The 72,089-nt window shown below is 39.5% G+C and overlaps 1 protein-coding gene across 1 annotated transcript; it reads right to left on the bottom strand.

Moving 5' to 3' along the window:
- Positions 1-59,825: 59,825 nt before the first annotated feature.
- NPY (neuropeptide Y) lies at positions 59,826-67,152 on the bottom strand. Its single transcript, XM_037509267.2, has 4 exons — positions 66,982-67,152; positions 65,863-66,050; positions 61,903-61,983; positions 59,826-60,015 (listed from the first exon to the last, which is right to left on the bottom strand). The coding sequence occupies exons 2-4, from the start codon at positions 66,048-66,050 to the stop codon at positions 59,991-59,993; spliced, it is 294 nt and encodes a 97-aa protein (XP_037365164.1). The 5' UTR covers positions 66,982-67,152; the 3' UTR covers positions 59,826-59,990.
- Positions 67,153-72,089: the final 4,937 nt, after the last annotated feature.

Here is a 72,089-nt window from a genome sequence, read left to right as displayed (position 1 = left end):
ATGACCTTTAATCAGAAGCCTGAAGCTGGAAAGGAGAAACTGGGTGTGAAGATGGATAGAGATCATTTCAGCAGAGAAAATATAAGGGCAGGGTATATGTAGGGCTGCAAATGAGCAGGGGAGGATGCAGGGAGGAGGGAGAGAGTGAAGGGAGAGAGGAAAGGGAGGTTAAAAAGCAGATATAGGACTTTGTAGGAGTCAGGGATTTTATTTCCTGTGAGCAGCAGAACAGTAGGAATCCAACATAAAGCTTTGAACTTTAATATAGTGTATTAATGCACTTTATTAACATACTATATTTAATAAAAACAGTGAGAAGTAAAGTCTCAAAGAATGATTTCTGGGAGTTTAATCTACTGCTTCAGTCAACGTTTGAAATTCACTCATCCTGGGCTTTAAGATTCACAGTGAATGGGAGAATGGCCTCCAAGTACCAAGGTTCTGGGTTGACCCTAGCCAAGGCAGAAGGCTAGGCTTAGGCTGCATATGAAGCTTAAGCTAGGAGCGGTTTGGGGGAGACTTGGATCCCCTATTGCAGGCGTACCTGGAAAACACAGTATCCTCTACCTTTGATCCAATTACTGAATTAGAAAGGAGAGTGTTTAAGGCTAATGGAAGATTTTAACATTAATCACCATCTAATGATGGCAAAAGCCTGGGAGACATCAGGTTTTATTTGATAGATTTATCCTGAAAGTGATAGGTACACTGACAGTTGAGGAAATTAATGGTTTGACTTTATGGAAGACTGTCAGGATAAACTGACTTTGACAGGCTAAATTAAAAAGAGGCTACTACAGAATGTAAAATGCTAACTTTGTATTTGGAGTGCAATGCTTTAGAGGTTTTTGATACTGATTTCTGAGGCTTGCATGCACACGCACACACACACACACACATACACACACACACTAAAATTCAGGAGAGAACACTGCCTTAAAGAGATGCTATTGTAGCTATGAATAAATAATTTAAAAGCGGCACCTTGAACCAGGTGCATTTTTTAAGAATGCAGAGATTGGTAAATAGAATCATAGAAGGTAAACCAAAATGAACCAATTTTAGATTCATTTTCAGTTTTAGTGGGTATGTAAATATCTTGAGGCCGAAATCTGCCTTATGTATCATATTCTTAGTGCCTAGGAATACATTGAAAGGCATACAGCTAGCACTCAATAAATGTTAGACATAAAAATGTGTGGTATTAGCAACTAATATCAGATAATTAGCAAACATTTTCCATTTTAATTTATATAATACTGTGTAATAAATCATATTTTTATGTACACACAGGACAGGATTCCATGAAAATACACTTCTTTAACTGCTAGGATGTGGATAAAATGTTTAATCAGAATGATACAGCATTTTTCAGTCAATAACACTGAATTAATTTATCAGTTTTTCTAATAAAAGCTGCACTGTTTCCATTTCCTGTTTAATATGTTCCCAATATCACTTTCAAAGTGACAAATTCCTTCCTAAAGACAAAGTTTTGTAGTAACAAGGTGATTCATTGAGTTTGTATTCCTTTCAAAATTTACTCTTAGTTTTTGCTATGTGTTTCTCTTTGGTTGGGTTTTTTTTTTTTTTTTTTTGAGTCCACTATTTGTACAAAATTCAATTAACTCAGGTTAAATTTCACAGATCTGAATTTTGACAAAAATGGGAGAGAAGGAAGGAGTGGGGGAGAGAGAGAACTGAAATAATGCTTCACCTCAGACTGTTACAGCAAATGTCTACCTGCATTAATGGAAATGTTTATAATTTGAACTCCTATGCTTGTTTGAAATTTCATTGAGGATAAAGTTAACTTCGCATTTTCACTTACCAACGTTCATGTTCATCTGCTAAAAAATTTCATAAATGCTGAATTACAATTTTGCTAAGTTTTATAATAGCTCCTTATTTTGAATGAGGCCCCTCCTCTGAAGCTCCTCTTCTAAATATAATACTCCAGGCACATTTCAGAGGTTAGGAGGTTAGGACTTGAAATGCAGGTGTCACTTGAAATACAGGGGTTGGAGAGAGAGCCTTTACCATTATTCTTATCCATTAAAATTCTGGGAGATTGCTATGAGGCAGAACCTTTCCCATCTATTTTTAATCACAGACTATCTCTGTGTGAAATGTCTATTTAAATCACTTGCCCATTTTTACAATGGGTTATGTGGCATTTTTTATTAATTTATGTGCGTTCTTTGTAATTTGGGGTATTGGTCCTTTGTTTATTACATATGTTGCAAACACGTCCCATTCTGTGGTTCCTTTTTTCACTATCTACAGTATCTGTTGATGAAGAGAACATCTTAATGTTCTCAAATTTAGTTATTCTCTTTTTGTCTTTTATAAATTCTTTTTTAAAAATACATTCCTTCTCTGAAGTGATACAACATAGATGGAAACATGTCTTGCCTTTCACATTTAAGATTTTTAATCTACGTAGAATTAATTATGCATGTATGTTGTTGGGGAGAGATCCAGTTTCATGTTTTTCCACAATTCAATTTTCCTAGATCTGTTTGTTGAAAAGATCCCCTTTTCTTCGCTGATCTCTGACTTGCAATGCCGCCTCCATCAAACATCATGTCATCTGCATTCTTCATTCCTCTTGTGTCTCAGCCCTCCCTCTGCCTTCATCTTTCTAAGTGAAGTAAGTTTCTTAGAATTTCTGCTGATGGCAAACAATATCATTTTTTGTTTATCTAAAATTATCTTTATTTTACCTTCATTCTTGGTAGACATTTTTCCTGATTATGGAGTCTGAAGTTGGTGTGGCATCAGGTAGGCTTTTCTCAACATGTCCAATATTATCAGCTTGGTATGGAAACAAGGTCAGTCAAGCCCCTATGACCCTTGCAAGGTCCATTACATTACTTAAAGAATACAAATTGTGTTGGGTTAAGAGGAGTGAGGATCCCAAATGCTAGGAGCAGCTTCTGTCCTTGGCCTGAGTTCTTTGCCCCACCCTAATCAAAGAAGAAATACCTAGGAGAATGTAGTTTTGAAGATCAATACAGATTTATTTTTTTAAAGATTTATTTATTTCTGCATACAAGAGCTGGAGTACAGCCCAGAGATGTGGGGGGTGAGAGGACCCACCAGATACAGAGTGGGGAACAGAACAGGAAGACTGACTGAAATACACTGCTGAGGGGAGCAGCGGGTGAGACAGGAGAGGTCTGCTGCGCCATGTGGGTTTCTCCCTGGCCGGCCGGGGATCGAACTCATGCTGCAGAGGCTTTGGATTGCTTCATAGTGCTGTGCTTAACCCCTTGCGCCACCAGGGAGGCCCCAGTACAGATTTAGTTACAAGTGAGTATGTTCTTTCTATCTAAGAATCTTTACTCTCTGAGTAACGATTCCCCTTGTCTGTCATGGGAAGTCTCCTCCTCTTTCTCCTTGTTGAACCAGGTCCTAAATGCAGGTTAAATATCCCTGGTCCACTCCATTATTCTTTAGAACTTAAAACCATGTAAATTCTCCATACATATGTTATTAAATTATTGCTTTTCCTTTGCTAACCTGTCTGATGCTGTTGTTGATTACTCACCTAGCCCAGAAGAACCCAGAGGGGTAAGGGATGATTTCTGTCATGCCTGCACATCCCTCCAATGTGTTTTGGCTTCTATCATTGCTATTGAGAAGGAAACTATCAATCTAATCATTGCTCTTTAGGAAGCAACTATTTTTCCCTTGTCTAGCTACTTTAAAGATCCTATCTTTGTCTCTGATTTTCTAATGTTTCACTATATATCTATGTGTTTTTTTATTGTTGTTATTGAGCTTGCTTGAGAGTCATAGAAAATCTTCAACCCAAAGATTATTTCATCAGAAAGATAAACATCTCTTCCCCCTCTTCTTTTTAGAATGAGAAGAAATTGACCTCATATGCATATTGGAGAAAGAATCTGAGAAAGTGAAGCTGAAGATACAGAAAAGGGGTTAAAAACTGATGAATTGAGGTCTCAAAAGAAGAGGCGAGGCATGGACACATAGCACAGGTAGGCAATGGTGCCTCAATGCCTCAGTTGGAGAAGGATGGGTGTGGCTGTTGCTGAGGAAGGAACTAAAAGTTAATTTTTTAATTTGTATTTTTAATTGAAGTAATATTTACATACCTTAGGGATTTGTCCCCAACGGCAAGGAAAACAAAAGAGAACATAAACGCATGGGACCACATAAAACTAAAAAGCTTTATGAAAGAAACCGTAACTAAAACAAAAAGACACCCTGCTTAATGGGAGAAAATATTCACACACATACATCTGACAAGGGAGTGATTGAAGATCTACAAGGAATTCCTAAGACTACAAATACAAAACAGATGACCCAATCAAAAAATGGGCAAATGAACTAAATAGACACTTCTCCAAAGAAGACATTCAGACTGAAAACAGACCCATGTAAAAATGCTCGCCACCACTCATTATTAGAGAAATGCAAATCAACACCAAAATGAGATACCATCTCACCCCCATAAGAACGGCCCATATAGAAAAGACAACAAGCCTGACAATGATGAGGAATAAAGGGAACCCTTTTGCACTGCAAATTCTTCCCAATGCTCTTGTTACCATACTTTTCAGAACTCACTCTTAAGCACTCTATCCTTCCTTTCAATGCTCAGATATTTTCCTCAATTCCTAGTCTACCTCCCTCCAAAGACTCCTGGTATTCTAATTGGAACGTTACATTTACAAATTAATTTTAATGACATATTTTAAACATTTTTTTCATTTGTTAAGTTTTCCGCTTTACTCATCTTATTTTGTACTCTTCAATAAGATTTTATAGTCATAAGCATTTAATCCCTGGATCTATTTTACTGAACTAATATGTAATAGTTTTGTTACCTTTGTGAAATTATCCCTCATTTCCGTTTCTAGGTGCTTTCTCTTAGAATCAGGACAATAACAGAATATTATCTTATTTCCAGCACCATAAAAATGATATTAACTCCACTAAACTGTCCTTAAAATTGCTTAGGAATATGTTTAAACAAGCTGTAGCCTGGGAAAGCAAGCAAAAGATGGTAAGAAGTTTGGTCATCCTGTTTATACTATTCTGTGCTCTAGCAATTATTTTGGAAGTATAAAACCCGAGATGAATGAAGTATCCTGGGCAAGATCTGTGATTTCCATGATACATGCAGGTCTAGCCACAGACTGGTGGCTCCAGGCTTGTGTGTAAAAGGCTGGCCTGGCAGAGACAGTTAATAGTTCCCAGAAGTCTTGAGTGTCCCACCACTGGGATGCAATCCTTTACAGCTGCATTCCACAGGCAAGGGCTTGAGGGTTAGCAATCTCACTGCAGAGTGAAAGGCAATAGCTGCTTGTCCCTGTCCTGCTGGGCTGACTTTCTTCTCTTTGCTTCAGAAAACTTGATTGAATTACCCGAGTGTTGCTGGTCCCTGTTAATGCCAGCCAGCTTTGAAATCATTTGTCAGCTGATAGTTGTATAGGATCACATAATGCTATCTTGAATTCCGACTTTTTTCACTACCTACACCCTTCTTATCTCTCTGACCATAAATTCCTCATGGTCAGATTTTAATATTGCCACTCCTGCTTCATTTTCTCTGTGGTGGCATCTCTCTACATATTTTACTTTTAACCATTCCTTATAAATGTACTGAGTATTGGTTGCATATGATTTTATTTAATTCAAAAATCTGGTTATTTTTCTCCCAAATTGATTTGAAGGCATTCACATCTCTTGACCTCTCCTTTTCTACCACGGCCCAAGCTATTATTATCACCTGGATTCCTCCAGTGCCTCTTAACTGGTCCTCTTACCCTTTCTCCCAGCATCTCCATGAAAGGTCTTTTCCATTTTTTAAATTTTTTATATTAATTTCTTTATTTTTATATTAATTTTTAATTTTTTTACATCATTGTTCATTTTTAAACAATATTTTCTTCCCCCCACCCCCTCAGATGTAGTCCCCAGAGTCTTCTTCACCAAGGCACCCGTGTACCATCACCTCAGTCCCCTGTGCTCCTCCTCCCCTGCAGGATGTCTCTGATTTATAATTGTCTGTTTTTGCTTTGTTGTATTTTGTACTGTTATTTTTTTTACACTGATGTCTTATTTGGTTGCCCTATATTCCTGCCATAAGTGAAACCATCCAATATTTTTCTTTTTCCTTCTGGCTTGTTTCACTGAGCATAATTCCTCCTAGTTTTATCCACATTGCTGCAAATGGCATGGGTTTATCCTTTTTGATTGCTGAATAATATTCCATTGTGTATATATGCCACATCTTCTTGATCTAGTCGTCTATTTTTGGGCATTTGGGTTGTTTCCAGGTTTTACCTATTATAAATAGTGCTGCAATAAACATAGGTGTACAGGTGTTCTTTTGAATCAATGTTTTTGTGTCCTTTGGGTAGATCCCTAGGAGTGGAATTGCCAGATTGTATGGTAGCTCTATTTTTAGTAGACTGAGGAACCTCCACACAGCTTTCCATAGTGGTCAGACCATTTTGCACTCCCACCAATAGTGCAGGAGAGTTCCTTTTTCACCACATCCTTGCCAACATTTGTTGTTGCTTGTTTTTTCATGTGCCATTCTCACTGGTGTAAGGTGGTATCTCAATGTGGTTTTAAGATTATCTCCCTGATTATCAGGGATGTTGAACATTTTTTCATATGCCTGTTGGCCATTTGCATTTCCTCCTTGGAGAAATGTCTTTTAAGTTCTTCTGCCCAGGAAGAATGACTCCTTCAAAATGCAAATCTGACCATGTCTCACCTCCCAACTCCTTCTTCCCCACTTTCCTTAACAAGGACCTGATGTTTCAGCCTTTAGGCTCTTGTCTGCTCATGCTCATTCCTACCCAGGGTGTTTGCATGGGTCATTCATTCTGCCTCGGAAGCCCTTTTCTCTCTGCTAACCAAGGCTCTTACTATCCTGCAAACCTTTGCTCCAGAACTGTGGCTTCAGGTAAGTCTATTCTGACAACTCAGCTCCAGTAGGCTCCAGGGAAGATCTTCATTGCCCTGGGGACTCTCCCTGTAACAGACACCTTGTGTGATTATTAAATAAGGAACACCCCCCAATCCCCCATTCCAACTCTTAGTTCCATGAGGACAGGAAATATTTATGCTTTGAACACATACGCACTCAACTGAGGATCCAGGAACAGTGGCCTCCTGTATACAGGTAGTCAGTGTCTTCTTCCCAGCCCACAATCCTGCCTCCTTCCCTACGTCAGGCAGGTGGGGGATTTCCTGAAATCTGGGTGTGTTTTTAGTCTGCAGGTATGGAGATCCTGAGATAGAGAATACTTCTGCATTAGTCCAGGCCTGGAGATTAGCACTGGAGATCTCAAAGTGTTGAGGGGAAATGATTTCTGGAGAGTCTGATGCACAGAAATCCATAGTCCATGGCATATGCATTTCATATATTCTGTGGAATATGTATTTGCTACCCCATGTGAGTGTGCCTGTACTCCCTGGTCACCAAAATGTAAAGGAGAAGCTGAAAAGGTGGCAGAATCCTTTCCAGGAGGGAGACCAGGAGTGAGAAGAGTCTTCAGTGAGCTTGGTTTCCACTCGATGCTTTGTCAGGGTGAGCAGCCTATCGCTAGCTGCACCATCCACCCACACTGGAAAGAACACTTTCTTCTACCACTGCAGAACTGCCACAGCCTGGAGAATTTGAACAATTATTTATGAACACCAGTGAGCTGACAAAGAAAAAGAATCTACCTGGGGACCAAGAAGCCTGAAAGGGGTTATTGATCAGAGCAAACAGAACTCTGCTCAGCAAATAGAGCTGAAGAAGGACGAGAACAATGTGAAGAAAAGGACCCATAAGCATACCAAAGCTAATTAATGTGCAGGACATAACAATTCCTGGAGCTAAAAGATAATGATTTCCCAAACAAACATTTGACTAAATTAATTAAGAGAAAGAGGAATCAGTCTTGGGATGGAAATTAATGTCTAAGGAGTAATATTTCAAAGCATGGAGCAAAAACTACAGATAGGAACTCAAGGTAAAGGTAAGAAAATTAAAAATTGGCCCAGAAAATCTAATGTGTATAACAAAAGGATAGAAAAAAATAAATATAAGTGGAGTCCAAAAGGTCAGTGGTACAAAATGGCAAATGAGAATTCTCATGAGGTCAAGCAATGACCAGGGATACCTGTGTGGACTGCCATTCCAGATTCCCCTGGTAGTCCAGCTGTGTGGTCCGAAGTCATCCAGGACCTAGCTTGTGGTTTGCACTACTTGCTCCAGCTTAAATATCAGTGGGGACAATTCTGGATGCTGTAGGTAACGGGGACCTCTAGATCCATAACAGCAATTCCAGGAATCATCTACTTAGTTGGTGCCCATTTAATCAATATGACTGGGGAGACTAAACTATGAAAAACTGGTCCTGTTTACTGCAGTGAGGTTGCCAGCAGTTTCTCTCCCTGACTGTACTGCTAGACCCGTTACAGCTCTTCTCCTCCTCCAAACAGGGCATATCACTTTCAGCCTCTCCAGTTGGACATGGGGACTGTCCTCTAAAACAGCGATATCGATTTCCATTATCATGGATTTGTACTTATAATAAAAGAAGTTTCCTTTAGCTAAAAAAACAAATCCACTACCAAGTATCACACCACAGAGAAATGTCATTGATGTAGGTATAGATTAGTAAGATTCCTGTGCTACAAGAGGGGATAAAAATCTATAAGCTTCTAGGCAAAAATAAGTAAATAACAAAAGAGTAATGATTGTACTGGTATTTGTAACATAGAAAGTTAGATATTGCTGAAATAATATCAACATTTTATAGCAGAAAGGACTACAATATGGGAATCATATTCCTACCAAAGAAAGCTTTCTTTTGTCTTTAAAGGAGATACTATTTAAAAATGGATAAAATTTGGAAGATAGATCACCTATATACCCACCTAAAAAATACTTAAAAAGGGTCTTTAGCTCAAAACAAATGAACAAGAAGAGACCTTGAGAGAAAGGATGATGAAAAAGGAGGGAAACAGTGGCAACCACAGATCCTTTCAATTGGATTAAATGTGGAACAAGAGTCTGATTTCTGTTTCACACAATAATGTGGACTAGATATTATGAAACTGTCTCATTTATAAAATACTTAAAAATATTGCATAAAATACTGAAAAACACTCTGAAAATATGGTCTAAGCTGAAACAAAGGAATCCCTTCAATGGCTGAAATGAATGAACCTCATAGAGTTAAGTGGACTCCACAGCCATTGGATACTCTTGGGGTGTGGGGAATGGTGGGGTGAGGGGGCTCTGCCAAACCCTGAGGGCCCAGAGTTTTGCAAGTGTCCACAGGTAGGAGACAGGAGATCAAGCCCAAGCCTGGCAGGGCAAGGAATTTGAGCAGAGACTCACTCATGAAGCTCTGATACAAAGGTATGCAACCCCAGTGAAAGAATGAACTGGAAAAATTCCCCTTCACAAAAGTGGAGAGAAGTTTCTGTCTCAGTCTTGCCTCTGGGTGAAGGAAGAATAGAAAGCTCCTATAAGATTGTGACTTTAGTCCTGTCATGATGCTGTTTCCAGGTTTAAATGTATGCGAGTAGCATAGTTGAAAAAACTGCAAAGTAAGAACTTCAAATGGATTTGTATCCCTATGTGTCTGACAAGAACAAATAGAAATACTTTTAGGAGATGTGTATACTCCACTCCTCAGAATTCCCTGAAATTAAGTTCTAGTGAAGAGAAAGTCTCAGTAAAAATTCAAGGAAACACAGATTTCTAGATGCCAAGTCAGCAGAAGCGATAGTGGAATCAGACCTCAAAGAACTGAAAACATTGAAATTGCTGAAAATTAACATGGATGACTGTCACAGACAACTTAAGATGAAAAGAGAAAGTTACATATTTAATTTGAAGTGCTATACTGAGTTTTTTAAAAAGGAAAAGTAAACTACACAAAAACATGTTTGATATGCTTAAAGACACAAGGAATGTTGAAAGAAATAAAATCAAAAATAACCACACAAAGAGAAGCTATCCAACAACTAAGAAAACTGATCTAAGTTGTTTTATAGAATAGTTTCACCAAAATTTATAGAACAGCTAATTTCCAATCTTATACAAAGCACTTCCCAATAAAAGAAAGAGAGGAAGCCTCCCCTACCAGACTCATTTCTAAGAAGCTACTACAACCTTGATATTGAAAACTAGACAAGGACAAAGTGAGAAAGGGAAGTTCCAGACCAGTCTCTCTCCTGAACAGTGATGCAATAATCCTTAGTAAAATATTAGCAAACTAAATCCAGTGGTGTGTGAAGAACAATCCATCACAACCAGGTAGTTTATTCTAGAAGTGCAGAGGTAATTTCACACTATAAACACATTAATGCTCTTCCCCTTATTAATCGAATAAAAAACGCCCAACAAAACTTGTCAATAGATGAATCAGTAACTGTTAAGCGTTTTACTCATAGCATCTACTATGTGTTTGTTAAAAGGCACAGAAAAAACATTTTTTTTAATTTATGATAAAAACCAACAACTTGAAGTAAATTCTATAACATTACATAGGGCATTAGAAATTTGGCATTTTTAGTGGAACTCATATGCGCACACTCTAACATCCAGAATTTATATTTAATTATATACGTGTGCCCGATGTATAAGAATGGTCAAAGCAGCAAAACCTTAAAAAAAAAAAGCTGGAAAACAACTCAAATGTCCAGCCAGGGAAGAAATGAATTTTGCTGCAATACTATAACAAAACATTACGCAGCAGTGAAAAATAAATATGCTACATGCATTAATATGGACAGCAATCATAGACATAACACAAAATGAAGAGAGGAAGTATTATGGACTGATTTCAATTGTGTTCTCCCAAATTCTTATAAAATTCTAACCCCAAGTATCTCAGAGTGTGCCTACAATTGCAGACAGGGATTTTAAAGAAAGAATTAAGGTGAGGTGGGGTCATATGGATGGGCTCTAATCCAATAGGCCTGGCGTCTTTGTGAGAAGAGATTAGGACATGGCCACCACACACATATGTGACCCTGTGAGAAAATGTGGGGGAGGCAACCACATGCAAGCCAAGGAGAGTGACTTCAGAAGAAAACTACTGGCAAGCTCCTGGACTTCGGCTCTCCAGAACAGTGAGAAAATTAATTTCTGTCTTTTAAGCCACTTATCTGTTGTATTTGTTATTGGAAGCCTGAGCAAAGTGATACAGAAAGTTATAGACTATTGAGTCTGAAACTCTATATGTAAAGTTTACCCAAAAAAAAGGAAAATTAACCTCATATGGTTTAAGAAGCCATACATACATGTTACAACCCTAAAGAAGTGTAAGAGAATGTCCTGCCGTCAGTACCTCTGTGACATGTCGGTGACCAGGATATGCAGGCACACTCACGTGGAGAACTAACTCATAGTCCACAGGATATGGACTGCATGTCAGGTTCTTTCCAGAAGTCAGTCTCTCCAGCCCTTCTCTGGGAGCTGACCAATGCCAGTCTCCAGGCCTGGACCAACACAGGAAGGACTAAGCCCTGTCCTGATTCTGCTCAGGATCCCTACACCTGCAGGCTCAAACACACCCAGCTCTCAGCAACTCCCCCAGCTGCCTGACTTAGGGAAGGAGGCAGGTACTCCATGCTGAGGGGGAGACATCAGCTAGCTGAGTTTAGGTAGCCACTATCCCAGGATCCTCAGCTTGGGGGTGGGGTGTGTGTGTGTGTATGTGTGTGTGTTTTTTATAAAGCAGGGATGTTTCAAAATCTAAACTCAGCTACATTTCAAGCAATCTTTTCACTGATCTCTTTTCTGTGCTTCCTTGCTGCAGCTAAAAGGAGGGCTTTTTCATATAGTTTATTTTATTGAATTGAAAAATTAATATGATCTGGGATCAGATAGATATAGGTTGAAATATTTTCTTTTATCATGTCACCATGTGACCCTGGAAATGTCACTTAATCTCTCTAATCCTCAATTTTCTGTTCTGTGAAATGTAGTGATAGTGCTCTTTCCTAGACTGTTTAAAGAGCTAATTTAGACACTGTAAATGAAGTGTTTAATATATGTCCACCTTGTAGTATACAGTAAATTACTGCTATAAGAATCATGAAAAATATTATGTTCATTAATCTGAATTAAATCCACATGTATCAATAAAATAAAAAGCAACCTTAACTTTGTGCAATAGTAAATTCCAGTGAAAGAATGCCTTAGATTTTAATTAAAAGCTGTGCTATGTCATTATGTTATCTAGTTGATTAAAATTATTTTTCATGGCAAGTAACACTGAAAACATTGACTAACATAATGAGGCTAAAGAACAACCTTCAAAGGATCTGTTCTTAATAACTTTATGCACTTATTCATTTCATGTCCTTCACCTAAACTCCCATCCCCAAAAGTCCAAATCCTACCCATCTTTTAAGGATCAAATGGTCCCTCCCTTCTCCATGAACTGTTCCTGTATTTCCTATGAGATGCTATCATCTCTCTCTCTCTTTTGGATTCTGAGAGAATTTTATCTAGCTCACTCTTAAATACTCATGGCATTTAACTCATTCTACCTTATGTTGGTATTTCTATGTAACATGTGTGAATGCATTTCTCCAACTTGAGGAACCAAGAGAATCACATTGCCTTCAACAACAAATGTTTGTTAACCACCTATTATGGGATAAACAATTCTAGATCTAGTAAAACAGCAGGAACCAAGCAATTTTTGTAGAATTTTTATTCCAATGGGAATAAGAGCATTGGTGGTAGAGCAGTGAGCCTTCCAATGGGAATAAGAGGTAACAAACTGGTGAATGTGTAATGTCAGATAGCGATCATTTTATGGATAAACACAAAGAAGGCTGGGAAGAGAGAATACTGGGAAAGGTGGAATGCTATGTGGTCCTGAGGAAGACCTCTCAGGGAAGTGTTTCAGGCATAGGGATCAGCAAGTACAAAGACCCTGAGGTCAGAGTATGTCTGAGGAACAGCAAAGAGGCCAGCTTGCTTATTGTTAAGGAGGTAGGGTTGAGCTGATGAAACCAGGTCAGAGAAAAGAAGGGATGAGAGAGATCCTGCAGACCAGGAGAAGGCTTTTGGTTCTACTCTTTCATTTAACCAATTAATTGTTTAATCACCCACATGTTTATATTAGCAGAAAGTCTATCCTCTTACCTTTGAGGCATCTCTACCACTGCAAATTATTAAACAACTGAAGGTCACTTGGATTAGTCCATTACCATGTTTGTTTTTGTTGGTCCCACATGGGATCCTCAGGAGATATTTGTCTCCACAGACCACTGCCTTCCTCCATTGTGGCCATGCCCAAACTGATCCAAATCCTGCCCAGATCACAGCCTTATGCTTGATCTAAAAGATAATGTCTATGTCACAAACCACTATTGGAAAGCTTGGCCAGATATCTCCCCAAGGGGCTGGACTAGGAGTGACCTCCTGCCCCAACTGCACACTAAACAGACCCCTGCTCCACCTCACTGTTAACCCCTTTAATCCTGGCACAGATCCAGAGAACTCTCACTCAGTAGAGTGGTGCCCTGCACCTTTATAGGTCAAATTTGACTAAACGTGTTCAACACAAATACACAGTTATGGAAGCCGAGCTCCATATCAGGGTCACTCAACACAGAAGAGGAGTCTGTGTACTGGTTAGAGTCTACTTACTAGACATCACAAGCTTACTTCTTTCATGTCAAGGAGGCTAATTGGCAGGAGAAATCTGTTTTATTTATTTGCATTACCTCCACAGCACCTAGTTCAGTAAATGGCACTCAGAAAGCATGAGTGGAATGCAATCTGATACATTTTAAATGACCAAATCAATCTTTCATTTGTTTTGCAGTGTTTTAAAATGGGCTACCAGTGAGAAAATGATTTTCTATTCCCCTCCAACCAGATGGTTATTTGTGAACTGACTGGCATACAATGGTGTTTTCACATTTTATTCAAACTGTCTCTGATGACACCCTACTGAATGGGAGAAAATATTTGCACACCATACATCTAATAAGGGATTGATATTGAAGATCTACAAAGAGCTTATACAACTCAACAAAAATAAAACAAACAGCTCAATCAAAAAATGGGCAGAAGATTGAAATAGGCACTTCTCCAAAGAAGGCATGCAGATGGCCAACACACATATGAAAAAAAGCTCATCATCACTGCAAATCAAAATCACAATGAGATACCACCTCACACCTGTGAGAATGGCACATATTAAAAAAACTAGAGGGCCTCCCTGGTGGTGCAGCGGTTGAGCGCTGGGCTGCGAAGCTGCCTGCAGCCTCTGCAGTGCCGGTTCGATCCCCAGCCACTGGCAAAGGTCCCACATGGCGCGCAGACCTCTCCTGCTGCGCCCGCTGCTCCCCTCAGCAGTGTATTTCGTCAGTCTGCCTGCTCTGCTCTCCCCTCTGGCTCTGGTGAATTCTCTCACCCTCCTGCGCTTCTGACCGTACCCAGTGCTTGTATAAATAAATCTTAAAAAAAAAACAACAAAAACTAGAAACAAGTGCTGGCGAGAGTGTGGAGAAAAAGGAACCCTATTACACTTTTGGTGGAAACATAGACTGATTCAGGCCTTATGGAAAGTGTGGAGATTCCTCAAAAGACTGAAAATGGATAAACCATATGACCCAGCAATTCCATTCCTAGATATCTATCCAAAGAACACAAAAACACTAATTTGAAAGGAAACCTGCTCTCCTAGCAATTCTCTTATTTAAAACCACTACCTTGTCCTCCTGCTTGTGATCCTGCAGTGAAGTCGTAATTCTGAATTGGGTGCCTCCTCATAGTTTCCATATGAGGAGCGTTATTTATTTAGTTTTCATAGTTTGCAGCACTATTTATAACAGCTAAGATATGGAAACAACCTAAATGCCCCAGAAAAGATGAGTGGATTAAGAAGATGTGGTACAAACACAAAATGGACTATTAATTGGTGATCAAAAAAAGATAAAGTCATGCTATTTATTTGTGGCAATATGGATGCCAGTGAAAGGGATTATTCTAAACTAACTGAGTCAGAATATAAACTGGATGGTTTCACTTGCATGTGGAATCTAGAGAAACACAGGATCAGACAAAGTCAAATTGTAAGACTGACCCTTGAAATCAGAGCCTAGATCTGAGACATTTGGGAGGGGAGGGAAGAGTAGAGAAAAGGAAGGCAGACAGGGAGGGGAGTGGAGTGTGTGGAAGACTGTGGGCACTTTGGTGGTGGGAAAACTACGGTGGGAGGAAAACTGAGGGGAGAAATCCTATATTGTGAAAAAATAAACAAGGATGTTTAAATTTTTTTTTAAAAAGTGAATGGTCTTTGCTATACCAGATGCTTTTAAGAGAAACTTGAAAGGGCCGTGGGAGGTAAAGAAGCAAAGAAGGAGACCACCTAGGGAAGTAGTAACCTCATATTTGTGTTTTGTGAGAGGGAAGAGAGGAAGACCCGCCTGCAGGACAGTGAATCTGCACTGAAAATGGCTTCTTCCAGGAACTTGAACACAGCCACAGACATGGGGCCATATGAGGTGAAGGATGGGAAAGCCAACAACATCTTTTGTACTCTTGTTTGTGCCATTTCATATCTTGAATTCAATTGGCTGGGATGATCAGTCAGCTGCTCCTTTTCCCCCTTGTTCCAGAGTCAAGGAAAACTGACCTCCTTAGACCCAAAATGGAACAGAGGACAGAGGATTAAAACATTTACTTCCAGTGGGCCTCCTTAGTGGCGCAGCAGGTTGAGTGCAGCAGGCTGAGCACAGCACTGTGAAGCTGTCTGCAGCCTCTGCAGCATAGGTTTGATTCCCGGCCATCCAGGGAGATTCCCACATGGCGGGGCAGACCTCTCCTGTCGTGCCTGCTGCTCCCCTCAGCAGTGTATTTCTGTCGTCTGCCTGCTCTGCTCCTCACTCTGCCTCTGGTGAGTCCTCTCACCCTCCCGTGCCTCTGGCCTATACCCCAGCTCTTGTATAAAAATAAATAAATATTTAAAAAAAAACCATTTACTTCCAGAGCCCTCTTGGGATTGCCATCATTCCTTTTGAGAGCCCTGAAAACTTGGATTCATCCACCGTGAGATTTGCTCTTTAAAGTGTCCCCTGGTGCTCCATTAATTAGTAAGTCTCTTATTTAAACCCACTAGCTCTTCCTCCTGCTTGTGATCCTGCAGTGAAGTCATAATTCTGAATTGGGTGCCTCCTTACAGTTTCCATGACAACCTTCTGTAATCACCCAGGTGAAAGTTTGTGCCTTCACTACAGGCTCCCTGGAGACTGAAGTAGGATGATGAGAGAGACAAGCTCTTATTGAAATACAAATGCTCTCAACAATAGCTCCACAAATTACTCTGTGAAGTACATTGATTTGCACAACTGCTTCTTTAGTTAGCTCTGACACAGTTGCTCCTCAATCTCCTCCCTGCTCATGTTTCCATAAATCATTTAAAGGAACATTTTCTATTTATCTCTTTAACTTTCCTTTAGTATGTCAGCTCCTAGTACAGAAATCAGCTATGATACACTAATCTTCTTGACATTCTACTTAATTTAAAATCAAAATTAATCTTTCTTCTAACTTGTGATATCTTTTCTTTTATTACTATAAGAAAGTGAAAATCAAAATCAACAAAAAACTATGAACCAGAGACAGTTTTGGGGGAGTGGGGGGTGGGAGGGGAGGGATTGGGGTCAGAATGGGGGGGTTGCAAATGTATGGGGAATATAAAAATAAAATTTATTATTTAAAAAAATAAATAAATAAAATCCCTGAAGGATAAAAAAAAAAGATTTATTTTTTATTTATACAAGAGCTGGGGTACAGGCCAGATGTGCGGGAGGGTGAGAGGACTCACCAGAGACAGAGAGGGAAGCAGAACAGGCAGACTGACGAAATACACTGCTGAGGGGAGCAGCAGGTGAGACAGGAGAGGTCTGCTCACCATGTGGGTGGCTCCAAGTCTGGCTGGGATAGAACCGGCACTGCAGAGGCCTCGGACAGCCTCACAGTGCTGTGCTCAACTGCCTGCACCACCAGGGAGGCCTAACTTGTGATATCTTTTCACTAGAAGTTCCATACTTCTTCCAAAACATATGCCCCCGGCAAACACAAACACACACATACACAGGCCTCACAGACTAGCCCAGAGAGGCTATAGTGAAACCCCTGGTCCTCCCTTTGACCACATCAAATATTTGCTTCCTAGGATAGTAGTCAAGCAGAGCCTCATACCAAGGCCCACGTTCTACTCTAATTCTCCTTTTGACTTCCGAGACTAGGGTTGGCCTGGAAGCTGAGGGTGATTTTGTTATCATGGACTACTGGAAGGAAGGTTTTCTTTTCTTTTTTCCCTCATTTTCTGTAGTGATGTTATTGTAGCCCAAGGACCCAGGATACTCTTACTGGTCTTTGTGACAGGGACAAGTGCCTCTGTGTGCACTACACCACTGAACTCCTTCCTTCTCATCTGCAGTCACATTTGTGACTTGGGCAATAAAGCCTTCAGGGATTTCTGGGAAGTGGATACCTGCTAGAAAAAACAAGCCAATACTATTCAGTGAGTGTCTCCATCATGTTCAGATTGCTGCTGCCCTTGGCCAAGTCATAGTGCAAAATGAAATTCTTTGGGTTAGTACTTAGGGTATAGTTTCAAACTTATATTTCTCAGTCAGTACATCCACTCTGTCCATGGAGCATGGAAAGCCTAGGGGGTAGTGTAGACATCCCATGCTCTGTACCTCCTTAATTACCCTCATCTCCAATCTACTTTCTCTACCCTACCCCTCACTATTTCTGGCTACACATGAAAGACAAGGAGATGGTTTTAAGGATACCGTGATTACTGTGTCAAAGTGATAAGTGTAACATTCATTCAGGTAAGAAGACATCATATGTGGTTAATGTCAGCTTTGACCATTACCGAAACATTGGGACTCATTATCAGACTATAAGATTAGCATTTCAGAATACAGCTAAGTGGCTTCTAATTATCCCTGTTAGATGTGCTTGCTGATTTCTAACGTGAGGTGATGTGTGGCCTTTGCATTGTGTATGGAGGGTGGACTTCTCCAAGGCACAGTAACAATGCCCAGGGCCCACAATACTTTCAGAAGCTCACAAAAATATTTTAATTTCTCTTAAGGCTGAAGAAAAAATATATATAATCCAGCCTGAATTTTATTCATCAGTAAACCAGTGTAATAACAAGTATATTTTATGAATGAAAGACATGCTATCATAAAATACATAGAAGGAAACTTAGGTGATATGCTCAACATCGTTCTTAGAGATGTCTTTGGGGACTCCAACAGCAAGGGAAACAAAAACAAAAGTTAAAAAATGAGACTATATAAAACTAAAAGGCTTCTGCATAGTAAAAGAAACTTGCATCACAGTTATAAGACTTCCTACTGAATGGGAGAAGATATTTGCAAATCATGTCTAACAAGAGTTAATATCCAAAATTTATATTAGAACTTATGGAAGTCAACAACAACCCTATTAAAATAATGGGCAAAGATCTGAATAGACACTTCAAAGAAGACTTAAAGACAATTAATAGGCTCATGAAAAGATATTCATCATCTCTTATTATTAGGGAAATGCAAATCAAAACAGTGGCACAGTACATCACATCTGTGAGAATGGTCATTATCCAAAAGACAAATAACTATAAATTTGGAAAGGAGGTGGAGAGAAGGAAGCCCCGTACACTGTTGGCTTGGGAATGTAAGTTGGTGCAGCCAGAGTGGAAATCAGCATGGAGATTCCTCCAAAAATTCAAAGTAGAATTCCATACTATCTAGTTATCCCACTTTTGAGTATTTACTCAGAAGAATACAAAAACACTAATTCAAAGAGACAGATGCATTATTTGCAATAGCCAAGGGTTCATATAACCTAGGTGTCGGTTGACAGATGATTGGATAAAGATGTGGTATATATACACGATAAAATACTACTCTGCTGTATAGGAAAGATTAACAACTGCCATTTGCAACAATATGGATGGGTTTAAAGGGTGTTGTTAGTGAAACAAGTCAGATGGCAGAAGACAAACACTGGATGATTTCATTCACATGTGGTACATAAGAGAAACAGAATGAATGAAATAAATAAAACAAAAAATACACTTTTAGACTATAATACCAAAATAATGGCTAAAAGGAAGGAATGGGAAAGAAGGGTAGGTAAGCATGAGAAAATGAATCAATTTTATGTGAAAGGATAGAACTGGACTTTTAACAGTGAACTCAATGTGGTATATACAGATGTTGATTGATAATGATTCATACCTGAAGTGAACTCAATGTGGTATATACAGATTTTGATTGATAATGATTCATACCTGAAGCTTACATGTTACAATGCAAAATTACTTCATAAAAGCTATTTTTAACAACATCATTCTTAATATTTTCTTTAATGGAAGAAGGATCTCACAAAGGCAAAAGTAGCCAAGGCTCACATAAGTCATAATGCAGCCTGAGTCTATCACTTCTAGTCATAACCTCTTTAGAACAACAAAACACAACATGGAGATGATGCTCTAAGATGTTAATGACACAGCACAGCACGCAACAGCAGTTTATAGGCCAGAGAGCACACTGTGCATAAGGCTAGTTGTCTTTCTTAACAGTACACAGTGTTTATATGTGTGTTGGTGCACACACATACATGCATGGTTTGCTTAAGGTCTGCAAATCTGCATTCCTGTGTCCCCACCGGTGGTCAAGTACCTTTATTCTGACATTTTTCTGAAAATTAAAGAATTGTCTTTTATTTCTCAAGACATTCAAGAAACTAAGTTGGTCATTTCTCATTATGAAACAGTTCATGTTCTCAGCTCCTTGGAAAGGCTGGAAGGCTGCTTTTGAAAGCTGGCTATTTTAGCTACAAACGTTAATCATGCTGATTCTGCTGTCAACTGAGGTTATACCATCTGATCTTCCATTTCCCTTGTCATAATCATTTATGTTCTACTCCTTGACATGACACATAAGTCCTTTTTATTATATTACATATTAAATATACCAGAATCACTAAAAATTCTTCATTATCCATAAAACATACAATGTAAAGTGGGCCCATCCTATTCTCTTATAAGCATTGAGTTACTGACGTGCCAAAAGGCCTTGCTTAAGATATTTATAAATGTAAGGAAATGAGGCAGCATGAAGTCCACAAAAGCTATAAGGTGGCTGCAAGAAAAGAATTCTTTTCTTTTTTTCCCCCAGAGGGAAGGTTCTGGGGGAACCTTCTGAGAGAAGTTTCTTCCCTTCAGTACATGGAAGAAAGGAAAACAATTTCACTGAAGATTTCTACAAACCAGGTCCTATGCTGGGTTGTTTATAAGATTATCTTCTTTGAGCCTCATAATCTACTTGTCATCTTTATTTTGCAGGTGAAAAAACCATCTCTCAGAAAGTTAAGTGACTTGCCCCAAGCACACAGTTATTAATAGGTAGAAATGTCACTTAGATCCAATGGCCCACATTTTGGTCCCTACACCACAGGTCAGCTAATTTTTTCTGGACTATTTGACAACTACTCAACATCGCTATTATAGCATGAAAACAACCACAGACAATATGCAAACAAAGGGACATAGCTGTGTTCTTGCAGTAGCTGGATACGGCCCATGGGCTGTAGTTTGCCAGCCTCTCCTTTACAATATTGGTTCTCAGATTGGTAGCTGGGAACACTGCGTGGCTGCAAAGCTCCATATCGAGTACATGAGAATCATTTGTAGTTATTTTACATATTACATGTAATTTATTTCAGAAATAAAAAGAAATAGATCAGGGATCTGCCCATTTATTCTTCCCTCTGTGCTGATATGTTAGCAGATATTTTAAATATAGTCACAATTTATTAATCCTATTTCCTGTAGAAGAAACACAATTCCTTAGCTGGGACCCAATCTGGAAATTTTCTTGAGCCTCCTTTCTTACAACCATTGATGAGTATTTTATGGTGAGGATGGAAATTTCAGATGCTCTTCATATACTATACATTTTTCTCTCTAATATAAAGTGGTTTAGGGAATTTTTTAGCTACAGGAGGGAGTGGCTGGGATTATATAATTCTTTGTGTCGAAGACAGCTTACAGTTTCCCCTGCTATTCAAAAGCAGAAAATTTTGAGCATTCCCATGACCCCCCCCCCCAAAAAAAAATAGCCTTTCAAATTATACCAAATAGGAGTGTTCTACTTTTGGGTAATGAGGGAAACCTGTACTTCCTAATTCCTTCCATACAGTTGCTGTTAATTACATCACACAGATAAAGGACAAATATGTTTGTGAAAACCACCACTGAAAATGTTATAGGACAGGGAGAGGGGCAGCCCAAACCCCACAAACCTGCCTATTCTATGTAGGGTTCTGCCATCCGCCGCATCAACACAAAACATATGAGACTTTAATGGAAAGGAACTTTAATACAATTAGGAAACAATACAGGAAAGGCAAATAATCTAGTTTCTAAATGAAGCACCCAAAGTTACCCGTCCCCTCGTGGGTAAAACTCCATCCATATGGGATCGGCCCAGAACAAGGCCCCAAAGCCTGCCAAAAGTCTAAAGCATCCTCCAGTGGGGACACACAGAAAAGGGTCAGAAACTACCAGACAAGCCAGGAAGGAAAAAAGCAAAATCAACATCAAGATAAAAGCTGCCATTGTCACCTCCGCATGGGTCTCACCCACCTCTGTGTCACCCAGTCCACGACCAAAAGATAAGCGCAGTTTCTTCACGTGTCTCTAGGCTCCACACACCTCCTCCAGGTCTCCTGGCTCCATCCTGCTTCCTTCCTCAGTCTCTTCTGCAGCTTCTTCTCTCCCTGCTCAGCTCCACCCTCCCTTGGGTGGGGCAGGGAACCTGGAACTTCCCCCTTTCCTGGGGACCACCCTGTTACAAAAATACTCAGAAGTTTTCACTTCTGAGTTTTCACATCTATTCCCTCAGTCTTAGAATGAAATAGCACACATTTGTTTACTTTTCATCCAATAGCAAAGGCTTTCCTTATCTTTTAAGTATTTAGTGATGTTTCTATATATCTTTGTTTGTTCTAAAATACAATGTTTTTATATGCCTATCTCAGCTGAGAAGTTAAAGATAACAGTTATTCAGAACCCTGACACACTGTGAATTGATGGAATCCGAGATCTAATTATAACAAATTCAATCAAATTTTTATGTGTACCAGCTGCTACCAGATTTTATCAAAGTATTTTCAGTGTGAAAAAATCCTTAAGTAAAAAGTACCTAGACAAAACCCAAGTACAAAAAAAGTGGCTTACTTTATCATGAAATTTAAGCAAATTACCTTCCTCTTAGTTACTATACCTTAAAAAAAGAAATGGACATTTCCATTAAACCAAAAACTTTAGTGAAGTTATCCTTTGGAACATTTGATGTTGAGTATATGAAGTAAAAAACTGGATAAACAATATGTCTACCCAAAGATAAATAGTAGTAAGGGATGACCATTACAGGCTTTCTGGCCCTTCAAAAGAATAAGAAAGTTCTACAAAATATATCGTCAAATTTTTAAATGCTATAGTTTTTCTATAGTATAACCCCATTTTGCAAATGAGCAATGTGTGTGTACATGTATGTATTTATGAATAAGCATAAAATTAGTCTGGAAGGATGAACACTAAGCTGTTTACAGCAGTTTTCTCTGGATGAAAAGGGAATGGTGTTTCACTTTTTACTGAGGATATAAAAATTTTTTTAACAGGAGAGTATTGTTAAAAGTCCTCCATTTACTTTGCATTTTTCAGTAACTGTAAGATATGTATTTTAAAATATTAAGCTTCCTTCTTAATATTTAAATTTCTAAATTACAAATAAAGTACATCACACTGCAGAGGAAGGTCCTGAGAGCAGTACGTGCCTTGCTTGCTGCCATTTGACAAAGATTCTCTCCTGAACCAAACTCTAGCCAGGCCCCCTGGGATCTGCTCCCTACTAGGCCTCCACTTGGGCCCATAAACGCTTGAACAAAACACAATTTCTAACAGTTCAAAATCATATCCCTAGAATAACCCTAGTCTGTTTAAAGTGCCTGCTGCCAAAATCATTTATTGTTCCAGTCAACACCTAAAAATAGGGGCTCTTCTCCCAGCCCAGCGGAGGCAGTGGAAGGTGGGAGCCTAGCTTCTGCAAGGGCCAGTTAGCATGGTTCGGCATGGACCAACTCTCCCTTCCCAATTTTTGTGATTTTTCCACTTCCCTGACTCCACTGAGCCACCACTTTCCCCACTTCCTACCCCCGGGCCTCTACCCCACCCCCCAATTCCCTCATCTCCCTTTAAAATGCCCAGTCACCAGTCACTTTTGTACAAATTCAAGTGGAGTTCAGGTCATGCTGGATTCTTTCCCCTATTGCAATAGTATATTACTGATTAGAATCTTTCCTTACACTTTAACTAGTTGGCTTTGTTTATCTTTGACATATCCCTGCAGCTATTCACAGTTTATCAGATAAAATAAATTACTTAAAGGAATAGCAAGAGGCTGCCCAGAGGCTGGTGCAGAGTTGGTCCCCATTGTTCAAGGGCTGCAGGCACTTAATGGAGCTGCGCCTCCACCCCCCCACTTCCTCCACTGGCTGTCTGCCACAGGCCTGCAGATAGCTGCAGTGAACAGAGGGGACATTCCGGCAGCCCCAGGCCCTACCTTTGAACTGGGAGGAGGCATCTTCTGCTCTAGGTAGCCAGCCTTTGGGTCACTGCTACCACGCCCTTGAAGATTTTTTTTTTTTTCTAAAGAAAGCTTCCTCCGGTAATTCCATTAAGCTGCCACAACTGAGAACTGCTCTCCAGCTTGTTCCTGGAAGACTTGCATGCTAGACACACACGAAAAGATGAAATGTGTAGATAATCCTCTCCATCTATCCAAATCCCACTCTTCCTTGGGAAGCTGTAGGGTAAATGGAAATTGTCGGATTTCCAGCCCTCCTGCCATTACCGTCAATGATCAACACCTGTGGTCCTGATGGCAGACACCTGGAGTAGGGTGTTGGGCGTCTGTGAGTGGGCACACCTGGGCTAGAGGCCGGGCATATAAGGGTGGCATCACAGGGACGCCCAAGGCAAAGCAGAGAGCGCTTAGCAGCAAAGAGAGACCAAGAGCGAACGCCAGAGAGCCCAGAAAGAGTGAAGACTTGCAGGGCATGGGGAGGTCAGCCAGCCTCCCCGCCCCCCCTGCCTGCTGGGGACCTGGTTGCCAGATTACAAACAATGTAAAAAGCTCTAGAAAAGCCACAGAGAGCTCCAGGGCTTTCCTTTACCCATATACCTGGATCCTAGAAAACCTGCTCTGTGCCTTGCTGGTGTTGTCTTTTCTTGGAGTCTGTGGGTTTGGAGTGCGGGGTCCTTGGGTTCACTCTGGGAAAGGTTTCACCAGAGCTCCTGTTTCAGCCACACACGGCGAGTTTCCCAGGCGAGTTTCACCACCAGACAGAGACATTAGTTGTTATTAAAGGGCAGGTTTATTAGGAAAAGGCTAAAACAGTTAAAGACACTTGCATAGACAGAAGCAGGCAGGAAGAGCTGCCCCAGAAGGGTCAGGTTTGTAAGAGAGGCCTGAATGGTTGCAGGTGGGTGGCCTTGACAGGTTACAGGCAGGCAGGGAGGCTGCAGCCCTGCAGAGGAGACAGTTGGTGAAAAGAGGCACCTGCATAGTCACAGGTGAGCAGCGGCAGTGCTGCCCCTAGTCTGCATAGAGACTGAACTGATACAGTCTTTGTATTTGGGAGGGGCTCATTCCTTGTGAGTCTTGTGAGTCCTCAGTTGGTTGCTGATTTTGGATAACTATGTAGAATTTGAAAGGAACTGGAGATTCTACAATGGGCTAAATCTCCATAACTTTACCTCTGGATGAGCACTCCCCTCCGATACCTGCTTGGATGTTATGCTTTGTAATCTATGCATCCTGCCTAAAGATACTAGTTTCTGCAACTATGTTGTCTGTGCCTTAGGATCTTGGTTTCCATAGCTGTGCCAGTGGGTATGCTAATCTCTTCTATCTCCACCTCCTTATATGAGCCAGGTTTCTTGTCTTGTGGCGCACCTTGTTTTCAGCTTTTCTTCTATTCTTGTCCTCCATCACTGGCACAACAGAAGCCAACCAAAATCCTACCCCTTAACTACAATTTCATTGTATTAATAAGAAAAATCAAGCCCTTCTCAGATGAATTTCTACACGATTGTGTTGCAGAATTAGTCCTTGCAAAATATCTCAATGATTGTCCAAGTCTTCCACTATTACTTAAATTTCCATATGGGTAAATCACACTTTCTCCAACACCTATAAACTCTTGGGATTGTGGTCTTGTTAGGGGGAAAAGGATGTCCTAAAGCTAATTCCATACAGGCTTTGTGGACTCCACCCCCACCCCAGGCCAAAGCCAAAAGACACTGGGAACTCCAAATCCCATCACCACCAAAGGGAAGGTGGCTGGGACCTGAGGGTGGGGTTTAGCAGCCAGTTTGGTATAAAGGCAGACACATGGGCTTTGGAGGGGTCCCCCATTTTGGCTCTCTGCCAGCTCGCAGCGTCCGGCCAGCTCTGAGAGTGACTTTGGGTTTCCAGGTCGGCGGATCGGGTAGGATGCATTAACGACTTTATTTCCCTATTTTCTCCCTGAGTTGTACATTTTCCTTATTTCCTTTTCCCTTGTAAATAAACCTTTTATTAACCTTTTGTGTGTGCCTGTAGTGGAGTATTAATAAGTCCCTTTTAAGCACGAAGGTGAGGACCCACAGCCAGGAACCTGTTTTATTTTATATCGGGATTGCCCTATAACAGTCTGATTCACCACATCGAGCATAGGACCAGCTACAAAGTGGGTGCTGTTAGGTTCAAGAAACTTTCTTCTGGGGGGATAGAAATGTAATGTTAGAACTTTGAACATCTTTTGGTAAAATTCAGTAGTCATCCTGAAATCTTCCCTTTGTTCTCCTCAATCTGTTCCAGAAATAAATTCTAGCCTTTTACCCAGGAGGGGAAGAACAAGCGGTACTTTAGGAATGGTGAGGTCAGGAAAGCTTTATTACTCATGCATGAGGTCTCAGACCTGGGTAGTCCCATCAGGTCTGAGCAATGGTCTAGGGACAAAGAGTTTCTTTTATACACAACCACTTTACATTGATAAAGTTGGTTAGTTAGCATACAAATTCTTGACACAGGAAAAGGGGAAGGATACAGATCTTCCAGGATGGCCTGGGAAATCAATCAGCCTAGCATTCTGCCAGACCTTGTTTAGATATGCTTATTAAGGAAGCAAACTTATTATTTAGATTTCCAGGTCTATGACTCTTTAACAGGGAAAGATTTCTTTTTCTTAGCAGTTCCCTTTCACTTCAATCTTCTTCACTTTAGTTAAAATCAACAACATCCTAAAAGATCTTGGAGTAGAGCTTGAACTTTTACCTTTCTTTTTAATGCCTACGTTGAAATCAGATAGCATGAACTGGTAGTTCCACCTTTCACAAGCACAAAACGTCCTCATACCACCAACACTGCTACCTTCCTGGTCCATGTCACCACCTTTTACCTGAATTATTGCAAATCCTCTTGGCTTCTAACCAACCAGCCTATGCCTACCCCTGCCCCAGTTTATCCTCAAGGCAGCATCCACAAGATCCTGTTCAAAGAAGTTAACTCAGCTTAAAATGCTTCAGTGGCTTTTGATTTCACCCAGAGTAAACATTAAAATCCCACCAGGGCATGCCATTATTCCTCTGACCTCACTTACCACTCTCCCCAATGCTCACTCGATTTCAGTTTCTCTCACGTCCATGAATAAGCCAGGCATGTTGCCATCTGAGGACTTTTGCCCAAGTTGTTTCTTTTCCTTAACAACTAATCCCCTGGATACTTATGTGGTCACCTCTCACTTCAAGTTTCCATTCAGTGACCCAGTGAAGACTTTGTCACCATGATAATATTGAATCTACCTTTCTCTTCTGATATACTCTGTACTTTGTATGTCACCATAATGCTTCTTCTGACTTACTTTGAAGTTTACTTAATTGCTTTGTTTTTGGTTTATTGGTCCTAACTAAAAAGTATGTCCATGAAGGTATGACCCCCCTGTTTTGTTTATATGTATCACCAGCAGCTAGAAGAATGCCTAGCACATAGTAAAGCACATTTACTAAGAATAAGTGAGTAAAGGCCAGGCCATCAGCCTGATAGGCAATTTTCTGAGAACACATTTGCTGGTGTGAGGAATAGCTGCAGTTTTCTGCTATCAGACACCAAGTCACCTCTCTGTGGCAATATAAGTCACCTGCTCCATCAGGTCCCATGTTACTTGAGTTGAATCAATTTCCTCTTCAATCCTAACTCCAAGGATGGACACATGATGCTGGACTTGGGTGTTCCTTCATTAGCATTTTTGGAGTTATTGGCTTGATGTTAATCATGTCTAATCCAGATTAATACAATTGTTTGTGACTTCCCTGTTGAGAGATTGGGGAAGAATATTTTTCTGCTGAGGTCACTAAATTGACAGAATGAGGGTCTGAGGTTATTTCTCACTATCTTGCTAGAACCTATTCAAAAGAGGGAGAGAATAACTACCTTGACACTATTGTTTGAATTGCAGACTCACACATTCCAGAAAGAAAACCTACCTTGGATGTTTCAACTGTGTGACTATTAAGTTTCTGTTACTATTTTAGCTTAGATTTTTGTCACTTATACAAAAAAAGGTCCTGGGAAACAAATTGGATATGAAAAGACTCAATATCATTGCTATTTTTTTTTACTTTTTCAAAGGCCTACTTTGAAAAAAAATGAGGCAATTCAATGAAAATTGAATACTTTTGTATTTATGAAAAGATAATACAGAGCACCCTCTTTATTGCTTGGCAGGGAATGGTGTCTCTAATTTTTTATAATTAATGAACATATTTAGCATTATTAATTTGTTATTAAGCTTTAAATTAGTAAACAAATGCATGATATTATTTAGATTCTGGAGTTGTAAATGATGAAAGATATAAAGTGCCTTTTTATGATAGGTTGACTGGAAAATAAGTGGCAGAAAGACCTTCTACTTCAACGCATCACTCAGAGTGCTCCTCTTGCAAAGTGCCTGCCACATGGTTGATATTCAAGAAATTTTTATTAAGTAACTCAAAGAACAATTGAATTACTGAGAAAGTTGTTCTTAGCATTCTATTGGGTGATAGACTTCAGTGAAAATTCTTTCCCCCCAAATTCTCATCTATGCATATAAAACACACATACACAGACACAACTTTGCACTAAATGTCAGGTTTTGAAGTGTCCTTGAAGACCCCATAAACTTTCAAGGTGTCTATGAATCCTAGGTTAGGATTGACTGCTTTGAATAATTTCAATGCAACCTATTACCCAGCTGGTATTTCCATTGAGAATTTTGATATTGAAAAGGTGATAATTATGATTAAACAAAGGGTATGGTGGCAACTTATTTGATTGTCAGTTTAGTAGCTGAGTGGCTTTGGAATTAGAAGTGGCTTGCCTTTGGCAATAAATGCATATATAGCCTCAGATAACTTAGTTAATTTCTTTGAGCTTGCTTTGGTTCCCAAATAGGTAAAAAGAAAATAACAATCCAAATCTCCCTCAAATATTTATGGCATTGGCAAATTAAACAGTGGCTGTAGAGCAATTAGCATAGTTCCTAGAGCAATTAGCATTTCTAGAATGCAATCTAGTAAGCATTCAATAAATGTCAACTGTTAATGGGGTTAATTTATAAAAGGTAATATTTTAAATAGGGTGAACTTGTTTGGACTACCATAGTCAGGTGGGAATATTGCCAGACAACAGACAGGTAACTGTAGAATCATAACTTTCTTGGGTTCTATATTTTGTGATATGAATCTACGTTTTCTTTAAAAAGTTATTAAAAGTTGATTCACACTGCTAACAGGATAAAAATGTCAATCCTTCAATCATTAAATGATCTTTATATAGGTAGGAATCCCTGGACCAGCAAGAGGTTAAAAGTTAGACGTCAAGTTAGTAAAATGTTGATCCAGTGCTCTTACGGAAGATCAGCCTGAGTTTCCATTTATTCAATACTTAGGATTTCTTTTTAGTGTCTATTGAAAAATTCATGTACTACTAATAAAGCCAGCTAAAACATAGAGTTCATTCATTTGCTTGGGCAAATTACCTAATGAAAAAAGCTGCCTTTATACTATAAAAGGAGTATTTCGAAATTTGCAGAAAATACAAGGAGTTAAATTCAGTTTCTTCATTGGCCAATTTAAAATATCATTAATTATTTTCTGTTCTTTATTCTCTACCACTGATCCATTCAACAATCTTTATAGAGGATCTATTATATGTTGTGTGTTGCTCTACACCCAATAATACCAATACCTGAAGTCAAGAGAGTGTTGTAATGGAGTTTCCTCTCCCCACTTCTATAGTCCCATCAGTACCTGAAATTTTATGAGAATGTTACTGATGGTGAAGAAGAAATGTCCGGGTGTCAAGGCTCACCACTAAAGCTGAGGAACACGAGCTACTCCTCATTCTCTTCATCTTAAGTGATCTTGCTGTAAATCTAAGCACTGAAACTCCGGAGCCTATACATGAAGGTGTCCAGGCTCAGTAAACAGAATGTGATGCTTTTGGAGTGTTAGGTGCCTCCTCTGGAAATATTCAGATTCTGCTTCCTAAAACATGGTCTATAGGGAAAGGAGTTATACCATATGTTGGCATTTTTTTTTCTGTGAATGGCCAGGCCATAAATATGTTCAGATTTGTGTGCTATACAGTTTCTATCACAACTACTCAACCATGCCACTGTAGCATGAAAGTAGTCATAGACATGCTCAAATGAGCATGGCTATGCTGTTTTGGTGTTAAATCTGCTGGCCATACAATGCCAACCTTCGGACTAAATCATACCTCACAATCTGTTAGAGAAAGAGAGGAAATGGGATGTTACATCCCCAGAATTAAGGGGCATGTAGCACATTGCAAATGGTGAGGAAATGCTAGTAGAGCAATGACTCCAGTAGAAGGTGTATTCCTGATAATGAAGCTGGTACTCAAACTGAAACCTCCTCCTTAGCCCTCCAGAAAGGGCTAAGGATAAAAGCCTTACATGGAGGCATTCTTCTATCTTAGCAAAGTCCAGAGTTGGACTAGAAGAGCCCCAAAGTTCCACCTATACTGAGGAAAGTTGAAGAAAAGACAGAAGGCAGGAAATAAAGTCTCTTGAATATATCCTCTATTCTCAGCTCCCAAGAACATTTTTTAAGCAGATTGGAAGAGTCAAGTATCTACAAAAGGTTTTGCACAACACAGAAAATCCTGTTCTTTAACTGACTCAGAATGACCTTTCCAAGACTGAGACATGATTTTGCTTCCTAGTGAAACTAGCACCAAGTTGTCTTGGCTAAAAGTGCTGCACTATGCCCAGTGCCACAGTATAAAAAACTGTCAGCTGCTCTCCAAGTACAAAGTAGAATGATTCTCTGATCAAACCACCCATCATTGCTTCTGAGGTCTGTCAAATAAAGTGAGCAGCAGCTATTGTACCAACCAAGTAAGTTCCAAAAGCCACATGTCCACTGCATAGTCTGAGCTGGTATAGAGTTTAGATTTACACAAAATAAAGAAAATGCCTCATCATGTTCTTTTTAAAGAGAAAAAGAAGGGGCGAACAAAGCCAACTGGAAAGACTTCCAATCCTCTGTTACCAAAGCCAAAATATCAAAAGGTAATTTATACCAACTGTCATAACAAATAAAAGTGTCCGGGTCTTTTTCAGAAAGACTTTTAAAACAGAGGTGGCCTAAATGCATACTGCAGTTTCTCTTCCTTTTTATTTCCTACATGTAGCACTCAACGAAAAAGAAATTTCTTCTGGATGGTAACAGCCCATCCTGTTTGCTCAAAGTCTCTTCAGAACAAGAGATAAGAAGGAACAAGAATAAGTCTTCAAGAGGGAAATTCAATATTGATATTTGCAAATACACCATGTTCATCCAGTCCATTCTCTGAGTGTTATACATACCAGGTCAAAGGATTAAGGAGACCTTCCTATTCTACAGGTAGATTGTTCCAGAAGAAATATGGTAGAACATAAACAATGCAGTCAAACTATCTAGTCCCAAATCAGCTCTGTACCCACATCCTTGGGCAGCTACTTAGGCAGTGTGTGCCTCTGTTTCTGTATCTATAAAGTAGAGGCAATAAAACATGCCTCATAGTGTTAGTGGGAGAATTAGATGACCATACAATTCAGCATTACCACAACCTGGCCTGTGTAGCAAGTACTCAGTAAGTGTTGCCAATGATCAGTTGGTTAGAGTTCTGTTGGTAAAAATGATGCATAATAGTATCAAAAGATTTTTATTAATTTAGATCTTATGCTGCTACTTTTGGGGGAAAAGATCCCATAAAGTTTAATATTTTAAGCCACGAATACATACAAAGTTACTTTTCCTTTTTGGTCAACAAATAAGGAAACTCAGAAAAAGCAAATTTATATTCTCTTTCAGATCCCTGTGATGTTACCAGGGTCAGAAATGCCATTATTCAATGAGATGGCTTCGACAGGAGATGACAGTTTGATTAAAAACTTCCGCTAGAAAAATTGCCCTATAACTATGGATCCCTAAACCACAAGCAGGATAAGCCAGGTGGTGACCGCCCGCTAACAAATATAAATGACACAACTGTTTACTTGGTGCAATTTTAATTCAGCCTTAGAGCTCTCTACAGTCAATTTTGGTAACTGATCCCCTCTAATGGAAGATTAAGTGCCTTGAGGCAAAGAAAAAAAAAAGAAATTTGTTTTGACATTATAAGATCAATAAGTCCTGGAAGCCACTAAACTTCATAGAGACAAGGCCCTGAGTACATTTAAAAATGTAGTTTTAGATTTCAGTATGAAGTCTATATTGCCATGGCTTAAAAGATGCGAAAGAAGTAACTACTAGCATGTGAGATTCACAAGTGTATTCTTATTTTATTCTTTTGTCTGATTTCAGAACACAATTTATCTGCCAAATAAATAAATAAAATTTTCTAAACAGGCCAAATTGAATTAAGAGGTTTAAAAAATGTTTTATGAAACATTGGTCATTTAGTTGTACCCTTTCTACTAAAAGCTTTTAAATAGGAACTCATTTAATTCTGTAAATTACCTAAGTGCTTTCATCATATACCACAAACCATTCAAGTTCAAGTTTTCATTTAGAGACAGGCATTTCTTTTATAAAAACATGCTCACATCTCTTTCTGAGCATGTTGCCTATGCAGGACTCTGAGGGCTGGGTTACTATTTCACCATCTCTAGTTGGCTTAGGCCCTGACCCAAAGGATCTCTGGATTACAATTGTTATTCTCTTCCTGTAGTGATGAGTATGTTGAAAGACCAATAATCTCTAGCTCTCTTTTGGGTCAAGGATAAAGGGTTGGGGGGGGGGTGGTCTATGAACCTCTGAGAAATAAGATTTTCAATCACACACTCATGGTTGGTACAGCGTCTCACATCTCTTTCAAAGAAGTTTACCAAGTGCAGTAGACAGGAACACTCTTCAATATGCCCTTGGTATTTTTCTTTTTGTAGTCCTTGTTCTGGAACGTATACCCACTGACTCTCCTGGCTCAAGATGATTCTTACCTGCCTTAGGGTTGCTGACCAGGGGAAGCAATGGAAGGACAATGATCTCTTCTGGGCATTTTTTTGTATTAGGGGACTTTGAAATACCAGTTTTCTGCTGACCTGGCCTCTTTTGAACATTATGAGGCACAGAGGCAATGATATATAGTAACTACAAAGAATAGATCTGGACGCCCAATAATTCCCTAACATAGACAGGTGATTCAATTGTAACACACCTGGACCTGAGTACACATTTGCACTGTTGCTGAAATGGGCAGCCTGGATTCCCCAAGGTGACAGATTGTTAGGTAACCAACCATGTTTTGAGGAATTGTCAAAATTCCTGTCCTTAGGTTTCAGAAATCTGTATTCCTGATCTGTATGGCTAAATATGGTTACTACTACAGCCTCCCCTGGTGGCACAAGCAGTTGAGTGCCGCACTGTGAAGCTGCCCGTAGCCTCTGCAGCACCGGTTCAATCCCAGCCAGCTGGCGAGGGCCCCACATGGCGCCACAGACCTCCCTTGTCTTGCCTGCTGCTCCCCTCAGCAGTGTATTTTGTCAGTCTGCCTGTTCTGTTCCCCGCTCTGTCTCTGGTGAATCCTCTCACCCTCCCATGCATCTGGCCTGTACCCTGGTTTTTGTATAAATAAATAAATAAATAAATAAATAAATAAATAAATAAATAAATAAATAAATCTTTAAAAATAATAAAAATAATTATGGTTACTACTAAAGAGTCATCAAACCCATGTTAACTAAAGCAAATTCTGTGTGTGTGTGTGTGCGTGCGTGTGTGTGTGTGTGTGTGTGAGAGAGAGAGAGAGAGAGAGAGAGAGAGAGAGAGAGAAAGAGAGAGAAAGAAAGAGAGGTAGAGACTATAATATTTCCATCTCGTCTGCTATATTCACTTAGTGTATGTCTGGTGAGGATGAGATGAAAGCCTGCTATTCACTCAGTGGTTTTGCTTCCCTTCCTAACAGTGGGAAAATGTTGCCACACTGAGTGTGATTCCAGTATTTAAAAGGTTCGTATTTTTCTTTTAATATGGCTGCTAAAGTGTACCAAGTATTTCTTTGCTGCTCAACGAAAGAGACAGCAATCTTCTCTGATACAGAAAGAAAAATTGGTGCTTGGATCTTAGTAAAAGCCTGAGATGGTCTCCAGTGTAGCTCTTTTCCTAGTGACTAGAGGCAATAACCACTTTCAATTTTCTTTAGAATGGAACTATTGCATGAGATGCCTATAATTTTCTCTATAGTCAGTTTTCATGAACTGAGGTTGAGAGAAAATACCCATATTTAACATATTTGTTGAACTAAAAATTGTATACCTCTTATGAGTAGCATTAAGGATAAAGAAACCAGATATCCTGTCTTAATACCATTATGTATTTTTTGTGTCCAAATCTATGTTCAGGAGTATCTCCCATGAGAATTAGGAAAATTTCACAACTGTTAGAATAGTTACTGGCATTGATTGATGAACTCCCGGATGATGCAGCCCTGGCTTTTGGCATTTGTATCCATGGCTTGGCTGAAAGTTTAGAGGGCACATTGATTTAATTTGTGGGTGACAGGAATCTGGAGAGGATAGAAAATGCTATGACAAAATGAGAATCTGAAAAGAGCATGACAAGCTGGAGCAATGGGAAAAGTCTAACAAGATGGATTTTAACAGTGATAGAAGATCCTGCAATTAGCTGAAACAATCCAGGACTCATGGTATAGCCCAGGGAACTTAGTGATATACATCTCCAAGTTTAGGATATTTAAGTAGAGGTACCTGGAGTGGTGGGGAGGAGGGTAATATGGTTTAGCAGTAGCAAGTGTGCAGAAGATTTGAGGATATCGATTGAAAGCCAGGTCAGGGAGTATTATGTGGCTTCCCAACTCCAGTGGGATCTTAGGTGCAGAAACAGAAATGAAAACAACACTTAGCTGATCAAGATGTGATACAGGTTAGTGCAGTGGAAGGAGGGGTAGGAGGAGGAAATCAAGCATGTCTTCATTTTTAGGAAAGTTTTCTCCATTTGGTGTAGCATGTCCTCCATCAGCTTCCTAAGAATAAATGCAAGGACATTTTGAGATCTTTGATTTCTGGAAAATGTCATTATTCTGCCCTCACATTTGATCACTAGTCTGACTAAGACATTTTAGATTGGATATATTTTCTAGAGATCCTTTTTTAAAAAATTCTCTGAAAAACATTTTTTAAAAAATTGTATCCTGTTCTTATTTCATGAATGCAGGGTAGGCTTTATTTGCTAAGATTTTTTTTTTAATCTGCCTAGTGTTCATCTTATCCCAGTAGCTTTTGGTATCTGTCTTTCATATTCAAGAATTCCCTCACTTATCTGATGATTTTTTTGGCTATTTGCTCATATTTGAGAGATATTTAGAAGTTAATTCAAAGCTCTCTTCACTTGACCTTGTCATTAGCGGTCTTAGCAGGATGTCATAGTAGAGTTATTTCATTGGGAAAGAGTTGAAGGCTCAGGGAAAGTTGTTTCCCCTGGAATATATTACAGATCATGCCCTGGGAGTGCTTCACAATGATTATGCTTTCCCTTATATGAATAGATCCATAAGGGGATCTTTCTTTGATTTTCACCTCGAGAAGATCACCTTGGTGGGGTTCTAGACGTGAAGCCCATGAAAAAGAAGGGCCCCCACTAAAACTGTCACCTTAGCAGCTTCTTATTCTCAAGCTACTCTGTCCCCAGTTTCCAAAATTTTACAAAAGTTTACCATGTAAATATTCTTACCAATTTATGGCTCCCATAATCCTATTTTCTGCCCCAAGTAAACCGACTCAGCAGTATCCTTTGTGTACACCTTTCTCTCCAGATTTGGGAATGGTGGTTTGCCCTGTGAACTCAGTTCTCAGATGAGTCCAAGTCACTGATACTCAGTTTGTCCAGCTTCTGCTTGTTGTTAGGAGAGGAGTGAAAGTTTCCAAGGTTTTTAATACATTATAGCTGGAGCTGAAGCACACTTGTTTTTAAGAGTAAGTTTCCTAAACTCAGACCCTCAATTTCAACATTTAGAATAAAACTACCAATCTTGTAGGGGGATTATGAGAAATAAAGGATAAAACACCCACAGTAGGACAAGGTGAAGAGGATTCAATTAAGTTAAGTATCAGAAGGGGAGTAAGGGAAAAGAAAACTTTTAAAATCTTTTTTCTCTCTGAGATTTCATAGTTCTCTTGCTCCTATATTCCAAATCTGGTCACTCACGAGGAAAACGTTAGTTAACAGAATATGTAAATTAAGGAGCAGTTGTAACACTAATTAACATTTTCATATCAACAGCTAGTCCACTTCTGTACATGTGTAAATGAAGGCATTAGTGTCTCCACAGCCGCAGAAACCCACACTGGCAACTTTCAATTATTTGCTATCTAAACAGAACTGAGATGCATAGAAATAATGACTTCTGAAAGCTTCTCTACCTAAGGCAGAGTCCTAAAAGGTCAATCCCTACTCTCTGATAGCAAATGAATTTGAGCTTCATCCCATCCTTGTGGCAAGTACCAGAAGGGGTGGGTGGGATGCAGGCAGACAAGCCTATTGGTGTAGAGGTGTCAATCTCAGAGCTAGAGCACTGATTTTTCACCTCGTCCCCTGCCCCTTTCAATTATATGAAACTAAATCTATACCTTTTAACAACGTGGACAGGCTGAATTTTGCTGTGCTTTGCTGGTTGATAGTCACGACTTGTTTAACAGCTCCCCAGAGGGCAAAGCAATTGGATGCTTGTAATTCTCAGGGAAGAAGGTTGTGTCAGCAAAGGAATTGCTGTGCCACCTCTCCCCCACCCCCACCCCCTACAAGGAGCTTCTCTGAGGCAAATGATGCATCTTTCCAAATATGCTTTGCACAGCATTATCTGAAGCATGCACCTGAGCTTCCAGGCATAACAATGGTTCTTTGTCCCTTTATCATAGAGCAAGCACTGGAGAGTCAGGAAAGACTCTCAAACAACCCCAAATTTGCCATAATGACAATTTTTGTACAGGCTCCAATATACTTGTTTTTTATATACTTCCTGCATTGACGCATTCCAATTTTCACTCAAGTTTTTGCTCTCATTTGTTATTTACATAGGGAAAAACTCTTGATTTTTTTATATTAGGAAGTTGTGCAAATACACAGACTTGAAGTTCTTTTCTGTCCCTTTTCTGACTTGGCAGTCACATTTTAACAATTTATACTAGTTAAGATCAATGACTACTAAGCTGTCATTAGAACATTATTGCCAGACCCAAACTGTCAGGTAAAATAAACAGTCGGAATTGCTCCTTTTCCTTTCCTTTTTTCTCTGGTTAAACTAGGATCCTTCTAGGAAAAAACTTTTGGTTCAGATGGCTCAGGGGAATTTAAAGAAAGGACTACTTATAAAGGTGTGCAATTAAATGTGCCAACAGGGGGAATTGGGACACTCAGAGACCAATAACAATGGGGAAACCATTCTCTGTTTCTAGGGCTAGAGGGCAAAGTAAATCCAAGGAGGGCTGGAGCTTGGAGGAGACTCCCCTGACAGGGCCACAGCCCAATTAGGGAAGCAGTGAGAGTGGACCCCTTGTCCCTTATCTCCTAGGTGAGGCAGGTCGGGGCTCACTCCTGAAATGGAACCATTGGGGAGTCACACCCAAGAATGAAGTCCTCCTTCCATTTTGCACCGTAGGGCTTTGCTTTCCTCACTCAAGTCCCACTGTCCCATTGGCCAAAGCCAATAAGGCCATCTAAGGGGGAGGCTAGGGCTGCATTCCATGGGGCTCAGCATTCTGGGGCACAGAGCAAGGCTCAGAAAGGAAGAGAATGGATCTAGGGGGCAAGGGAGAGGCAGAGAATAACAGGCATGGCTATTTGAATAGGTCATGGCAACTATTTCTAAGTCTTAGAGTTTTTACAAGACCCTTTTGTTCATATTACTTTTGAAAGATGCACTTTTGATAGGGGAAGAAAATAAGTTGGCAATAGTCATTCACACACAAAAGGAAGATTGATAGTCTTGTGGCTATTCTCAATTTAGTATTTTATTAAATTAGCTCACTGGAACTATTCTATGGGAAAAGATCCCTCTACTCTAGAGAGAAGGGAAGACAGGACTCTCTTATCACTTGCTAGGTCTCCTCTTGCTCGAAAATTGTATTCATCAGCATTATGAGCAAAAATAGGATGCTGTTAGGACTCAACTTTACTGACACAATGGACAAAGGAGTGGATGATATTTGACTAATTCTGGTGAAACTAGGAAAGGATAGCTTCATTCTTCCACACGCTTGATAAACACTTTTTTTTTTTTAATAGAGGCATGTTTTATTTATTTATTTATTTGTTTGTTTGTTTGTTTTGTTTATACATGCACTGGGCACAGTCAGAAGCAGGGGAGGGTGAGAGAATTCACCAGAGCCAGAGCCAGAGCAGGGAGCAGAGCAGGCAGAAGGACCGAAGTACACAGCTGGGGAGAGCAGCGGGCGGCAGGAGAGGTCTGCACGCCATGTGGGACCCTCCTCCGGTGACCGGGGAGCAGCTGGGGATCGAACCTGCGTCGCCTGTGGGCAGCTTCGCAACCCAGCGCTCAACCGCTGCGCCACCGGGGAGGCCCTTGATAAACACTTTTTAAAACATGTTTAACATTTCACAGAAGTCACTCACTGTGTGATGATGAGCACAGGGGACCAGAGCACACTGTCCCGGTGACCAGGGAGCACATTCCCAGGTGGCCAGGCCTTACTATACATACTATCAGTTCTCTGTGTCCCACTGATAAAAAATTTTGAAGTACAGAAACAACTCAAAAAGAAATGCCTTAAGAGTAAAAGTTCTTTGTGTAAAATCAGACTTGGAAAAGAAATTGCCTCAGGGAATCTTAACCTCCTCACTAGTAGCAGCAACAGCTTAGGAAGAAATATCTGGGAGGCACTGAGTACCTATCTATGTCAGGCCCTGCTAGGTCTATTGCAAGCATTATCTCCTTCCCACAGTCTTGTTCTGGAGGCCCTATTTTCAGCCTTTTTCTTAAAAGACATGAAAAGGGAGATCAGCACTCTTGAGGTGAGCTGGGAGGTGAGTGCAGACTCTGTACTTTCAGTACCCAAGTTCTCACCCACTGCTTGCTTAGAGCAGGTGAGGGCTGTAAGTTATTCAATTAAAATTTAATTTTAATTTAAAAATTACTTAGGGTATTTTTTAAGAGTAAATTTCGGAACCATTTTTAAAAGACTTTAGAATAATGGAAAGCTTTCAAAGAAACTAAGTTTTCTCGCTTCTAACAGAAGTAAACTATAAATCTTTCCCATTTTATTTTTGAAGTAAAGGGGGAAAAAGATTGGAGAGGCTGGGACTTGGCTGGGGGAATTCCTTGGGGTGCTGAGGATTCAAGAAAGAGCAAGACAGACATGGTTCCATTCACATATAACTTCCAGGGTAGTGGGAAGTTTACAAAATGCTAATTTTAAGCAGCAGGTTAAAAATGACATGCAGAATATGTTTTGATCTAAAAAGGAAAAAAAAAAGCTTGTTTGTTTTTCTCTTAGTCTGTTTGGGCTGGTATGACAAAACACCATAGACTTATGTACTACGTAAAAGGGCGGCCTTAAACAGCACAAATGTATTGCTCACAGTTCTGCAGGATCAAAGAGCTGGCAGATTCGGTGTCTTCTGTGCTCTCTTCCTGGGTTGTGGAGGATCATCTCACTGTGTTCTCACCTGGTGGAAGAGGCAAGGTTGCTTTCCCTAATAACCTCCCCAAGGGCCTCACCTTCAAATATCCTCACATTTAGTGGTCAGGATTTCAACATATAAATTTTGAGAAAACACAGTCAGTCCATAGTTGAATGTGTTTAAGCTTTATCTTTTGACATTTGCCTATAACTGAAAGAATATCAAAATGTTCTCTCTAGGTGGTAAAATGGAGATAATTTCACTTTTTTTTCATATGCTTATATGTAATGTCCAATTCTCTAGGATAAATGAATGCCCAGGAGCTGTCTGGCAGGGACTGAGTCTTATTCTTCTTGGTAACAGCAGCGTCCAGCCTGGTGCTAGGAAAGTGGGCATTCAGGAGATGGCTGTTGACACAGAGAATGGTCTGTAATTTCCAATGACCATAGGCTTAGATGACACATTCCCCAGTTTCTGTGTGGTTGGAGCCACGTTGGGTACAGTATCTTCATTTGTTTTACTGGCTGGTTTGTTTGAGTGTGCTGGGTGGTTGAGTTTTTGATCTAAGCTTACACGGAAGAGAAAATGCTTGCTGTTATGTAAGGCTCTGACTGGGTTGAATCTTTACATGGCTGTGGTTGGTATCAGAGTCTGGGATGCTTTGCCCTTCACACTATAGTGACTGTAAAATTCTGCTGAGATCCTGAAGAAAGGGAGATTGCATTGGACTAATAGGATGGTTAATGGATTTTGTCGCTTTGTTGAGTTCCTCAAATTATACTATTAGGTAAAAAACATTATTTAGGAATTGTTAAAATACAAAATTTTGGTCCATTGATTTCATATTATCCATGCTCATAATTTGTATTATGGATTTGTTTTGTTCATGTGCAGGTTCTTTAGACCTTGAGAATAGCAAAGAACAAAATGTTATATGTGCACTTGCTGGTATGTGAAGGGCTGTGAAATGTAGTTCTGGCTTCGACAGATAAGCCAGTCAATTTAAGTTATATTAAATGAATTCACTTTTTAATAGAGCTTTAATTTCAGCCTAGTAGGAAAAGGGAAGGGATGATAGAATGAAATTTAAAGTCTGTAGCAATTTCTTTTTAGGACATAATTTTCCAGATTTGGGTTGGGAAGCAGCACATGATGATCTATTACAGTCAGTGCTTCGGGGGTTAAAATAGAATCTCGGTCATTTACATCAATCCCAGACTTTTTCCTTCCCAAATCAGGTTTTACCTTGTGTCTCCTTTTATCTAATTCCTATGAGCTTTTATAGAGCCTTTTGTTTTTGAACTTTGTTATTGTTATAATCCACAAACCCAAAGTGAAATGTGTAATAAGTATATATAGCTCAATTAATTAACTCAAAGTGAGAACATTCATGGAACTATCACCCAAGTTTTCAAAAAAACTTTGATTACTTACCCTAAATTAAGAACATATTTTCTAATGTTAGCTTCTAAAAGTTGTATTGTTTTTCCTTTTATATTTAGATCTATGATCTATATAGAACTGGTTTGAGACTCTGATATGAGATAGGATTTTGTAAGCTTTATTTGGCTTGGGAGCTTCCACAGCTAACAGAAGCTTGCTTTCTATCACTTACAGCTTTTATTTTCTACCTGCCAAAAGGGTTCTGTTAGATATACTTAGAAAGATGTTTAAATCATAAATCATTCAGAACAAAAGCAATATAGTGGTTACTCTGTTGGCATCTAATCCTTGACCCTCCAATTTTACCTCCTTGTTTTTCAATCCTGTCCTCTGCTTCTGGAGGCTGAACTTCATGGACTTTGTGGAGGCACTTCTCATGATCTGGGTTCTGATCAGCACTGCCAAGGAGGAACTGCAGAGGGCATTCACAAGGCAGAAGATGCATAAGGTGGATTATGTATTCTCTCAGATCCCTCCTTTCCATGTTCCTTCCCTATATCAAAGGTCACAATTCCTGACAGCCACTCTTTCCATACCTCTGCCTTCTCATGGAGTCTAATAGCCTCTCCCTCTCCTTATCACCTGCAAATGACACACGGTAACTGCTCCCTGATCTTCTCTTACCAGAGAAGTACCTCTCCCAGAGGCACTCCACTGTGCCTTGCAATTTGTCCTAAATCCTGTCCCCATCTTTGGAAGTTGTCCTTTTATTAAAGTCTCCTTAATCCCCCAATTTGAATGACCCTGCTGGGCCCATGGATGATAGAGTAATGGTATTCCTAATCTGGCTTATCCACTGATAATTCAACTCCCCTAAATTCCTTTTCATCATCTAGTCATTAATAAGCAGGTTTTTCACCATAATATAATCTTCATATCTAGATCACTAAGAATATTATTGATGTTCAATTTCTTAAAAAGTAAAATTAAACCCAAAATATCTCCTGCAATTTCTGGGATTTTCTTACAAACTACCCATTTTATAAGTTTTGATGCATAAACCATGACAATTACATCACAACAGCTGCTCGGTCAGTTGTTAGATATGTCCTGATATCAAAGATGTTAAAAAATTTAAAATAAATCTTATTAGTAAAATGCTTTAATAGTTATGATAACTACAAAAACTACTAAGGTCTTTATATATCACTCTCTCTTTTAATGGCAATGGCAGTGTTCTGTGGTAGATATTATGTCCCCTTTTTACAACTGGGGCTCAGAAATGTTAACTACTTTGTGCAGGATCACACATGTAAGGAGTAGCAAGCTGGGTGGGACTCAAAACGAAGTTTATCTGAAGTCAAAGCCTATAGCCTGACCACTCACCTATATGGCTATTCAGTCACCTACAGCTGGTGAATGAGTGTGGTGCATTCAATGAACTCCTAATGATCTGACTGATGCCTCAGTTTCCCTTCTGAAACTCCCACTTCAATTCTAGGCCTTCTTTAATTGCTTCATCATCTGCTTCTCATTGTCTATGAAAATAAAAGTTGCATGGCTGGGACACCATTTGCTTCCATCATGTGGCAGCTCTCACGGCCCCTTCACTCAATGGTTGACGTCCCTTAGGCCAGATGGACACAAGCGTGCTGCCGCCACCCCGTGTGCCCACAGTATTTCCGACTTCCATAAAGGCAAAGCAGCCAGCAGGGAAAGCAATAGCGTAGAATGAGAATATGGAATAATAAAGCTGTGGAAAGATATGACAAGGTTCTGACAAGGATAATCCACACCCACTATACACACAGTGCCTGAGCAACACGTAGGGGAGCTTCTGCTCTGGGAGACACAGCGCAGGTTCCGAAAGGGTGGTCAAGTACCATTGAACAGAATGAGCACATTTTCCCATTACTGATGGTACTCAAGCATCACACTTGAAAACTGTCTAGGCTCAGTCCTTCTCCTCTGCCCTTGAAGGTACCCTTGACATCGCTCTCTTTGAGGAGAGCTACTCAAAGTCAGGACCAGCGACAGAAGCAGCAGCATCTCCGGGAATCTGTTAAAATGCATGTTTGCAGGCCTAACCCCAGACCTGCTAAATCAGAGATTCTGAGAGTGGGATATATTTGTGTTTTAGCAAGACTCCAGTGAAGCATATTTATATAATATTTTGTGGTCAGTGAACTCAGTGTACTTGCAACTGGTTTTTAGGTATTGGATTTAAAATAAAAAATAGTACATATTTTTATGCATTAAATATTTCAAAGACGTGTAAAATTCATCATTTTCTCCTCTCCAGTCCCAATCTTTTGAGGTACCTAAGGTGAACAGTGTGACAGAATCTATTCACACCAATCTATGCTTATTCACAGATACACATACATACTCCTATACGGATTTCCCCCCTTTCTTTCCACCTTTTTTTTCCTTTTTGGTTGTTACAAAGTGAGTCAATATCCCCATACACATACTGTTTTGCCATTTGCCCTTTTAATTTAATGTGTCATGGACATTCCTCTAGGTCAGTAATGTAGTTCTAACTTTTTTTTCATTAGGAGTTGTAAGATACTCCAAGGCATGACCATTTCATATTTTATCTAATAATTTCTTTGAGAGACATTCAGTGTATTTTCAGTTTTTTTTTTACAGAGGCTAGGGGGCTCCCACTGTGAAAATAATTCAGACCCAGGATCTAATCACAGGCTGAATTTAAAGCTGAAGAGGCAGGTAAATGAGAGCATTCTTATACATAGGAATGGCCGATAATGATGGGCTGAGCTTCTCAAGTTAGGCAAGGGTTCAACAAGCACTTGTCAATTGTCTTTGTGTGCCAGGCATTGTGCAGTGGTGGCAGTGCAGTGGTGGACAAGACAGATCAGATTTTGATCCTCATAGAACTCATTTTCCATTGAGGTGACACATCAGCAACTGTAACGTGGTGTGATAAATGTCAACAGAGGTGTCAGACTCCTGGAAGAGATGCCAGGTAAGCTATGACCTGCCAATGGAATAGGACTGAATTGGATGAAGGGGGCATAGTGTTCAAAATAAAGAGACAGGGGCCTCCCCTGGTGGCGCAGTAGTTGAGCACTAGGCTGCGAAGCTGTCTGCAGCCTCTGCAGCGCCGGTTCGATGCCCTGCCGCCAAGCAAGGGTCCCACATGCCATGCAGACCTCTCCTGCTACGCCCGCTGCTCCCCTCAGCAGTGTATTTCGTCAGTCTGCCTGTTCTGTTTCCCGCTCTGGCTTTGGTGAATTCTCTCACCCTCCCGTGCTTCTGACTGTACCCAGTACTTGTGTAAATAAATAAATAAATGTTAATAAAATAAATAAATAAAGAGACAGGACTAAGTATGTAGAGATTGGAGGAAATTCAAGTGATATGAGGCCAGGAGAGGAAAAGCTAGAATTAGCAAAATTCTAATTATGAAGTCACTTCAAAATTTCAGCCTTGTTTTCCAGGAAAATAAAAAGCCAAGGAACCCTTTTTACTATAACAGAAGAATACCCACTCCTTCTATTATATAAGTAATTCTCATTAGAAATTGGAAGGACTGTATTAGGAAGAAAAAATAAGGCAGGAAAGAGATGTGGACACTAAGTTAAATGTTATGTTTGACACATAAAATAAGGAATTTTAGTAAGGACAGAGCTTGATAATCAAAATTGTGGGTTTAATTTACATGCTGAGTAAAATCTGTGCTGCTATACCCTTTGATCTACTATCACCAAAAATCCAAAATCATAATGTGGGAAAAGTATCTCCAACCAACACTTGCTGAATATCTACTGGATTTTAAGCAGTGGATGTTTTTATTTATCACATTCCTTGGGATGTGATTCTCAGAAGAATAGACTTGGCTGAGGGCCCATTTTATATCCTGTGTAGCTTTGTCATGTGAAAACTGAAGTGTTTTGGGAAGGATGAAGAAAATGTGGAAGCCATGTGTTTGTGACACGAGAAGGAGATAGAGGTGATTAGGTTTTAGCAGCCACACTGAATGAAAAAGAAGGTGAGATGATGAAAGAGGGTTTCTGGGAAGTCTATATATTTTAAAAAACTCTATGTCATCTCTTCATGGACAATCACTGCAAAAGATTTCTGTTATCTTTCAAGACTTCTTAATTAGAACACTGTTTGCAGAAGAAACTGCACTGAAGATGGAACATGAGAGTGACAGTTATGTTTGGGGTACACATCTATTATCTTTTTTTTTAAGTTTCTTTTTCTTTTTCTTTTTTTTTTAGATTTATTTATTTGTTTGTTTGTTTATACAAGCACTGGGTACAGTCAGAAGCGAGGGAGGGTGAGAGAATTCACCAGAGCCAGAGCGGGGAGCAGAGCAGGCAGAAGGACCAAAGTAGGGCAGCTTCGCAAGCCAGAGCTCAACCACTGCGCCACCAGGAAGGCCCCACATCTATTATCTTATTAACCCCAGCCAGAAATCTCTTCAGTAGCCTGAAGGTTTAGTGTCCTGCCCCAGGGCAGACACTGTGCAATGAGGAGCTGAACAGTTCTAGATCAAGGTGTGCTCTGCTCATGTCATCATTACTGTCTCCAATCCATGTGCTAATTTATAAAATATGTAACAAAGACAAGATGTTAATACACTTAGTAAGATGATTGCTTTTTTTGAAAATTAATATATTAAGGACAACTTTTGTTGTCAGCACATGCAAGGACTGCCTATTCTTCTTAACTTGTAGGTAGAGAGTTAAATGTACCAGAATTTAACTTATCTGTTGCATCTTATTTTCAACTTTTTCTAGACACAGGTCTATGAAGATGTAGGTATGTCATTGTGAGTGAAGGCAATGTGTTCCATAGATACATTCCATGTGATGAATGTAGTAGCTGAAAAGGCACGCACTAAAAAGACCTTTCCCTACATTCCTGCCCAACCTGGGTATTTCCAATTAATCCTTTTAATTTGTGTCTTGCTTAAAGGAAGGTCTTTCTCACACCAACATTATAGCAAAATTCTCTATATATTTTGTATTATAGCTTTTTAAAAATGCTAATGATTTTTTAATACAGGATTCAGTAAATTACCACGAACTCCAGGCTTCTGCATGTTTTTGTCAGTCATGCAGATTCCTGTGCTGTAGAAAACAGTTTTAACAGTAGATCAATAAAAAGACATTGATCCCTAAAAATAAAATCTTCAGCAAACAGCTTCCCTATTGACCCAACATGGCTACTCCAAAAGGCTCTACCATTCCTATTGCCTTTATTAATTTTTAATCAGGCACATGCTGAGTGAACAAGTACAAATAATCTGCCTCCTTATGCAGGCAAGGCCCACAAAAGGAAGCAGGGGCATTCTAACTCCTGTCCATCTCACTCATAGTAATAATTAGCCCTCTTCCCTGCACCCTTGTGTTGACCTATCCGGTGACAGGGTGTCAGGCTGCATTCCCTGATGAAAGGCCTCTGGGATGGAGATTTGCAGACAGGAAAGTCATAGGGGAGTGTTCTTGTGACTGAACAGAGGGAGAGACTGAACCACCACATGGGCACCCTGAAGAGGCCTCCACTAGTCCACTAGTGGAGCTAGGATGGGACTTCAGAGTTGTCCTAAGTTAGGGCAAGGGAGCTGGGCCTGTATACCTCTGTACTGAGTAGTTAAGGGTAGGCCTACCAGCACCAGCAAAGAAAGGACCTGACCATGGGAGAAACAGTTTTCATCAGTGGAGGCTAACTCCCATTGAGGGACTCAGCTGGGCACCTTCATCTGCCGAGACTCCCAGCACCTAGGAAAATGAGTGTCTTGGTGTGAAGGGGGAATATGGACAGCACAGCATCCATGCTGACCTTCTTCATGCCTGTCAACTTTCAAAATACTTTCAAGTACATTGCTCAGCTTTAGCATTTAACTTTCCATTGCTTGTCGCACCTATGTGCATGTTGCATGTAAGTACCGTTTCATTTCTTCCAAGCACATCACCAGAAAACACAAGCTGACTATCAGGTTAACCATGGCTACAGAATTATGCTTTTACCAGGTCTTCCCGGTGGCGCAGCAGTTGAGCGCTGGGCTGCGAAGCTGCCCACAGCATCTGCAGCACCAGTTCGATCCCTGGCCACCGGCGAGGGTCCCACATGGAATGACAGACCTCTCCTGCAGCGCCTGCTGCTCCCCTCAGCAGTGCACTTCATCAGTCTGCCTGTTCTGTTCTCCACTCTGGCTCTGGTGAATTCTCTCACCCTCCCACGCTTCTGACTGTACCCAGTGCTTGTGTAAATAAATAAATAAATCTTTAAAAAAAAAAAGAATTATGCTTTTACCAACATTCCAAAATGTATTTTTCAAATAAAAGAGAAAAAGGTATTCAAAACAAATTTTAAAAGAGAAACTTATATAGTAAACGTACTAGCATCTCATCACTCACCCTGGCCACTTTTTTACATATAGTATCTGAAAAAAGTTTACAGATTACAGACATTTTGCAATGAGTCAAAAAATGTATTGTAAAATTATTCATGTGGTCTTCAAAAATAATAACAGTGAAAGCTGTTACTATCATTTAAATGGTTGCTTCAGTGTTTACAAAGTACTTCCACAATATCAACTTGCTGGAGTCTTATGAGAGGCAGGAACTTAAAGATGTGAGGCATCCAGAGCCTCAGTCCAGGGCTGGCCATGACCATGGGAAGCATTGAGCCTGGTTTGTCTCTAACATCCTCCTCTGTCCCTCTCCTCAGTTCTCTCTTCTCAGCTCCATCCGATACCCCTCTGTCCAGGCTCCATGCCTACCTTCTGTTGCTACACTTTAAGGTCCACACTCTCCAATCAAGAATGTCCCTCCTTGGGAAGGACCTGTGTCCTACTTATCTCTCACTACTTATTTCCATTAAAAACTGCTCTCAGCTGTCTGTCCCTGGGCAAAGAACTCAAACTCTTTCACACCAAACTATCAATGCTCAACAATCAGGAAGAATGAGCCTTTTACACCCATCCAGTTACATATTATCTGCATTTTAGGGTCATATTGTGTTGGAATATGGAACAGGTAAATAAGGAAGATATTTCAGAAAGGCTCTTCCACCAAATTCTACCACCTCATCTCCTAAGTGAGAAAATTGAATTGATATTTCACTTTGCAAAGTGACTAGGGGGAACAATAACACAGATATCTCAGTGAGATAGTGGTTTTGAGTTAATAGAGGAACTTATGATTGGAGATGGTCCAAGGGCAATGGCAAGAATGCACTGCCATGGTGGACCTCACACCGCTGGCCACCAGATTCCCCTGGCACATACGAGTTGCATGGCAGAAACTGAGCTCACCATCAGGTAATCTGGCAACCAGCTTTTCTGTACATACAGTTGCCATTATATGTTTTCCTTTTGGCTGATCCTTGAATGTATGACAAGGATAATATCATTGAAATACTTTGTGAAGCATTTCTCTTCTCAGCAATCCATTCAGTCAGTGTAGCCCCTTCTGTCATCAATGCTGCTTATGACTCAAAGGAAGGAGAGCGTGAGTACTTCCCAGGACAAAGAAGGTAGGAAAAATGGGAGGGGGATTATGACATAGTACATAGTACATAGTACATCAGAAATGAAGGGCAAGTAGAAGCCCTTATTCAGGAGAGAGCAAAATATAGATGAGGTGGGTTCAGACTCTGCTGCTTTTATGGATTAACTCAGCATTATAGGAGAACATAGAAATCCCCTAAAGAGTGAGGCATTGATAAGATGTCCCTCTCAATGACAGGTGTCCAGAAATAGAAGAAAAGTGGTAAAAAGAATATTTAGGGATCAAGGGCTAAGACAATCTCCTGAGCTTCTCTGTGTGCTCAATATAGCAAGGAAGGGATTTAGAAATTCTTGGACCTCAGGGAAGGCAGTTGAGGGTGATGGCTTAACCTATATGCTAAGGTGACAAGTGAATTGTCCGAGCAGAGTGGTGGAAGCAGGCCATTCAAGCTGCCTTTGAGTGGCTTTCCAATGAAGACTCAGTGGATCAGCAGCAAAGTGACAGTCAGAGGGGGCCCACTATGTGGGGACCATGCTGAGAAAATAGATCACAAGTTATTCCAGCCCCAAAAGGTGTATAAAGTGAGGGGAGAGGCTGCTACTCCCCTGCCACCAATGTAAATGAATTACATCTTTTTTAGGGGCAAGGAAAAGTCCTCAAAGAGGAATGGTACTTGGACCAAGAGTTGTTACGTCTACACCAATCTTCTCCTTGCACTTTGATTATATTTTAGCCAAAGGAAGGGAAACCTTTGCAGCAGAAAAAGAGTACAAATGAGTTCAGTTATTAAATTGATTGTCTTCCTAAAACAAGGCAGAGGAGATTGAATTGTATTCAGTTGACAAGTTTAACTCCCTTCACTATCAAAGGGAAAGATAACTTCCAAGTAAATTTAGTTTCAGTAGACTACCAATAAAATAAAGAAAACTTCCTCTCCTACCCTCACCTTTTACAATGGATAAGAAAAGCAGGCCACTTTAACATCACGATGAATTCCAATCTTGGAAAGTACATATTAACAATGCAAGAGATCATTTTAAATTCTGCCGAATAAGCAGTCCTCCAAAAAATACTTCATTGCACTCCTTGGATATAATTACTATTCATCACATTGTCATGAAACTCCACCAACCAGGTCTGCTAGGAACTGATACCAGGAACACGACGGAACAATTCCCAACAAATCAATGATCTCCAAAGCCTTTTCCAACTCTTGATCTTTGTGGAATACTGACTTAGATTTTGTCAGTGTGAAGGAAGGAAGAGGGAAGTAACTGTCTTTTTCATTTACTGATTCCCTCCATCCATTAACAACTGAAATGTGGCAGGAATAAAGACTAACTTAGTGGAACCATTCCACAATTATACATGGGTTTCTACAAAGAACTCATTACTCTTTGATAAGATCATATCCAACAGGAGTTTAAAGCAATGATCCCATTTCAGATCTTCCAAAAATATTGACAGTCAACCCTTTTAGAGAGGACCCTGAGACTCAGAGGCTGTCAATTTTCAACGCACTGGGTGCTGTGATCAGGGACAGGTCTGGGTCTATTATCTTTAGTGACTTCTTTCTCAATTATAATAGATCCTTATACTCCAGATTTGCAGGCCAGACTGGTTACAAATCTCAATTACCTCCTGAAATCCTTTTGTCAAACCATCGCTAATTACATACATGAAAACATGTACATCTATTCTGTCTTGGTAAAGGAAGTAAGACACAAGTTATTGAGCACTAACTAGATAGTATTTTGCCAAGTATTTTATACATTCCTCCATTTAATTCTAACAGCTATGCAAGGTTGATATTATTCATCTCTTCAGAAACTGAAACTAAGAAAGAGAGATTGTGACTTGCTCCAGGTAGTAAGGATGGAGAAAAATACAACTCCAATTTACGTATTCTTTTTCCTTTATCCCAAACTTCTTTTTTTAAAAAAACCCACACTTCTTCTATAGAAGCTAATTCTCTTGACTAACTGTGGTGTAAATTTATATGCATCTTCCTTTCTCTTTGATGGCAGCCTTCTGAATACACTAGTCTGAACATATTTGCATAACTCTCTCATATATATGCAAAGGGATGACTGCCATTCTGTGCATACATCATTTATAACAATGAGTAGAGAACTGGCAACTGTAGATCCAGTTCAGTAAAAATTAAGTACTAAAATGATGCAAATAAACTAGAACTGCTGAATAAAATATGTAATTTTAAAGATGCAAAACAGTTCACAAAAAGGGAACAGAATTATCTAGGTTCCAGAAATGAAAGGGAAACTAAAAAGAAAAGAGTAAATTTAACTAGGCTGAGAGTCAATAGAATACTAGCCTGAGTGTTGACAGAAAATAACTAGGATATAAACACAATATCCCACTAAAGTGCCATTCAAGAATAAAGGTGAAATAAAGATATTTTTGGAAAAAGACTGTCTAAGAGTTTATTATTTCAGTACCTTAATTAAAAGAACTACTGAAAGCGTATTTCAGGAAGAAGGAAATTGAACCCAGAAAGATGGTATAGTTAAAAATAACTGCAGTAAACAAAAATTGGTAAACATGGGTAAATATAAACAGCCATTAATAATATGAAAAACCAGAAATAATAGTATATAGCTTGGGAGGACAAACAAAATGACTAGAGAGACTTATTGAAGTTGAACTCATTGAATAGCCTTACTTTGTTTAGGGAAGGATAGAAAATTTAATATACAAACTAGTAGAAGAAAAAAAAAACAAGGAAGCTTGGTTTATTCCATAGAGACCAAAAAAACTGAAAAAAGAAGTAAAGAAAATAAATGGTAACCAGACAGAATAAGATGGTAGATACAGATCAAAATGCATCACTAATCATAACAAATGTAAATAGTCTAACTTGATGTTTAAAAGATATGACTATTTACATTTTAAAAATAACTATTTTGTTATAAGAAATACAACTACAACTTAATGGTTCAAAAATTTTAAAGGCAAAAGGATGAAAGAAGATAGGTAAATATAAATTTTTAAAAGCTAGTGCAGCTGTATTAAAATTAGACATACCAGATTTTTAGGCAAAATGCCTAAATAAAGGGAAATATAGGGGGGTGATTGCATAATAATGAAAGAATCAAGTTTTTCTGATGTCAAAGTCTATCTTAGCACTTGTCCACTTGTCCCTATGCTCTTAGTGATGACACATAAGGAAACAATGGGTTACAATCCTACTGAAACTCAAGGACTAAAATTCCCATCAGTCAAAAGGTATAACATAAAGAACATGGCTTGGTGGCCTGGGTTGGAGATCCACCTCCACCACTTACCAACATTGTCCCCTTGTTTCATTTAATAGCTCTGTGCCTCAGTTTCTTCATCTGCAAATTGCAGTAATATTTGCATCTCATAGTGTGAATGAGGACTAAAAGAATTAAACTAGGTTTACACTAGTTTTTCACCAAATGTTGGCTCTTTCATACCCTACTTTTAACCACAAAAACAAAAGCTATAAAACTTTTGATTCTAGAAGTAAAATAGCTATTTAGGATTCTAAGTTGAAATCTTTTTTCTCATAAAGAGTTAATTATCCATGAAATTAAATATTTATGCATTCACAGAACCAACGTATTTATGTTAGAATATGAAAATGGCTAGTCTAGAAATTATAAGACATTCTTAATGTCTTCACAGCTGAAGTTTCTCTATCATGGGAATATTTTTAAATTACCTTTTACAATTATCCAAAGAGAATAGTGTATGACAGGTCAATTAGAAAACAGCATTCTGTTGAACATTTAAATTCAGGTGTGTGAATGCTGACTGGTGGCTGAAGCATTTTCCAGGATATAGCAGTTTTAGTATTAAACCTGGAAAAGTCCTGGGGAAAAAACAGAATAATTGGTCATCCAAACATGTCAATACCCCAAAATTGGTCTACCTGAGCCAGTCACAAGTGCTGGAGACCGTCATGAGAACCCTGCTCTGCCAAGTGCCAATTTCTCCTATTATACTGTTAGACACAGCACTTGATCTCTGAGAGTCACCTGTGCACTAGGTGCTGAGGTTATTCTGGGGTCTGTGCATGGGAGAGTAGAGAACTGTCTTCTCTCTGTTATACTTTGCCATTTAAAATCCAATACAACTCCTTCACCATTCTAAAGTCTCTATCTGATAGGCAGAGAAGATGATTTCACTTATAGCAGGAATATAGGGGAACCAAATAAGGCATCAGGGGTAAAAATAATAGCAATATAAAACACAACACAACAAAACAAAAACAGACAATTATAAACCAGAGATACCCTTCAGGGGAGGAGGAGGGAGAGGGATCAGAGGGAGGGAGGGAGAAGCACAGGGGACCATGGTGATGGTGCACGGGTGCATTGGGGAAGGAAATTCTATGGGGATTACATCTGAGGACGGTGGGGGGAAGCAAACATTGTTTAAAAATGAACAACGATGTAAAATATATATAAATAAGAAAACTCAATACAGCCTATACTATGCTTAGAACATTTACTTTCAGCCTTGTATACTTGTATTTCTCATCAAGATCATTTCCTCATTTTCACAGCAGAGATTTTTACACACATAGTCTGGCAGGCTGAGTCCCAGCCCATCCCCAAATACTTTTCCTTGGGAATCCAGGCAAGTCTGTCTTCAGAGAAAGCTTCTGCTGGTAGCAGATACCTGCATCTGGACCTAGAGGAAGAATATGGGGCCATGGACTTTGTGCTCAGATTGGGAATAGGTCTGGTCCCAAGAGGAGAGGCTACTGCAAAGGATTTTACAATAATGTTGACCATCCCCTCCAGGACTGTGATCGATGTCCCTGACATATTACAACCTCTCTTCCCATAGACCCACGGTCCTGAAAAACAAAACAGCTCCAAAACTGGAGCCACAGTGTCGTCTACCAGTAAAACCAAGCAAATGCCATAAAAGGCTAAGTCCTGTGATGTATAAAAAAGATAAAAGCTTCATAAATCAATCTAATGACACGAGAAGAATCTAATATACTGAATTTAAAACAACTATTATGAAGAAAATTAATGAGTTACATCAAATTCACTCTGACACAGAATAAAACATGGATGAAATAAGAAAGAAAATGCAGGGGCAAAAGGAGTTCCACACCAGAGATTGACACTATAAAAAATTCCAGACAGAGATACTGGATTTGAGAAACAAAAAATAAACAAAAATGAAATAAACAAAAATTTCCATGGAAAGCATAGCAATCACCTCAATAACACAAAAGAGAGAATAAACAAAATTGAAGATCAAATTCTAGCAATGACTACAATGGAAGAGGAGCGAGAAATAATATTTAGAAAAAAATGAAGAAACCCGATGAGAATTGTCAGACTCAATTAAAAGAGGAAACACAAGGAGAGGGAAGGGAACAGAGAACTTAATCAAGGAAATAATAGCTGAGAACTTCCCAAATGTAAGAAAAGAACTAGCTATAGAAACACAGGAAGCTGTTAGAACACCCAAGTTCCTAAATGCACAAAGACCTACACCAAGACATATCACTGTTAAATTATCAAAATTCAGCAATAAAGAAAAAGGAACAAATGCCATCATATCCCCTCCATGGTCTTTATTCTCGCATCCCATCTCCGATGTGTATCAACTCAAGCACTATATGTTCATTCTGAGATGACAACAGATATTTCAAGATGGATAGACAATCGCCACTTCAGAATCCCAATTGGAAGTTGCTTAGGCATCTGCACAGCCTTCTTTATAGCAATATAATATGGTTAATAATGATCTTGAGGCCCACAAAAGCAAAGAACAGCCTATTGAACATCTGTCATTCACCAAGCTTCAATTTAAATGTCACTCCACTCCCTATGCACACTATGGAAAAGATTTCAGCCTCTCCTATTCTCCCATAGCAATCACTTTATGCTTCTATTTCAACCTCAATCATGATCTGTCTTGTATTACAGTCACTTAACTATGTGTCTATCTCCTTCATAAATTGTTAGGTCTTTAAGAGCAGAGAAACTGTCACACTTGTCTTATATCAGTCTTAGCACCTAGCATAATATCTGTTACAGAGAGACTACTCAATGAAAGTTTTAGGAATTGATAACATCCTTGGGACTCCAGAAACTCATCAGAGATCAGTTGAATCCATTTTAACTTGGTCAATAATTCAGTTAGGAAGAATGACCATATTAAATAAGTTCTGCCCACATTGCTTATTCTTGCATTTAAATTCACAAAATAGTTAATTTAAAAGATCACTATGATTTAAAAAAAATTAGCTGTGATAGAAAAGATATACTTATTATAATAAATAAAATTCAAATTATTCCAGGCAACCTTTAATTGAAAATCATTTGAATGATGCTGTTCTCTCTAGTTGATAATGCTCCAACAGAAAGGAGTTACTCAGTGTGAGAATAAAAGGTAAAATATGAATTTTATATTCTACTGAAAGGCTTTCATTTTAGTGTTAGATTGCTTCATAATGCTACAGTGAAGTCATCAAATTAATGAGTTGAGGTAAATTTCAAATAAATACACTGAATAATTTGAGTTGAAAACTTCTGGGAAAATGAAGAATCCTGAAATTAACACACTGGGAATCAAAGGAATCTGTGTCTTGTATATAAAATAGTTTTTAAAGATTCAAATCCTTTCTAAATTTTAATATCAAAATAACTTGCTGGCAATCAAAGAGTTGTAAGATGATCCTGAATTAGAGTCAGTACACTAGTAAAATGTTCAATATGCTAATATGACATACTATAAGAGTTAATATTATAATGTATTTAGCAATGTGAGTGGCAGCAATGTGCAAGAACTCCAAAAGTAATATTAAACTCAAAGCCAGGGAAAAATTATTAGTGACTCTAAAGACATTTCTGAGAATCTTGGTTCCTCAATATTTGAGGTTGAAAAAAAAAGCTTTTTATGATAGTAATGGTAATCCAAGATGACTCAAACTTCTGACATAATGGGGAAGTATAGTTTATTCAACCAATAACTCTGAGAGCTAAAGAAGCAATGGTTAAATAAACTTCTATACTTTTGCTAAGGCCCTATATAAATGGCACCTGTGCCTCCTGAAAGGATCAAACAAACTCCTTTGAGATTGTGCAGCAAATACTGCTCTTGTTCTGGCTCCTGGGGGGTCATTCTCAGTTGTCACCACGAGCTGAGCTGAGGATGGCTTTCATATCAAAGGGAATTTTTCCCTTCAGAAGAGTAACCCAATGGTTCAGGCTTAGTGCATGGTCACTGCACTGGCCCTCACTGAGCACTTACTATCTGTCAAGTAACAGGCAGGTATCATCACATACAATTACTCCATTCCCATAAATGCAAAGTGTTTCAATCCTGTAGCATTAGAATGATTTTAAATTGGTAGCTATTGCTTAGCCTATTAAAAAATAAGCCTGGATGACACATACAATTAATAGTTATTCCACTCTGATTTGAAAAAAAGAGAAAGATTCTATGTGATTTCACACTGGGCTAATTTTTCTAATAGGCAGAAGAAAAGACAATCACTTAGTCATGACACTCTCATAATCTTCCTACAGACAAAGCACAATAAAAGAATATTCTACTGAAATGTCTCATCCTAAAGGTTCTTTTCCTTTATGATGATAGAAAAAGGTATATGTTTAGTTCTAATGGCATCATAACTGAGTCCAATATTCTTAATGGAAGAGGAAAAACATTTTCTGTGTATACCTTGTAAAAAGTAGCCATAAAATCATAACACATATTAGGAAGAAAGAAGGGACAATTAACTGTCATAATATTCACTTCCCTGTCTTCAGTGTGGCCATAGACTCTGCAAGTGAGCCTGGCTTTGGGCTGGCACATTGTTCATTTTTACTTCACCCAGAGGAAGTCCTGTACCATGGTGTGAAGTGCCAAACCGGTGCTGATTTTTCCTTCCTTTTATATCTGCTTCTCTGTCCTCACCCTTTTCTAGGCAGGGGAAGGAGGCTGGAAATACTAAGGAAGCTAAAAATTGCAAAATAGAGAGTTAGTTCCCTCCTTCCTGAATTAGGGATTGGAACAAACCCTGCCACATTTACTCTCTGAACTTAAAAGTTTGTCCGTAAGATCATAGTTAAGAGATATCTGGCTAAGAAGTACAGTCCTGATTTGACTGAATGAAGAATAATGTTAGTGTCAAAGGGCCCAGTTTTCCCCTGGAGCTAAGACTGTAGAAAGAGCAGATCAGATTAGATAGAAATAAACAAATAAAACAAAGGCAGAATGTGGGAAAAACGAGCTGAGGATGGCTTTCATCCCAAAGGGGATTTTTCCCTTTAGAAGAGTAACCCAATGGTTCAAGCTTAGTGCATGGTCAAATTAAAAGTATAGGAATCCAGATTAATTTAAAAGAATTCAGAAGATGTATTACTCTTTCACATCTCTATGTCTGTAACTTCCTAGCTCGTGTTCTTCATCTGGCAATCGATGTTCACCCCTCAAACCTCAGCCCAAGCACTTGCAACTCAGGAAGTTTGTGCTGCTCCTTCACTTTCCCTAGCCAGGAGTCGATGCTTTTTCGTGGCTCATGTAATACCATGTGCCACTTCTTGCTGGGGAGGGAGGAGATACCTCTGCCCATAGGATGGGGAAGAGTAGCATAAGGAATTTAAAGGGCCCAAGTTTAGCCTTGACCCATAGAGGATCCTGGCCCTTTCTCTGGTCACTGTTTCAATCTCCCTTGGCATGGGAGGGGAGCTGCCATTCTGGGTGGTTCACAGACCTCATTGTAATGGGCACAGGGATGCTGTCAGAAGGTAACATGCATTCTTGAGTGCCACTTTCCTCTTCCATCTGCTGCTACATATGGCAGAATGGCTATTCTTATCCATGTGGCTATACAGGTAAGTGGGTTTGGAAGTGTGCCCCACGGGCATTGTAAGGATCAAAATAACATCATTGCATCTGGAAAAAAAAACCCAAACTGATGCAATTATTACCTGTTAGAATGTAGAATAAAGCTGAGATTAAAGAGCTTAATGTTTATAGACTTATTTGATAATGATTATGTTGTTCATAGGCATTTCATTAATGAAGATTGAAATGTTCTTGCTGCAACTCTAATGAGAATTATTATTTGCAATGATAGGTAGGTGATTTGTGCCTTTAAACCTCCAGGGAGAGTCAACAGACTGGAAATGTTTGCGAAATACTTGGAAAGTAGTTTTGCAGTTTTCAAATTTACCATTATTGTATCGCTCAAACTGAATTCTTGTTTATGAGGGATGTTTTAGTGCACCCAGTATGCTATAACAAATTTCCATGGAGGGGCCTCCCCGGTAGTGCAAGGGGTTAAGTCTCAGCACTATGAAGCTGTTGGCAGCCATTGCAGCATGAGTTTGAACACCGCCCAGGGAGCCAACCCACATGGTGCAGCAGACCTCTCCTGCCTCACCCTTCTGCTCCCCTCAGCAGTGTATTTCAGTAGATCTGCCTGTTCTGCACCCCCCACTCTGTTTCTGGTGAATCCTCTCATTTCCCCAAACCCCCACCTCTGGCCTACTCCCCACCTCTTGTATGCGTAAATAAAAATAAATCTTTAAAAAAAATTTCCATGAAGACTGAATGCTTTATAAACGATAGAAATCTATTGGTCAAAATTCCCAGTTGGAAAGTCCAAGATCAAGGTGTCAGCAGATTTGGTGTCTGCTGAGGGTCTGCTTCCTGGTTCATAGATGATTAACTACTCACTGTTTCCTCATATAATGCAAAGGACCCTTTGGGGTTCCTCATGTAAGGGCATTAATATCACTCATCAGAGCTCTACCCTCAAGATACAATCACCTCCCAATGGCCCCACTTTCTACATCACATTGGAGATTAAGATTTTGACATATGGATTTAGAGGGACACATTGTGTATACTAAGGAATTAATAATCCAACAAAGAAATCATCAAAAACTTTATTCCTATTCACTTCCTATTACTTACTTTTACCCTTCTCTTAACTTGGATTTTGATCCTGTGTAGACTTATATGAAAGTTGGGCAGGACTTCTTATCCCCAGTTCTTGAGTGATAATGCAGAAGTTTACTGAATTTGAAGCCACTGAGTCAGGACCACAGAACTCACATGGTGTGAAGGCTCATTTCTTTTCTAATAAGATGAGGTGAAGAAGACTTAGATTATTAAGTAAAATGTAAACTTGTTAATGTTTAGCCTTTCAGGTATTTAGGTTTAGTTAGGTAAGAGATTTAAACTTTGTTTAAAATTAAAGTCCTGGATTATATTTGAGTGGTTTCTGTACATTATTCCTACTTATTCTGCTCTATACCACCTAGAGTTCTGGATATGGTGATGAATATTCAGCATATCTGTGGTGCCAAGTGGATCTTTGAGCCAATTGTCTTTGCATAATGCTAATTTTAAGGAGGAAAATTTCCAAATATACTGGGTTAACAATGTTGACATTGTATGATAATAAACTGTGACTGACTCAACCTTCTAAGATTAAAAAAAATGTTTTACAAAATGGCATTCAGTGCAAAGCACAAAAAATAAACAAAAATAAGGAGAATTTTAGGAAACAGAATAATTTCATCTTAAATTCATTAACATAAATTATGTGTTGTAGCATATTTAACATCACTGGCTGAAGAAACAGAATTCTTTATAATAGACTATTTCATTATATGCTATAAGATTACCTAGTCATGATGTATATGGGGTTTTGTACTTGTACATATTTTTCCGTGAGGTTCAAAACACAAATATGAGCTAATACCTACTTTCTTTGATTTAGAAATTACATATAAGAATCTGATGTCATTAATTTTAAACTAAGCATATGTAAATAGGTAAGTGAATGGGGGGGTTAATAACTTTTAGCTAAATTAATTAACATGCCTTATGTTGTATGAAAAGGTAAACATAGCACTCAGTATATTTCCATTTCTGAATCTAATTATGAGTAGTAACCTAAGGGTGTTTGCATTCACGTGTGTATCAGAGTTGTCTGATAAGATAGTAAAAATATCTGGTTATTTAAATTAAAATTCAATAACATTTAAAATTCAGCTCCTTATTTGCACTATCTTTATTCAAGTGTTTAAAAACCACACGTGACTAGTGGCTACTGTATTAGACACAGGACATTTTGTAGAACATTCTGTTAGACAGCACTACTTTCTGCTAACAGAATAGGCTAATAAAGATATCAAGGATTCCCTGTGAATGGGGCAAAGTTTGGCAACATTTTCAAAATTAGTTTTCTCCTATTCAAAGTTTCCAAATATGACAAGTTCTCAAAGTACAACTTTTTGTTCAATGTCCTCTCCTTATAACATTGATGAGAAAAGAGAAATCCCTTTTGACTTTAAAACAAGTCATTGAGCATAATAACTTTATTATGGACATGCTTTCTTATTAGTCATCTAGCTTTAAGTCAGTTTCCAAGAATTTATCAATGACGTTAAGTGAGAACTTAACTGTGCTTTAATTGTTAAACACATACACACGCGCACACACACACATTATAAGTCATTGTATCTCTTTATCTTCTTCTGCAGTCACTGCTTTAATATTGGTAGAAGAAACCTTGAATTTGCTAATTGAGGAAGATTGTGATTTAATGGAATAAATTAAAATTGTTCTCACAATTGCAACAATAGATTTTTCATTAAGGAACATACACCTTTGAATGCATGGTACTTTATTTAAACACACATAGATGCAATGACACAGGGAAACTGCATGGTTGAGCAGAGTGGCTGCATGCATTGGGAGGACAGGCAGATTTTAGTTTTAATGGATGAAATACGGGTGGAAAAATAGGCAAAGACAGGAGAGCAAGTTTCATTTCCCATCACCACATAGAAGGGTCTTCCAGCCTGTCAAACAGAAGAAGCAAATAATGTAAGAAGTTTCCCAACTTCTTAGGAGGATTGCAAGAGGAAACATTCCATTTTGAACTGAAAGATGATCGGAAATTGTGGAAAGACTGCTGTAGGCATTCTAAACAGGAGGCCTTGTAGAATATCAGAGTGGAGACGGGGTGTAACATGCAAAAACCCAATTGAGTAGCTTTCACTTGTGTTAAGGGGAGTCTCAGGCAAATCTTGGGGGTAGGGGGTATTTAAAAGGCTACATTTATCAAAGAAGCCAAAGAACTCTGCAACATTTCTGGAGATCAAAACTACAGGAATCACACAAAACTGTAACAAGAGTGTTATTGTTACTGAACTCTGAATATGCTCCCTTTGTCGTCCTGCATAGCTTTTTATGTAGTAAGATGCTATTTATTAGCCTACACAGAAAGCTTTCAAAGAAAATGGTATTCATAGGCACCTCAAGGCTTTCAAGTTTTGTCTCCTAACTGCCCATGACTGAAGCTGCCAATCACAGTGCAATTAGCTTTATCTCATGCACCAACTGTGCAATTTTGGGCCACAAAATGAAAAGCAGCAGCAAGCTATAAGTAGGACTGGATGGTTCTTTTTCCAACCCCAAGTTGATCTAGTTTATCTTAAACTTTTTACAATGAGATTTTAAAAAGTATTGATGATTAGTACTTAAAAACAACACTTATTACCTCAGTAAGCTGGAAGAAAATTAAAAAGAAATAAAAAACAACTTTTATGAATTTTCTACCTGCTTCCCTTGCATTTTCCCTTTAACTCTAGGCTGGCAATTCCAGAGACATGAGCATTGGAATTTTGTCCCATCTAAATGTTGTTTTCTCGGAGAAAGCCTATCTTAGTCTAGACTTGCACACTTCCTCCTTTTTTGGAGAGAAGTGAGGTAGTGCCAGAGGGAAGGTGGATGGCTGAGCTGGTCTTCTAGTTTGCTCTCTAAGAACCTCAATGAAGAGTGAGACTCCAGTCACACTCACTGAGCAAGTGTTCTAGTGACCTCTTCTGGGGAACTTGGTTCTTGATTGTGTAGAACTCTGGGTTGAAGGCAGACAAGCTACCACAGAAATGGATGCACCATGTGCCATGTGAATTCAACTGGGGTAGAGGCAGGAAGCAAGGGGCAGAAGACCCAGGGAGTTACAAAATCAGGGAGGACCAGGTTCTTTTCAGCAGTTTTCCTGTCTAGAGGCATTGGAGAATCCTAGCCCAATGTGTGACATCTAGATAATAGCAGGCACTTCCACCCATGAGACTCCCTCCTGAGACTCCCTCCAAGAAAGCCCCAAGGCTACTGATAAACCCCTAAGAACAACTTATCATTCAATCCTCAGTCACTGAATGCAATAAATTACCATGTGACATCAGCTGAGCTAAAATATGTCCACCCAATGATTTTTCTAGAGTTTCATGCAAAAGAAGGAAGACTAGAGGGGATCCCTGAGGGGCATTTCCTAGGATATCCAGATACTGCACATGAATGTGCAAAAACTAAAGATTACCCCAACCAAAGATGATGGCTGGTCATATTAGTATAGAAAGGGGGACTCATTCTTCACTCCCTCAATTCTAACAGTTATAAGTTTTCTACAGACTAATTTCTGAGGTAAAAATTACAAGTATTAAAAAATTTCTAGCTGGATAATATGACTAGAAAATATTGCCCCACTGAAATTTAGAATTTTGCAAATAAATATGTGAAAAGAAAGCCATTTCTTGTCTTATTTCCCAAGCTCACTTCTGCCCCAATCCTACTTTGTTTGGAAAAGACCCATTCCAGCCCCTTCCCAGGCAGGGAGGCAGCGCTCTCTGACCTCCTCCCCAGGGCCCCTTAGTTCTGCAACAATGGCCCCAGTCCTTTCATACCTAGTTCTGGGAACATTTTCTGTGCTTTCTCTCATCAAGAGGTCTGAAATCAGGGTCTCAGGGCTAGATCGTTTTCCATATCTAAAAAAAAAAAAGGAAAGAAAAATCCTTTAAAGCAAGCTTATAATAACCATAATAACCTTTGGAAGTAAAGAAGACAGCCTCTCATTTTGGATACTAAATCTAAACATAATGTTCAGTTGATCATCTGCTAATATGTAATCCAGTGTATGAACACAAATTTTCAGAAACATCAATATAATTTCAAATTAAATATATATATATATACATTAAAATGTGCTTAAATACTTAAAAAACTTAGCAGAATATTTAAACCCAACCAAAATTTCTGTCAAATTCTTGACTTTCATATACTACCATAAGCAATATGTATGCATATATAATTTTATAGCTAGGTGACAGGTAATAAAAATACATCAAAGTATAAGTCTACACATTGCCAGAATTAGTTAATTGGGTTTACTTTTGATGTTATACAGCAGTTTAAATCTAAACAAATTATATTTGAGAAACAGCCCTAGAAAAATAAAATCAGACTAGAGTTCTAGACCTGCTCCTGTCTTTGAATTTCCATTTCCTCATTTGTTAAAATAACTCATGCTTAAAGCAGAGTCTTTGTGAAAACCCAGTGTGAGTCGGAATGCTTTGAAAGTGACAAAGCCATACACAAGTGCAAGTTACTGCTGTTGAAATGTACCCATTCTTACAGCTACCAACAGATCCTGATTTCTATATTTCCCATATTTATTTTAGTACCAAAACCAGCCTTCTCTCATTGTGATTTGAATCTGCTCTATAAATCCTACTAGTTAATGAGAATGTTCTTGGTCTTTTTTCTCCTGTGGCAGGATATGGATAAGACAACAAATTAATGTAAAGTTATGATTATCTGCCAGGACTATATGTCACTTGCTCCAGGTGACTGAATACACCAACATTTCCCTCTCTCCTCCCTTCTTCCTTCTCTCTCTCTCTCTCTCTCTCTCTCTCTCTCTCTCTCTCTCTCCCCCTCCCCCGGAAACTTCCCACAAAAAGGAGTTGACAAATCTATACAAAATTTTATTTTCTGAAGAGGCTACTTTACCCTTTCTCAGAAAAGACATTGGGCACCAGCGGCTGCTTTGTTCACAAATGAAAATTTAGCCTGGCATGGATTGATTAGATAACAGGTAAAACAGTGGAACAAAGGTGACAGAGGTTGCACTCTAATTGCCTATCAAGGACAATTAAACCTACCTTCTGGGAAAGATTTCCTATTATTGCCCATTGTTGGAATTCAAGGGAAGCAAAACCAAAACAACTTCACCACCTCCATCATTTGAAAAATTTCTCCAAATGTTTCCTGGAGTTATGATATCAGACTGTAGACTGCTGCTACTTATTCTGTCCATCAGTTGATTTAACTAACCTTAAAAATCTTGAGCAAGCTTAACACATTTGTCTTCCTCATGCTCCCGTGAATGAAAGAACTGGCAAAGATTTCCTCCAGTTTACCAGAAAAGAACCTAAATCTATAATCACAGGATTTACCCTGTCATGAAATAGTACCAGAACAACATTGTTCACTGTTATTCTTTCTCTAGTTAATTCTGGATTATCCTTCTTCTCTACAATGCTTTATATATCAAAGACAGAGTCTCCAGGGAAAAAAGCCTCAAACCTGGCTGCACACTGGGGGAATTTTTAAAATCACTAGAAAGTTCAGACCTAGTTCCAGAGGCTCTTTAATTCTCCAGAGGTGGTGCTCAGCATCTTTGTAGGTAAAACCTCCCCAGGTGATTCCAATGTGCAAACAGGATGGAGAAACAATGATCCTGAGACTTGGCACTACTGACATTTTGGGCTGGATAATTCTTTATTGTTGTTGGGGCTGTCATAGGCATTGCAGGATGTTTAGCAGCATCCCTGGCCTCTACCCATTAGGTGCCAGTAGAACACACCTCCAATTATGACAACCAAATAATGACTCTAGACATTGCCAAATGCCCTAGGGAGCAGAAAGTCATTTCCAGTTGAGATCTAGAGCACTGAATAAGCAAAATGTGGTAGATCCATGCTCTAGAATAAACAATACCACTTATGAGCAATGAACCAGGGATATATAATGGTAAAACTGTGATTGAGTAGAAGGGAGGAAAGAGAATGATACCATGACATCATTCATGCCAAAATACTAATTTTCAAAAATGCATACGTGTGTATAGATGGGTCGGTATGATGGAAAGGCAATGGGTATGGAGATGATGGCTGCAGATTATAAGCTTCTGATGTTTTCTAAGAAGGAACTTACTGCTTCAAGACCAGTTCATTACTATTTAACCCAAATCTCTTCCCATTGAAACTCAGACTCATTTTTCTCATCAATGATATTAAAGAACATACTGACTGTTCATGGTGGTAGCAACATCCAAGGAAAATCAGAGGGTATGTTTTAATCTCATCATCTCTAGAAAGAAAAAACTTTTATGTTCTTAGCTTCATATTCTGTACAGTGAAGATCATAATACTCACTTTGAAGTTTTGAGGTAAAGATTGAATGAAGAAATGCCATGAAAAACATTCTGAAATGCTAAAGCTCTGTTAAAAAGCTTTATAGCAATGCTCTTCACAAAAGCTCTACTGTATACTCTAACAAACAAAATAACCAAATTTTCCCTAAATAATATTTTCTTTTACCTATACAAGTTCTTTTTGCCATTCTGTTTGTAACATAAGCAGAACTTGAAGCAATTAACTTTTTGAGAAGTCAGTCTATTTTTGAGAAGTCTGCTTTTCACTAAACTAATTCTATTAATTTCTGGCATTTTCATGCATTTCTGATTCTATATAAATTGGGACTTTCACAAAGCATTTTAGGATGAAATAGCTTTTAGATGAAACAGGTAAATTTAAAAATAGAAATACTCCCCACTTAGAGGAGACAATAAAAATATGGTAAAAACAATACTTCACAAATTATAATTTAAGCATTTTAAATAAGTTTAATTCTTTCAAAGGACTCATCCTTTATAGCCTATTGAAGTCATTGGATTTCAGTAATTAAAAGAAAATATTGAATGATTTAGAGCTAAAATTTAGAATCAAATTTGAGAACAAATTTTACATTCTTTATTATTTGTAATTTGAATTTGATTTTTTGCTAAATATTGAGAGTCCATGACACATTTCCTTTTTGCTTTCTAGGGGTTCAGAATAAAGTTTTCAATTTCTCAGACTCCATGTAATGACCAGCTTCATCCTAGAGTGACTATGTAAAGCTGTAAATTTCCCCTTACTAAATCACCAACTGGGTACTTACTTTTCAGAGCTAAACGGTCATACAACAGGAAAAAGCTCTTATAATCAACTGTTTTCTGCTAACTCTCTATGGGAAACAGAATTTTCAGGTAAATGTCTGAGACTGCCAAAAAAAAAAAAAAAGTTAGGGAAGAAATGAAAATTCATCTGTTTGTGTTTTCCTAAACATTGTCACCGAATTCACCCTGGGCAGGTTGGAAAATCTGGCATTGTCTTTGACAACCCATCTGTTTCTTCCTAGGTTGTTTTTGTTTGTTTTTTCTAGGTACCCTATTTGCATTTCTTGGTAGAGCACTTCCCTGGGCGCACTCCTGACCCCTTTCAAGTGGTACTTTATATACAGGTTTCCAAGCAGGTCTCCAACTACTCTAAAAACAAGAGACAGTGGATGATTGGTAGGAGGAGATGAACAGCCACACAGTCTAGGGAACCTGAATCTGGGCCTCACCATACCATGACTATTATTGCAGAAGGAAAGCACTCAGTGACCACCCACTTACTGAGAGCTGGGTGTGTGTCCGTTGTTGTCCCGCTAGGAGATACAATGAAGAAAAAGAAATGGCCCCTGCCCTCTAAGACGCACAGGATCTCCGGGTGTGCTGCCCGGGTGCTCCCTGAGTCTGTCTTGCAGAGCCCACCCACCTCTGCCTGGTGATGAGGTTGATGTAGTGTCGCAGTGCCGAATAGTATCTGGCCATGTCTTCAGCTGGTGCGTCCTCTCCCGGGTTGTCCGGCTTGGAGGGGTACGCCTCTGCCAGCGCGCCCAGGCACACGAGCAGGGACAGAGCGAGGGTGAGTCCGGAGAACCCCAGTCGCTTGCTACCCAGCATCTGCAAACAGGAAAGATGCAGCGCAGCGGGGTTTGGGGAGTCAGAGAACAAAGGTCCCGCACCTGCTGTCTCTGTCTTCCCGGCTCCTCCCTCGTACCGCCCAAGACTCAGTCCTGCGGGAGGAAGCGGAGCTTAGCAAGAACCCCCCAGCCTGCTAAGGGCATCCTCTGCGCTGGCCGAACCCCTCTGTTCTGCCAGGAAACTCCGGGCAACTTCAACCCAAGTCTTAGAGTCAGAGTTGCTCTCAGAGAGCGCGGGGTCCCGGCGCCAGTTTAAACACATTATAAAACAGAACTAGAAGTTCATCCCACCGGGCTGAGGAATTACCTCCTTTCTACCGATTTCCCCAAACCCCTGTCAGAAGAGAAAAGTTCTTCTGTTGCTGATGGTCTGCCGAGCTGCGGGAGCGCGGCTGTGATGGCTGAGATTACTTCGGGATGGCAATTTGAGGGAGAGGGAAGAGAATTGTCCACCAGGTCAAAGAGTTTTAGTTCGGATCCCAAAAACCCAGAAAGGTGGCTAGGCAGGGGGCTTCCAAGTTCTGGGGATTCCCCATTCAGGGGACGCCGCCTGAAGGCACCCCTCCAGGAGGCGACCGCCAGGAGACTGCCAGCTGCGCTAGGGCGGGAGTTGCGTTCTCCCTTCACACCCGACAGAAGCTAACCTAGAGAGACCGCCCAGTCGGGAGCTTCGGAAAGAGAACGGCTGGACGAGCAGACGGGACCAGATAAAAGGTGCAAAACATCTGCCAAGAGGGGCTAGCGCGCGTCGAGGTCCAGAAAGAGTAGACGGTGGCATGCAAGCTTGGGGAGCGGGGCGCGACGCTCCTGGGGACCAGGACTCTGCAGAGGATAAGATCCATCCCCGGGCAAGTTCCCTGGTAAACCCCCCCTTTGCTCCCACCCCATGCCGAGATGGTCAGGGCACTCACTGTGGCTGGCGACCGGGCTGTCGTAGCTGCGCGGGCGAGTGCTCTGCTGTCGGGCGCGCCTCTCCTAGTGGTGAGAGCTGGCGGATGGGGTGGAGAGAGCGGGTCGCACAGGGCTTTTATGGCGCTTCCCAGCCGAGGCAGGAGGGGCCTCGGGCAATCTTGCTTCGGTGGCTCCCACCCCGTCACTAGCCGCCCCCGCCTGACGGGAGGCGGGGGGAGAGGGAGGGAGTGGGCTGGTCCCGAAGCCTCACCAGTGTCACCTCCGGGAACCACCCACACCCCAACTCTTCCGCCCCAGGCCCTGCCTAGCGAAGAGGGATCTGGCACCTTTCGAGTGAAAAGGGCGCTCTGGGGCCTCTGAACAATGCCAAAGCACAAGTCCCTGCCCTCGCGCGGCGCCCGAACTCCCCTTTTCTTTACGCCCCGTCTAGTGCAGCCAGAGTAAGAGCAGCCCAGACCTTCTTTGTCGCCAATCACCGGTAGCACCATCCTGTTGGGTGTCAGGGTGAGGGGGTACCTGAATCCTCTACTTGAACACCTGCGGGACGTGCGTGGCAGCAGGGCTCAACGGAGCGCTTTTGGGAGAGGCAACTTGGTGGGCAGATTTCCCTGTGTTTGAAGCAGTTCCCAAGGGGCTGCAGGAAATTTCCAGCTGGCGGGTCCGCCGCAAAGGCCCCTTCCCCCTCCTGCAACTGGAGTCTTCTCAGGTCTGAAAATGGGCTTCGCAGGCTGCGACCTCTTTCCCCAATTTGCCACTTTCTCCTCCCCTACTCCCGAAATTCGGGGAGCCTCCCCCAATTTCGGGGTGCTCGGCTGAGTAGAACCTGAGTGCGGTGACAGAAAACACTCTCAAAACAGGGTATGGTAAACCCATTTTCTGGGGTTGCTGGAAAAGAGCCATGTTTCTGATTTTGAGACCCCTCCCCATAAGAGCAATTAAGGGAAATATTTCTGTCCAAAGAGACCAGTTAAATAAACAGCAATCTCTCCTTTATCTGCTAATCCTTGTTTGGGCCCCAAATATGTTCAATTAATGTTGATTAAAAGTGAAGGTTCTGATTGAAATAAGACAAGTTTAAAAAATCATTAATTTGCACATCCTGTTAAACCTGTTGAATGAATACAGAAACTATTTTTACAGGATCAAGAGTCTATGTTGTGAACTAAGCTCCCCCAATGGAATATTGTTAAAATAAAATGACTCCTTAGAAAATTAAAGGGTTAGGTTACACTTTATTTTGATGTTCAAATGACGTGCTGTTTGCATTAAATATTAAATATTACTGTTCAGCAAGCAATTGTGTACATGTGTGTGTGTGACTGCTTCTTTTTCCATATCACACAAACATGTGCCAGGACACAAATATCAGGGCTCTCAGGGATTATGTGAAAGTGTTTGGTAAAATTAGAGCAAAACTACATCTTTTAACTTAGAGGCCTTCCTTGACAAGGAGAAAGACACTGTCCACTTTTCATTTTAGAGTGTATCACAGATTCCTATCAGTTAAAACCTACATAGAAGGCGCGGTAGTACTTGGGAGAAATTCATTCTAGCACCATTCCTAAGAGGGGGACACTGTGGATGTTTGATTAATTCAGCATAAGATAATGTCACTGGTACCCCCAAATAAGAGTTTACTCTCAGGATTCAACATTTGGAGAGAAGAAAATAGCCATATGCCCTACATGTATCCTTATAGCCTTATCTCCTTTCTCCCAGTTCCAAATGTATCCACTGGCCTTGGGCTCTGAAAATTCTCATCTTTCTCAACACTGTTCCATTAATTGCTTCTCAATTTCTCATAGGTATTTGCCTCAAAAGAATTTTGACGAATCACCACTCTATAAGTTGACTGAGGAGTAATAAAACATTGACTACTTTTCCATAACACCTTGCAACCACAGAAAGCCGTAAAGAATTAGCTAAGAAGCATTCTCTTAAAATGGGAACTTTCTGGGTGAAAATGGAAGAAAACCAGATGGAGAAGCAACACCAACACATTTAGTTTTGATGTTAGAGAACCAAGGGGACACAAAGTTTATATTTTATAGCAAAATAGAAAACATGCATCCATTACACTGAAGTTGGACAATATGTATCTTTTAAGAAAGATAAAAGTTGATAATCCAATAATCTACATTTAATTTTTGAAGTAATCTCAGGTATTTTCTCTTGGTCACTTTACTCTCCTTTACCTATCCCACTGTAGGTAAGTAATGTATTTTATTGGTCCTCTCTTGATAGACAATCTGGTTGTTTCCAATCTTTTGCTATTAAAATTATACTAAAATCAACAAAATTGTAAATAGTAGGGAAAGGGGATGGAACCCTTTATTTAAGTAATAATAGTCAAGAATTTCCCTAACTTGGGGAAGGAAACAGACATACAAATCCAAGATGCTCAAAGAGTTCCAAACAGACATGTGAAAACATTTTTTTTAAGATTTATTTATTTATGCATACAAGAGCTGGGGCACAGGCCAGAGATCGGGGAGGGGGGAAGGTGAAAGGATTCACCAGAGACAGCATGAGGAACAGAACAGGCAGATTGACTGAAATACACTGCTGAGGGGAGCAGCGGGTGACACAGGAAAGGTCTTCCTTGCCATGTGGGTTTCTAACCTGCCGGGCCAGGGATCAAACTTGTGCTGCAGAGGCTGCAGATTGCTTCATAGTGCAGTGCTGAACCCCTTGTACCATAAGGGAGTCCCCGAAAACATTTTAAACACTTGATCTTAGCCAAAAGGTTGAAAAGTGATGACATTTTATAATTAAAATAGTAAAAACTAAATACCTAGGAATAAATTTAACAAAGGAAGTTAAACTATTGTTTTTCTTAAAAGATATAATAAAGGCATAAGAAGATGAAAAGACATCCTGTATTTGTGATGGGGAGAACTAATACAGACAAATTGCTCATCTTACCAAAAGCAATATACAGATACAATGCAATCCCTATCAAGCTTACAATGATATTTTTAAGTAAAATAGAATAAAATTACTGAAGTGTGTCAGGAACCACAGAACCCCCAAATAGCTAATGTAATCTTAAGAAAAAAGGGGAAAAATGGAGGCATTGTATTACCCTACTTCAAACTGTATTTAAAATTCACAGTCATAGAAACAATTTGACATTGGAATTAAAATAGACATAAATCCAGAATAATCTATGATAAAGGAGACATGAACATAATGGAGAAAGAAGAAGTTCCTCAACAACAATGCTGGGAAAACTGGACAACTACAGGCAAAATACTGCAACTGGATCACTCTTTAACTTCATACACACAAATAAATCTCAAACGAACAAAAGACCCTAATATAAGACCTGAAATCACAAAATATATGGAAGAAAACATAGATAATATATTCCATGACATCAGTCTTAAAGATAACTTTGGGGGCTTGATTCCAACAGCAAGGAAAATGGAAACAAAAATAAACAACTTGGACTACATCAAATCAAGAAACTTCTGCATGGTGAAAGAAAATAGCAGCAGAATGAAAAGATAACCTACCGATAGGGTAAATATATTTGCACATCATATATGTGCAAATAAGGGATTAATATCCAAGGTGAAAAACTCAAGCAACTCAATGACAAAAAAAACCAACAACCCAATTTAAAAAAAAAAAAGGGCAGAAGATCTGAACAGACAATTCTTCAAAGAGGACATACAGATGCCTAATAGCCACATGAACAAATATTCATTATCACTCACTATTAGGGAAATAAAAATGTAAACCATAATTCTCACATCTGTGAGAATGGCTTAGATCAAAAAGACTAGTAACAGTGAGTATTGACTAGTGAGTATTGACAAGGGTGTGTAGATAAAGTAAACCTCATACACTGTTGGGGGGAGGGCAAAGTAATTGGTGCAACAATTTTGGAAAACAGTATGGAGCTTCCTTAAAATAATAAAACTTAGAGCCTCCCCAGTGGCACAGTGGTTGAGCACTGGGTTGTGAGGTTGCCCACAGCCTCTGCAGTGCCAGTTCGATCCCCGGCCACCAGGCGAGGGTCCCACGTGGCACACAGACCTCTCCTGCCACCAGCTGCTCCCCTCAGCAGTGTATTTCGTCGATCTGCCTGTTCTGCTCCCCACTTTGGCTCTGGTGAATTCTCTCATCCTCCCACGCTTCTGACTGTACCCAGTGCTTGTATAAATAAATAAATAAATCTTAAAAAAATAATAATAATAATAAAACTTAAACCACCATTTGATCCAACAACCCCATTTCTGGGTCTCTAGTTGGAGAAAATGAATTCATTAACTCTGGGAGTTACATGCAACACAATATTTGTGGCAGAATTATTTACAGTAGCTAAGATATGGAAACAACCCAAGTGGCCACTGGTAAGTAATTGAGTTGTTTTAAAATGTGATGTGTATACACAATGGAATACTAGTTACTTATTTTAACAAAAGATGAAATTTTGCCATTTACAGGCAAAAGAAACTTGTAGAAATTATGTGAAGTAAAATAAGCCAGAAGGAGAAAGACAAATATTGGATGATTTCACCTATATGTTCATATAAGGATAAAAAAATCAAGAGGAATGGACAAAAAACAAAATAATAGAGTGGATATCAACAACAGAACTGAGGTTGTCAGATAGGAAGAGTGTGAAGTATGGGGGGCGGGGGGAATCAATGATAATGGGTGTTTTGTCTTGTTTTTTACAAAAATTGACAAGAAAACACACATAATGGGAGGAAATACAGTTGATAAAGGAATCATATCTAGAATATATAAAAACTCCTATAACTTAATGATAAAAAGAAAGATAACCTAGCTTAAAAATGGACAAAGAATGAGTATATATTTCAGAAAAATGTACAAATGTATAACTCTTATACAGAGTTGCCAAATTGTTTTATCTACGCAAGGGATAAACTTCCACTAACAATCTAAAAGATATCTGTTTTCCCACAGGCTAAGCAACAGTGAAGTCATATTTTGGATACTGATCAACTGATAGGTAAAGTAAATGAGTATTTCGGAGACTGGTTTCATTTTTCTTGTAAGTAAAATTAAGCAACTTTCCATATATTTACAGTTCACTTTTTTCCCCTTTTGTGGAAAAACTGTAAAAATCTTT

The sequence above is a fragment of the Talpa occidentalis genome, unplaced genomic scaffold, assembly GCF_014898055.3.
Source record: "Talpa occidentalis isolate TD23 unplaced genomic scaffold, MPIMG_talOcc4v2.1, whole genome shotgun sequence".
Classification (NCBI taxonomy): domain Eukaryota; kingdom Metazoa; phylum Chordata; class Mammalia; order Eulipotyphla; family Talpidae; genus Talpa; species Talpa occidentalis.
The sequence above is the reverse complement of the archived record's forward strand: the minus strand, read 5'-3'. Positions and strand labels throughout refer to the sequence as shown.

Bases quoted from the DNA above. Each gene is read 5' to 3' on its own strand.
- NPY (XM_037509267.2), bottom strand. From the start codon at position 66,050: ATGCTGGGTAGCAAGCGACTGGGGTTCTCCGGACTCACCCTCGCTCTG. The intron at 61,984-65,862 runs GTGGGTGGGCTC...TTTTTTTTTTAG, and splicing joins AACCTCATCACCAGGCAGAG to ATATGGAAAACGATCTAGCC. The intron at 60,016-61,902 runs GTATGAAAGGAC...TCTGTTTGACAG, and splicing joins GAAAATGTTCCCAGAACTAG to GCTGGAAGACCCTTCTATGT.